The 72,089-nt window shown below is 35.0% G+C and overlaps 3 protein-coding genes across 6 annotated transcripts; 1 reads left to right on the forward strand and 2 right to left on the reverse strand.

Moving 5' to 3' along the window:
• Positions 1-24,028: 24,028 nt before the first annotated feature.
• Positions 24,029-26,339, reverse strand: LOC133032312 (uncharacterized). Its single transcript, XM_061106211.1, has 2 exons — positions 26,224-26,339; positions 24,029-26,127 (listed from the first exon to the last, which is right to left on the reverse strand). The coding sequence occupies exons 1-2, from the start codon at positions 26,337-26,339 to the stop codon at positions 24,030-24,032; spliced, it is 2,214 nt and encodes a 737-aa protein (XP_060962194.1). The 3' UTR covers position 24,029.
• An 11,581-nt stretch (positions 26,340-37,920) lies between these two features.
• LOC115711158 (uncharacterized) lies at positions 37,921-38,840 on the forward strand. Its single transcript, XM_030639494.2, has 2 exons — positions 37,921-38,052; positions 38,506-38,840. Exons 1-2 carry the CDS (start codon positions 37,972-37,974, stop codon positions 38,761-38,763), a joined length of 339 nt encoding a protein of 112 aa, XP_030495354.1. The 5' UTR covers positions 37,921-37,971; the 3' UTR covers positions 38,764-38,840.
• Positions 38,841-39,531: 691 nt separating this feature from the next.
• LOC115711167 (increased DNA methylation 3) lies at positions 39,532-50,677 on the reverse strand. 4 transcript variants are annotated; one of them, XM_061106638.1, is made up of 4 exons: positions 50,382-50,611; positions 43,953-44,303; positions 40,149-40,360; positions 39,532-39,956 (listed from the first exon to the last, which is right to left on the reverse strand). In XM_061106638.1, exons 3-4 carry the CDS (start codon positions 40,315-40,317, stop codon positions 39,697-39,699), a joined length of 429 nt encoding a protein of 142 aa, XP_060962621.1. In that variant the 5' UTR covers positions 40,318-40,360; positions 43,953-44,303; positions 50,382-50,611; the 3' UTR covers positions 39,532-39,696. The 4 variants fall into 4 exon arrangements, with proteins under 4 accessions (XP_060962621.1, XP_060962620.1, XP_060962619.1 ...); XM_061106637.1 differs by having other exon boundaries at positions 43,953-44,368; XM_061106636.1 differs by having other exon boundaries at positions 43,953-44,386.
• Between the last annotated feature and the right edge of the window lie 21,412 nt (positions 50,678-72,089).

A 72,089-nucleotide genomic window follows, 5' to 3' on the forward strand; every position in this document is an offset into this window, starting at 1 on the left:
TTCAGATATTGATAATGCTCTGCTACGAGAAAGGAATCAAGGGCTAGATATCTGAACGGAAGGAGTCATTATATTCCGCTGCACCCAATGTAAGGTTTCTTAAACTTTATATGTGTTTAATTTATCGTTTTAGAAAGTTCATATTTAGGATGTTAATAAACATACTTGTGAGTAGATCTAAGATCCTGGTAAAATAATTCCAACAACTGGTATCAGAGCCATGGTAATTGATTTACTTACAAGAAATTTGGACTTTAAAACGATTGTTTGTATGTTCTTTGGATGGTATCATGTTGTATTGAGTGTTATTTGATGATTGATTGATGTTTGTGAAATTTTCGTGAAAAATAATTGCGATTTTATCTCTGGAATTATTTTTATTGGATAGTATGGAAAAAATTAAGCAAGTTAGCCTTTTACAGAACTCAATTTGGATTTTATTTGAATTAGTTATGATTTTTTGAAGATTTGACAAAATCGGGGCTGTGCTGATAGTTTCCTGCGATCGCAGAACTGTCCGTACAGTTTCGGATTTTTTCCTTTTTCTTCAATTTTTCATACTTTTTCATGGAATTAACTTCCAATTTTTTGTATGGTTTTGTATATATACTATTACTATTCCTAATTCAATTCTAATTATCATTTTGAATTAATTTAATTTTTTTTTAAATTAATTCAAGATATTAGTGTAATTTGAATTCGAATAGAATTAGTATTTATCTTTTTGCTTAAAAATCTATCTTATTTTAAAATTTGATTATATCTTATCTTATTTTAAATTTAAAAATAAGATATTTATAATTATGTAATTTTTAAATGATATAAGATATTTTGCTAATTTTTGAATTTTGTTATTTTATTTATTTAAATTAAATTTAAAATTTGAAAAAGATATTTATTTATCTTTTCTAATTTTTTATTTAATTTTTATTTATAAAATAACATTTAAAATTTAAAAGTAGTTAGCAAATTTTTGAAATGATATTTAGGTTGGTTGAAACCTAATTTTTCAAAAATTGTAGGTTTAATTTTAAATTTTTTTTTTAAATTTCGAATTTTTTTTTTTTTTTAAATTTTTTTTTAAAAAATTTTCGAAATTTTTTATTTTTTTTATTTAATTAATTATTTTCGAAATTAAATATTTATTTAAAATTAAATAAATCCTACATCCAACTATCCAGCTAACCTTGTTGCAGGAGTATGTGTTTTAGCTTATGTGTAAGTTTTTAAAAACCTATTATTACTTGATTGCAAATAGCCATGGTTACTTTTTGCCAGATCTAATGATCTGATGGCTCCCTTGGTCAAGATAATAATTTGTAACAGGTATATTTACAATCTTCTTTCATCTGTGTATGACCTAGCAACATGATAGGACCCATCCAAAGTGTGCCTGTGTGAGCCTATGTGTTTAATTTTATTATAGATGCATATAGGTTAATGTTGCTAAATAAAATGTCATAGTCATTGATAGATTTTATTTAGGCTCATTTAGTTTTGGGCTTATTCAATTAATAACAGTTGTTCTTATTAAGGTTAAATTCCTCTCTTTTGGGCCTTGTGTGAGAGTTGGGAGCCATAGAAGTGGGTACGACATACTGAACCTGAAGACTCCCTCACACAAACCACCCCAATTGTGAAGGCCCATTTGCCTGATTTGAATGACTGTACTAGGTTAATTAAACTAGTTTAACCTAATAAAATTGATTAGCAACATAATTAATTTCATTTATTTTGAAATTAATTTAAGAAAAATATAGTTTAAGGAATTTTATATTCTAAGCTAAACTATATGTATTTTCTTGTATTTAATTAAATATAGAATTATAACCATCTAGATTCTTTCTGGAACTTAATTTAAATTTTTCATTAAATATTCCTATTTAAGTTGATATTTAGTTATCTTCAACTAACCAACTTAAATCTGAATATCTTTTGAATTCAAAATTTCAAAATTAAGTTGAGGAATTTTAGGCATTGGTTATTAAGATTCTTTAGATATTTTTTTTAAGTTAATATCTTTTCAAATATTAACTTAAAATGGAATATTTTCAAATTAAGTGGTTACAACTTAATTTTTGATATTTAATTAAATTTAAATTTGAAAATATTTAAGTTCTAGATTTTTCTAGTACAACTTAAATTAGATATTTTTTCAAATTTTGTGGAAAAGATACTTAGTCAAATAAGATATTTTCTAGATAGTTATTTCTAGACTACTTATTATTTCTAATATTAAATAGGAAAATATTATAAATTGTGAAATTAATTATTTAAATAATTAATTTTGGTACAATTTATTTTAAGTATATTTTTCCTAGTATTAAACTAGAGATTAATAATTAAGTCTTCTCTACACTTAATTATTTATTTCTTGAATTTAATACATTTAATTAATTTGAAAATTAAATATCTAAGTTGATTTTATCATCATACTTAAATATTTCTTTTTCATGACATTTAATTAAATAGAAAATTATTTTTAGTTGAAATTTAATTTTTCAACTAAATTTAAATAATTTTCAAAATATATTTTTTCTTTATTTTATTAATCAATTTTCGAAATTGCATTTCTTAAATGCTAGAATTTCGAATTTTATCTTGAAAAATAGATTAAGTTGTAAATTAATTATTTTAATTAATTCTTGGATCAACTTAAATCAATGATTTTTTCATTTATTGATTAATTTAAAATAAATTGAATTAAAGTATATTATTAGAAATTGAATTAATTAGTCGAAGGAAAATCTAGATAGATGATATTTTTGCTTGAAGTATTTTTCTAGTGTATTTAATTAAATAGAAAATTAATATTTAAGTTGATTTTCATCATCTACTTAAATATTTGAAATTTTTTCTTATATATTTAATTAAATAGGAAAATTATATTTTTTTGTTGTAAATTAATTTTATTAATTAATTTTGGGCCAACATTAAATTAGAATAATTTTTCCAGGATTTATTTTTTATTTTAATATGCATTTTTCGAAAATTGTATTCTTATATACTTTAATTTTTCGAAATGCAATATATATTTATAGAAAATTAAATTTGAGTTGTAAATTAATTTAAATTAATTTTGTAACAACTTAAATATTTTTTTTCTAAATATTTATTGGAAATTATTACTAAGATGGAAATAATTCATATTATTTTCATATCCATCTAAGTAAAATTTATAAATATTAAATTAAAATTTATATTTAGAATTTTTCATTCTGAATTGGAAATTTTAATTAAATAAATATATATTTAAAATAAATAGAATAAATAAAGAGAATAAAAGAAAATACAACTCTTTTCAAATAATGAGCTTTATTATAGAGACATTCGATCTCCATTGTGGGTTTTACACCGCGTTTGTTTTAGTGAGTAATCCTCCCTAATGGAGGAACGTTCATTAGCAATTTCACACCGTTTAACCTCGCATGATAAGTAGTTTGTAAGTGTTTTGTATGGTATGGATCACCCTAATGGTGGCGACCATACTTGACTTGCAAATTATGAAACAATGGTGGAAGCTCATAAGATAGAATTGCCTTGACTCTCGCCTAAACGGACAACGCCGAATTCCAATCTTGATCGAATAAAAGGTTGCTAGAATGTTTATTATTTTAGACGAGCCGACAACTCTATTCAATGAATGGTAGCTTTGACTCTCGCCTAAACGGACACCGATATCGGTTGTTGAAAACCTTGGAAATTATTTAGGATTGTAAGTTTTAGTATTTTCACTTGTCATTCCTACTTACTATATGTTTATAATTTCTGAATTGTGTATGAATTTATATTGAACCATGTTATTTTCTGTTATTAAGTTGTAGTTTAATTTCGAATCTTCATTGTTGGTCTAACTTGGCTTGTTTATCTAATGAGATAAATCCCTAGTGGATTTTCACCATTAGACATACATAATAGTGTTAGATCTCGAAAGATAAATATTGTATATGCGACATCTAGCTGTTCATCCATTGATGACACCTTAGACTAGTATTTTTACGATATGAAACAAGAAGATTATATAAATAAGATTACTTTGACTTTCGCTAATCGAAGCATCGTTGGATTCTTATTTTAAACGAAATTATCCTAATTCCTCTTAGCTTATTCATTTCGAATTAGCTTTCAAAACATATCATTGGATGAATGGTCTATAAATCATTTCATGTCATTTTATATGACGCATATGATTATAATCCCGAAATTCTATTCCCAATTGATATAAATCCTCAATCTTAGAAATCTCCTACTTGTATGGGCAAATCTGACTTAGAGTTTGTATTAGTAGTGGTGGTCCAAGAAAGAATTACTCATTATATTTGGTATAAATTTAAGTCTTTGACTTTAATTTTAGATTCCAAATAGAAATTTTCTTAAATTTCTAATTCCGTATCACAATACAGTTACACTTTCTCAGGTGTTTAATATCCATCTTTTATTAATGGATTAAAACTGTATGGAATGTGAGTTAGGTATTCTGTGACCAGGATCCACTTGAAGTATTCTAAGAACTCTTTGATGTAACTAAACCTATGTCATCATAGACACTACCACATTTTCTTAATCTATGGCATTTGTATCTTGTTCATAGTGGTTTTGACAAGATCAATCTCTGCAAAGAGTTAATATACCTATATCCACTGAAAGTAGTTCATCTCATTCGAAGATGGATGTACATTCAGGGGTGGATATGAGTTTTTCGTTGTATTCTTAAAACGATAACTCTAGATTATACCTTACGCAAAGAAATTTGAAATGTTTGAAAAATTTCATTAATTTCTAGCAATGGTTAAACACCATTAAGGTAAGTGGTTAAAGATCTTGCGAACTGATAGGGGTGGAGAAATAGTTAGTAGATATGCAGTTCAAAGATCATTAAATTGATTTTTGAATTATATCCAACCTTACCTCCCCAGAAATTTCGAGTTGCATATTGATGATTAGTTACTAGTCGTTGCCTAAATCCTTCTATGGTAATACAATTTCAGAATGATGTAATGGTTGTATACTTAATGTAAATCATTACTAGATTCATGGATGACCTAATCAAAATCTTAAGAAAAGCTAGAACTGTTAACCATGGTTTCTTAGCTATTCTAAGTGATTAGGGGTGGACCATCCCATTGTCAATAGATAAGAAAGTGTTTGTTCAAACAGATACTACTTTTCTAAGAAAATGACTAAGTCTGGAAAACAAGTAGCAAACAAAGGAGATATTTAATTCTCGATTCCAAAAGTGTTCTATCATTTTATATGACATATGATGATCCCACTGCCTCTGTTGTCTTGTCACAACCAAAGAGGTTAATACCATTTAGTTTTCTTCGACATAATTCGCGGTACCTTGTCGTAGTGGGAGAGTTTCTAGGAACTCACCTTCTTATGACTTGGGAGACACTAGTGATTAAAATCCATTGTGAGTTTAAACAAGTAATGGATTGTCAAGATAAGAAACTAAGAAGAAAGCCAATAGAACTATGGTTTAATCCATTCACATGGAATGACCTAAAGTTTTCTATTACAAGGACATAAAAGGAAATTTTCGTTAATAAGTCTATTCTATGGACTTAACAAAACTTCCTGTTCCTAGTATTATAGGTTTGAGTTTATCTAAACCTATGGCTTGTGGTATACCTGGTAATTACTTACTCTAATGCAAGCAACTTACTTTAGTAAGATGCTGAAGCATTTTCTTTCTAATGGCAATCTATAGAAGCTTCACAACTTCTTAGGTATAGATTTTATTTATCTAAGGAAAAGTCTTAACTATTCCATAAAAGATAAAGCCATGAAAGAATTTCTTACATCAACAAAGGAGAGGTCTTAGATATGCTTTTGTATGCCTTAGACCGTACACTCGTTGTTGAGTGGGAGTAATGAGTAGGTATCAGATTAATCCAGGAGAAGAACATTGGAAGACAATCAAGTAAATTTTAAGATTAAGAAGAGGAACTATATGTTAGTCTATAAGGGTGTGTTTAAAACTCTTAGACTACACCATATCAGATTTCGAAATTTACCTATGTGCTAGTAAATCTTTCTGATAAGATGGTGATTACTCTGGGGGTGGAATAGTGATTTTGGAGAAGTGTAAAAACCTATCCAAGTCTCTAGGTCTACCTGTGAGATAGACTGAATCTTAAAGTCATAGAAAGTTACTTATTCAACCTAAGGAAAGTTCTATACATCTTTGGCACCATTCCAAATTGCCTTAAACTACTAGTGTTAATTTCCTGATTAACCAAAAGTAGTTGCCAAAGGTATAGAATCCAGTATCCCAAGAGAGTAAACATATAGAGAGGAATTTCACATTATCAATGATTTTGTGATTAAAGGAAGAGTAATGGTGGAGAAAAGGTTGTGGTTAATTCAACCTTTCAGATCCTATTACGAGGAGTTTACTACTACTACACTTGATTTGTATATCAAGGTGTTGAGATTATTTGAAACGCACTTTTTGTTTTATATTAGTGCAAGTGGGAGTTTGTTGGGTTTTATGCCCTAAATAAAACTCATTTCAATATAATCGCATTTACTTATTAATATAGATCGTAAATAACATTTAATGTTGCATGGTTCACATGATTTATTTCATGATTATATGTATATAATGTATAAATTCATCTGAAACCCTTTTCACATACTTGATCCTGTTTATTGTGTCGTCAACACATTGGAAAGTAAACATGACTATGTGAATAAAGTTTCCTAGATTTATCAGACATAGGGTTTTACTGATATGATAATCTACAACAAGAGTTTACTTGTATTTGGAGAAATACTATGTTCTTTCCAGAGCATTGGTTAAAGTAAAGCTCAGGTTGGATGCATGGAGTATGCATCGGAAGGGACCGATATTGAACTTTGACTTAGATTTATTAAACTTACCGTAATATCTATTCAAGTCAATATCGCCTAGTTGATCCTAGATCAAATGTTCTTAATCCTGTTATGATTAGGCTCAATCTTGAAAGGCTATTCGTGTTCTTTGATTTGTTAGTTAAGCCTACTTTTAGGTCGTGGTGATACGTACATTTTGGGAACACGGTAGTGCAATTGAGTGGGAGCGCTAGCATAAACATGGAATCTATAGCTTCTATCCGGCGAATAGTAAGCAAAGGATGATCTCCTTCGAGCTTGACCAAACGAACATAAATGGTGGAGTACTCATTTCACATAAGCTGAAATATCATTTATACGGGGTCAAGTGTTTTAAGGAATAAATACATTGTAGGGTGTAACGGTAATTTAATCCCTTTACAGTGTAGATCATTCATATAGAGGATCATTGATCAAATTAGGATTATAACAATGGATAACTAATGATGTGTCTATATGGTGGAACATATAGAGCATTCTATATACTGAGAGTGCAATTCTAAGTTCTATGCGTGGATTCAACGAAGAATTAATAAGTTAGTGAATTTTAGTGCTAAATTCTTGATCTACTTATTGGAAGCTCGGTTATATAGACCCATGGTCCCCCCACTAGTTGAGATAATATTGCTTGTAAGACTCATGTAATTGGTTTTGATTAATCAATTATAATTCTCAAATTAGACTATGTCTATTTGTGAATTTTTCACTAAGTAAGGGCGAAATTGTAAAGAAAGAGTTTATAGGGGCATATTTGTTAATTATGATACTTTGTATGGTTCAATTAATAAATATGATAAATGACAATATTATTTAATAATTATTTATAGTTATTAAATAGTTAGAATTGGCATTTAAATGGTTGAATTAGGAAATTGGTATTTTTGAGAAAATCAGATACAAAAGGTGTTAAAATTGCAAAATTGCAAAAAGCAAGGCCCAATCCACTAAGTGTAGGGCCAGCCACTTTTGTAGGAAATTTAAACTGATTTTTTCATTATTTTAATGCCAAATAATTCAAACCTAACCCTAGTGGAATGCTATAAATAGATAGTGAAGGCTTCAGGAAATTTACACTTAAATTTTCTATTTTTCCTTCAGAGAAAAACCTGAGCCTTCTCTCTCCCTATCTTTAGCTGTCACTTCTTCTCTTCCCTCTTGAGAATTTCGAAATCCTTAGTGATTACAGTAGTGCCCACACACATCAAGTGATACCTCAATCATAGTGAGGAAGATCGTGAAGAAAGATCATCAGCAAAGGAGTTTCAGCATCAAAGATTCAGAGAAAGAGATCCAGGTTCAGATATTGATAATGCTCTGCTACAGAAAGGAATCAAGGGCTAGATATCTGAACGGAAGGAGTCATTATATTCCGCTGCACCCAATGTAAGGTTTCTTAAACTTTATATGTGTTTAATTTATCGTTTTAGAAAGTTCATATTTAGGATGTTAATAAACATACTTGTGAGTAGATCTAAGATCCTGGTAAAATAATTCCAACATGATTTCCTTCGAGCTTGGCTTAATAGAGGTAAATGGAAGAGCTCTTATTTCAGTGATTATATTTCACTAAAATATCATTTACAGGAAGTTAAGTGTTTTAAGGATAAAATATATTGAGGAGTGAAACGGTAAATTTATTCCTACTCGGTGTAAATCATCCATAGAGGATCTTTGATTATTGAGATAATAACGATGGTTAAATGTTGATAGCGTATCTATATGGTAGAACATATAGAGTGTTCTATATGACTGAGAGTGTCATTCCACGTTCTATGAGTGGATGCAGCAAGAAATTAATAAGTTAAAGAATTTACTTCGTAAATTCTAGTTCGGCTTATTGGAAGCTCAGTTGTATAGGCCCATGGTCCCCATACTAGTTAAGACCATACTGCTGGTAAGACTCAGATAATTGATTTTAATTAATCAATTATAATTTTAAAATTAGACTATGTCTAGTTTATGAATTTTCACTAAGCAAGGGCTTGATTGTGAAGAAAAGAGATTCTAGGTTTTATTTATTAATTGGAAGACTTTATTAAGTCTAATTAATAAATATATTAAATGGCAATTTTATTTGATAATTAATTTTAATTATTGAATAATTAGTTTTGGCATTTAAATTGTTAGAATTGAAAACTTAGCGTTTTTGAGAAAATAAAGGAAAATTGTCAAAAATAGAAAAATACCTAAGTGGGGCCCATTAACCCATGGTCGGCCACTATAGAGAGTATTTTACACCTATTTTTATTATTATTTTAATGTCTAATAATTCCTAACCTAAACCTAGTGGTTACCTATAAATAGATAGTGATGACTCACACTTAATAGATGATGTAGATGAAATTTCTTGTCTTCAGATTAAATTGAGTCTCCTATTCTATAGTCATAGCCGAACCTATTCCCCTATCTTTTCTTCTTCTAATTTTCAAACCCTTGAGTGATAGAGTGAGTGCCCACACACATCAAGTGGTATCTCAATCATAGTGTGGAAGATTGTGAATAATCCAGATTGAAGAGAAGGACATTCGGGCTCAGATCTTGGTAATACTCTACGACAGACAGGATACAATAGTTAGAGATCTGAGTGGAAGGAGACATATTATTCCACTGCACCCAATGTAAGGTATTCTGAAACTTTATATGTGTTTAATTTCATTATTTTAGAAATTCATATTAGGATGTTAATGAAACATACTTGTTAGTAAACCTAGATCCTGGTAAAACATATTCAAATAACTGGCCTCAGAGCCATGGTAATGATTTACTTTCATAAAATATGAATTAAAACGATGATTTGTATTGATTTGGATGGTTTTCATGTAGTTTATGTGCTTATGTGATGATAGTTAGAAATCGCAATGTATGTCACGACCCGAGCCCTAGGCTGTGGCAGATGTGTAATATCCATAACTTGGGTGGTCAAAAGTCACACTTTGACCCTTGTAGGAAAATAAAGCTTATAAATGATCCTTTTATTTATATTACAAAATACTAATTTAAAAGATATGGATTAACTCCTATATTAATAAGAAAATATTAGTAATAAAATCAGGACCACTCATCAATATAAGAGAACAGTAATATCCCCACAGTTATGTAATCACCAAATAGATAGATTTAATTAGTCAATAAAATACCAAAATAATACCTAGCATCCATCATTTCTCATCTCTAACTAGTACATAGCTAATTTAAGTCATCCAGACCATCCATTTGTCCTTAAATACAAAATCAGTCTCATTAGAAGGTGAAAGAGTAAAATATGACTAAACTAATAACGACATTCCTTTCCCAACGATACCATCCTCATCCACTAGCATCAAAATGAGTTCCTGGAATGGGAGAAAATAGGGGGTGAGCTTATAAAGCCCAGTAGGAAAACAACTAATATCAAATGACCCTTGGTTTAATAAAATTCCTGCATGGTTAGCTTTATAAAAATAAAATGTCTCATATACAGTATCAATATGTACAAATAAAATAGAGAGGCCACAAATCAAACGTCAAATGCATATCACACCGTCCACTAGACCCCTAGCTCTCAATACCAAATCATAGAAAACGACATCCAAAACCGGGTAGTCGCATCTGATATCCACCATAAATACCGGGACTCAGATTTAATTCACTCCCTGTACAGATTCTAGGTCTTTCACCTACAGGTGAGTGCACACCTGATCTACCTATGATGACACAGAGACTAGGTCGTGAAACAACAATATGCACCGAACATGATCAACATGGCTCTCATCAATATAACGAAAGCAGGCAAATAATAAGCATAACGAAAGAACATATTCCTTTTTATTTTCTAGAAAGTTCGGCAGCATAACAACTGTATTTTGAATAAACCCAAAAAATCATAACCTGCATAAATATTTGCACACAAAAATATATTTGGTACTCAGTGCCCCAGAACAGTCCAGAAAATATGCAGATTAAGTTTTCAATTTTTCAAACAATTTGTAAATCATAAAAATTGAAATATGTCCAATGTTATACAACGCATATAAAAATCAAGTCCAATAATCAAGTTGAGTCCCTACCTCTCCCGAGTCGTTAAAATTTTTCCAAAAGACGATCTTAAGCTCTCAAGTCCCGAGCTCCAATTGTTTAGTCCAAACTTACATATTACTTTCACCTATACCACCAAATTGTTAAATAATTATCATTATCGCATTCTACGTTCAAAACCGAGTCCAACGACATATAATATGACTATATTTAAAATTTGGAGTCCCGAAGCCTCACCTAAGCGGTGCACATTAACAATCGGTGGCGGTAAAAATTGGTGTACCGGAAATGTCACCGAAAATAGGAGTAGTATATATTAAAACGACCACCTCGACGAGTAGATCATACTCATGCCAACTGTTTGTCAAAACGGTACACGAGGTCACCGAAAAGTCGCCGGAAAGGGGCGGAGCTACAAAAATGTCACCGGAAAAAGTTGTGAACCGGGAAAAATGGTTTAGTGTAGGTTGTTCTCCTCGACAAGCTGAGTGTAGTGGTGAAAACCTCTCGTCAAACGGACGGCGGAGGTGACCGGAAAACCCGTTCAAAGTTTGAAACCCCAAACTTTGACTTGCGATCCTAAGCTAACGGCGGCGAGAGGAGCGGCGCCGCTTGGGGTGTGAGGTCGCCGGCACTAGGAGGTCGGAGTAGTCCAGCGCGTGAGGTCGGGCGGTGGCCGGAGATAGGTCGCCGGAGTGGTAGTGGTTATGGAGGTTTATGGGTTATTATTTTTCTTTTTTGTATTTGAAGAGAGAGAAGGAAAGAAAGATAGATAGATAGACAGAGAGAGAGAGAGAGAGAGAGAGAGAGAGAGAGAGAGAAAAATGTTCTGTATATAATTTCAATTTTTTTTTTAATATACATATATATTATTTTATTATTATTTTATATATATATATATATAAACAAATTTGACTCGATCAAACCGAGTCTTTACATTCTCCCCTCCTTAAAGAAATTTCGTTCCGAAATTTTAAAGTACAACCTCAAGTTGAAAATTAAACAAATGAGGATACTTCATATACATCTCGGACTCTATCTCCCAAGTAGCCCCGTCTTCCCTGTGGTTTTTCCATAAGACCTTGACTACTGGAATCTCTCTGTTCCTTAACACTTTTAGCTCTCTCGCCAAGATTTTGACAGGTTGCTCTTCATAAGTCACATCTTCCTGGAGAGGGATAGCCTCATACTCAATAACATGTGACGGATCTGGAGTATACTTCCTCAACATAGACACATGGAACACATTATGAACATGTCCCAACCGTCCTGGTAAGTTTAATCGATAAGCGACCTCCCCAATCCTCTCGATAACCTCAAAAGGTCCAATATACCTCGGGGCTAGCTTACCCTTCACTCCAAATCTCGTTACACCACGCATAGGAGTAACTTTCAAGAAGACATAATCACCCACATCAAACTCAACTTCCCGTCGATGGAGATCGGCATAGCTTTTCTGACGACTTTGAACAACCTTAAGTCTTTCTTGGATTCCCTTAATCTTTTCAGTGGTGCTAGTGATAATCTGAGGTCCAATAGTGACATGCTCATCTGGTTCTGCCCAACACAATGGCGATCTGTATGGTATCCCATATAAGGCCTCATAAGGAGCCATGCCTATACTGGCTTGGTAGCTGTTGTTGTATGTGAATTCCACTAGTGACAAATGTTCTCCCCAACTACCTCCAAAATCCAAAACACAAGAGCGAAACATGTCTTCCAAAGTCTGTATGGTCCTCTCAGACTGTCCATCTGTTGGGTTTTATGCCCTAAATAAAACTCTGTTTCAATGTAATCCAGATTATTCAATATCAATAAAGTAACAGAAGTAATTTTTCATTCACCTCTGTATGTTTTGGTTCACTTAATCAATTGCTTGTCTATTTGATTTATAAATTCATCCAAACCCTTTTCACATACTTGATCATGTTTATTGTGTTGTCAACACAGTGGAAAATAAACATGACTATGTGAATAAAGTATTCCTAGATTTATCAAAACACTGGGTTTCACAGATATGACAATCTACAACAGAGTTTACTTACATTTGGAGAAATGTTATGTTCTTTCCAGAACATAGGTTAAAGTAAAGCTCAGGTTGGATGCATGGAGTATGCATTGGAATGGACCGATATTGAACTTTGAATTAGATTTTGAAACTTACCGTAAACATCTATTCAATTCAATATCATAAGTTGATCCTAGATCACATGATCGAAATCCTGATATGGTTAGGCTTAATTTCAAGAGTATTATTCATGTTCTTTGATTTGTTAGTTAAGCCTAATCTTTAGTCTGGGCAATACATACATTTTGGGAACACGGTAGTGCGATTGAGTGGGAGCGCTAACATAAATATGGAATCTATAGCTTCTATCTGGCGAATAGTAAGCAAAGGGTGATTTGCTTCGAGCTTAACCAAACGAGATAAATGATTGAGTACTCATTTCACTTAGTTGAAATATCATTTATACAGGGTTAAGTGTTTTAAGGATAAAATACATTGTAGGGTGTTACGGTAATTTTAAGTCCTTTTACAATGTAAATCATCCATATAGAGGATCATTGATCACATTAGGATTATAACAATGGATAACTAATAATGTGTCTATATGGTGGAACATATAGAGCATTCTATATACTGAGAGTGCAATTCTGAGTTCTATGTGTGGATTCAACGAAGAATTAATAAGTCAGTGAATTTAAGTGGTAAATTCTAGATCTGCTTATTGGAAGCTCGGATATATAGACCCATGGTCCCCTCACTAGTTGAGATGATATTACTTGTAAGACTCATTTAATTGATTTTAATTAATCAATTAAAAATTCTCAAGATGGACTTGTCTGTTTGAGAATTAATCACTTATTAAGGGCAAAACAGTAAATAGAGATTTTGAAGGGCATATTTATTAATTAGGAAACTTTAATTAGTTTCATTATTAATAAAATAAATGATAATATATTATTTGATAATTAATTTTAATTATTAAATAATTAGATTTGTCATTAATATGGTTGAACAATGGAATTGACAGTTTTTCACAAAACAGGAAACTATCAGTGTAGGAAAAGGAAAGTTGGAAAAGTGGCAAGCCTTGTTTCCACATTGCCTAGGCCGGCCACTTAGCTTCCTTTTCCCTTTGATTTTTTCAATTCCAAATGTCAATCATAGCCCTTGGTGGTCTTCTATAAATAGAAGGCAAAGGCTTCAGAGTTGCATACAACTGTACAACCTTTTCACAGCATTATTCTGAAAGAATTTTCTCTCAGAAAATTCTCTCTGAGCCGCCACCCTCTCTCTCTATTCCTTCACTGTTTCGAAATGTATAAGTGCTAGAGTAGTGCCCACACACATCAAGTAATACCTCAATCATAGTGAGGAAGGCTGTGTAGAATTCAGAAACAACAAAGAAGGACTATCGGGCTCAGATCTTGATTATACTCTGCTACAGAAAGGAATCGAGGGTTAGAGATCTGAGTGGGAGGAGACATATATTCCGCTGCAATCACTGTAAGATTTCTGATACTCTTATGTGTTTAATTTCATATCGTTTTAGAAGTTCATATTTAGGTTGTTAAATCAACATACTTGTAAGTAGATCTAAGATCCTGGTAAAATAACTTCCAACAACTGGCACCAGAGCCATGGTAATTGATTTGCTCGCAAGAAATTTGGACTTAAAACGATTTGCTTGTTTTCTGGATGGTATCATGTTGCTTTGAGTGTCATATTGATGTTTGATTGTTGTTTGTGAATTCTGGGAAAAATAGTTACTGTTTTTATTCTGTAATTATTTTTGTTGGATAGTTTTGAAAATTCTAAGCAATTTACCTTTTTACAGAACTCGATTTCGATTTAATTTGAATTAGTTATGAATTTTTGAAAATTGAAAAAATCGGGGTGACGAGCAACTCATCACGCGAGCGGAATGGCTGCTTGCGGCCTTCCTGTGCCGTGATTTCTCGGTCAAGCACCCTGGATCCGCGCGCGGATGGCCATGCACTGCATGCCATCCGTACAGTTCATCCAATTTTCCAATTTTTTCGATTTTTCATGCTATTTCATGGAATTAAATTCCGATTTTTTGTGTAGTTTTGTATGTTGATTTTTGTTTTTCAAATTTCAAATCTAATTATCAGAAATAAATTAATTTTATTTTTTAAAATTAATTTTAGATATTAGTGTAATTTGATTTTGAAAATAGGAAAAATCAAGTTTTGCCTACCTTTTTTCTTATTTCCTTTAAAATTTGATTATTTTATTTTTTTTAAGGTCAGATATTAATTTTTTTTGGTAACTTGACCTTAATTAAAATAAGATCATAATAATCATGATAATTTTAAAAGAGGAAATAGGGTATTTTTGTTAACTTTTAAATTTTGTTATTTTTTAATTAAATTAAATTGTAAAACAAGAAAAGGGTATGTATTTACCATTTTTTATTTTATTATTTAATTTATTAAATAACATGAAATTTAAAAGGAAAGTTAGCAATTTATTTTGAAATGACATTTAGGTTACCCAAAACCTAATTTTTCAAAATGGTAGGTTTAATTTTAATTTTATTTTCGAAATAAATGTTTAAAATTAAATAAATCCTACATCCAACTATCCAAATCTAACCTTGTTGCAGGAGTATGTATTTTAGATTGTTTGTAAGTTTTCTAAAACCTATTATTGCTTGATCTAAATTGTCTTGGTTAACTTGATGATAGATCCGATGATCTAATTTTAACCAAAGGTTCAATTGACGATAGATCAAGTAAATAATTTGTAACATGTAATTTTTACAAACCTCTTTCATCTGTGTATGACCTAGCAACATGATAGGATCCATCCAAATGTGTATGCCTGTGTGAGCCTATATGTTTAATTTCTATTATAGATACATATAGGTGGTTGTTGCTAAATAAAATATCATAACTGATAGATTTTATTTAGGCTCATTTAGTTGTGAGCCTATTCAATTAATAACAGTTATTCATTTTAAGGTTAAATTCCTCTCTTTTGGGCCTTGTGTGAGAGTTGGGAGCCTTAGAAGTGGGTGCGACATACTGGACCCAGCCCCCCCTCACATGAACAACCCCAATTGTGAAGGCCCATTTGTCTGATTTGGATAATTGTGCTAGGTTAATTATATTAGTTTGACCTAATAAAAAATTGATTAGCAACATAATTAATTTCATTCTTCCTTGAAATTAATTTAAGAAAAACATAGTTTGAATAGTTATATTCTTGAAAGCTATATGTATTTTTCTTGTTTTTAATTAAATATGGAATTATAGCCATATAAATTCTTTCTGAATCTTAATTTTATAATTTCATTAAATATTCCTATTTAAGTTGAGATTTAGTTAAATCTATCAAATCAACTTAGATTTGAATATTTTTGAATTTCCTATTATAAATTAAGTTGAGGAATTTTGGAAATTGGTTATTAAGATTCTTTAGATATTTTTTAAGTTGATATTTTCTAAATATGGGAACTTAAAATGGAATATCTTCTAAATTAAGTGGTTACTACTTAATTGGTAATATTTAATTAAGTCATTGTTTGAAGAATATTTTAAGTTGGGTATTTAGATTTTTTTTTCTAAACAACTTAAATAAGATATTTTTCAAAATTATTCCATTTTTTGAAATTTAATTAAAGTTTTTACTTTAATTTGTAATATTTCATTATTGAGATATGGAATATAAATGATTAAACAAAATACATGTTTAAATAATGAGCTTTAATCAAGAGAAATTCGATCTCCATTGTTAGTTTTACATAGCTATTGTTTTAGTGAGTAATCCTCCTTAATGGAGGAACGTTCATTAGCAAGTTAGCGCCGTTTAATCTCGAAAGATAAGTATTCTTATAGGTTTATTTATATGGTTCATGACCACCCTAATGGTGGCGACTATGTAAGACTTATAAGAATGCGAAACAATGGTAGAAGCTCATAAGATATAATTGCCTTGACTCTCGCCTAAACGGGACAACGCTGAATTCCAATCTTGATCGAATAAAAAGTTGCTAGAATGTTTGACATTTTAGATGAATTGACAACTCTATTCAATGGATGATGCTTTGACTCTCGCCTAAACGGGACACTGTATCGCCGTTGGAAACCTTGGAAAATAAACTATGTTAGATTTAGTATTTTTATAACATAAGTGATTATTTGTTTTCTGAACCTGTGTATGAATTTATAGAACCAAAACCTTACTTCTGTTTATTGATATGTTGTAGTGCCAATATGAATAACCCTCATCCCGATCCACTCCTAGTTAGTATCTTTGCAAAAGAACTCAATAGTGTGAAAATGCATCCTGGTAGTTGCATTAACTCGCACCTATTGTTGATGAATCTGAAATGCCAAAAGGCAAATCTACTAGGAATTGATTTATCAAAGGAACAATGGGTAAAACTCATACTTTATAGTCTTCCTCAGGAGTATAACAGTTTTGTTCTATATTATTTATTGAACAATCCTAACTCCTCCGACATGGACAAACTCGAGTCTGAGTTGAGGGCCCATGAGCGGATCTCGATTGCAATGAGACCTCCTAGCATTGCAAGCTTTAATCGAGGAAGAAGATTAAGCATGAGGGCTCTAACAAAGCCCGGCTTCTTCAAGTACAATTATCAGACATCATTTTCTATGTGCGAATTGTAATGGAAAGGGACATAAAGAAGAACAATGTCCCAGGCTTCTAGACAATTCAAACGAAGGTGATGCTTTTGTATTTGAATCATGTGTTTTAGAGAACGACAAATCCTCCTGGATTGTTGATTCTGGATCTACTAACCATGTATGTTCTTCATTGCAGCTGCTTGAAACTTGGGAGAATCTTCACCTAGATGAGTTAAAGCTTAAAGTTGGAAATGGCGAGTTGGTATCAGTTAAAGCAAGAGGAACAACCCGAATCAAGTTTAATTCTAAGAAGTTTTTACTTTTAGAGAATGTTTTATATATTCCTAATTTTAGTAGAAACTTGATTAGTGTTTCATGTTTACAGACACAATTTTATATATTGAATTTTTCGAGTTCAAATTGTTCAATTTCTCGTAATGGATTTCATATATGTGTTGCAAACATGGAACGAGGGCTTTATGTTTTAAGACCTGATACTCAAATCTCACTAAATACTGAACTTTTCAATGTAGCTAAACCTAGAAGCCTTAAGAGAAAAGAGATTGATAATGATGATCAAACTTATCTATGGCATTTACGTTTAGGTCATATAGGTTTTGATGGACTCAATAGGCTAACCAAAGATGGTCCATTGAAAAATGTCGTCTTAGGAGAACTGCCAGTCTGCGAGTCTTGCCTAGAAGGAAAAATGACCAAACGTTCTTTCTCTGCAAAGGGAGAGCGTGCCAAAGAACCCCTAGGGTTAGTACATTCAGATGTTTGCGGACCGCTGAATGTAAAAGCCAGAGGAGGTTATGAGTATTTTGTCACTTTCATTGACGATTTCTCTAGATATAGTTTTCTTTACCTAATGCAAAAGAAATCTGAAACGTTTGAAAAGTTTCAGGAATTTCATGCGTTGGCTCAAAACCAATTAGGTAAAACATTAAAGATCTTGCGAACTGATAGGGGTGGAGAATATATGGATATGCAGTTCAAAGATCATTTAATTGAACTTGGAATTGAATCCCAATATACTGCCCTAAGCACTCCACAGCAGAATGGAGTTGCAGAAAGAAGAAATCGCACTCTCTTAGAAATGGTTAGGTCTATGCTGAGTTACTCAACTCTGTCTACGTCCTTCTGGGGATATGCTATTCAAATGGCAAACGACATTTTAAATGTTGTTCCATCTAAAGCAGTCCCTAAGACACCCGTCGAACTATGGAATGGTCGTACACCTAGTTGGCGCCATTATAGGATTTGGGGGTGCCCTGCTCACGTCTTAAGAAAGAAAGAAGGCAAACTGGAATCGCAAACTGAGGTTTGCATGTTTGTCGGAAATTCTAAAGAGACTAGGGGTGGACTATTCTATAGTTACAAGGATAACAAAGTATTTGTTTCTACAAATGCTACTTTCCTTGAAGACAACTATATGAAAGACAACAAACCGAAAAGTGAAATTGTATTAGAGGAAATGCTCACAGATACTGTTCCTTCAAATGTACCATCTTCTTCTACTCAAGAAGAGGAACATCCCACTCCCTCAGTTGTAGCAACTGAGAAAAGTACTACTAAAGCTCCTGTTCAGAAAGTCACCGCTCCTCGTCGTAGTGGGAGGGTTTCTACAAAACCATCTCGTTATGGCTTGGATGGTGAAATCAATATGGTCGTTGGTGACGATATTGATGACGACCCATTGACCTATAAACAGGCAATGGCAAGTCCGCAACGGAAGCGATGGTTAGCCTAAAGATGGATTCGTAAATGGATTCCATGAAAAAAAACAAAGTCTGGGAATATGTAGAACCACCTGAAGATTTTCGTCCAATTGGATGTAAATGGGTCTACAAGAAGAAAAGAGGTGCTAGAGGCGAAGTCGAAACTTTCAAAGCTAGACTGGTCGCCAAGGGTTATACCCAAAGAGAAGGTGTGGACTATGAGGAAACTTTTAGTCCTGTTGCCATGCTCAAATCCATCCGAATTCTTCTCTCCATAGCTGCCGCTTTAGATTATGAAATTTGGCAAATGGATGTCAAGACAACCTTTCTTAATGGGCTTCTTGAAGAAACCATCTATATGGAGCAACCAGAAGGTTATGTTCTTCCTGGGCAGAAGAATAAAGTTTGCAAATTAAATAGGTCCATATATGGGCTTAAGCAAGCTTCTCGCTCATGGAACAAAAGGTTTGATGAGATCATCAAGACCTACGGCTTTCATCAGAATGAAGATGAACCTTGTGTTTACCAACTCAAGGAAAACCAAGTAGTAGTATTCCTGGTCTTTTATGTTGATGACATTTTGATCATTGGAAACAATGTCAAGAAAATGACTCACATCAAGGAATGGCTTGCCACTCAATTCGACATGAAAGACTTGGGTGAGGCAGCCTATGTTCTTGGTATTCAGATTGTCAGAAACCGGAAGAACAGATCCCTTGCTCTCTCTCAAACAGCTTACATTGACAAAGTTCTAGAGAGATTTTCCATGACCAATACCAAAGGGGCAAACATGCCCTCTAGACATGGTATCCGTCTATCTAAGGAATAGTGTCCTACTGATCCTCAAGAGATAGAAGACATGGCAAAAATTCCTTATGCTTCTGCAGTTGGAAGTCTAATGTATGCTATGCTATGCACTAGACCAGACATCTGCTATGCAGTTGGAATCGTGAGCAGTATCACCAAATCCAGAAGGGTACATTGGAATGCTGTTAAGTATATTTTGAAATACTTAAAGAGTACAAGAGATTATGTATTAGTCTACAAGGGTGGTGCTTTAAATCCCTTAGGCTATACAGACTCAGATTTCCAGGGATGTCTTGAAGACAGGAAATCTACATCTGGGATGGTGTTTACTCTTGGGGGTGGAGCAGTGGTTTGGAGAAGTGCTAAACAAACCGCGATTTCGAATTCTACCATGGAGGCAGAATACATAGCTGCGGCTGAAGCAGCTAAAGAGGTTGTCTGGCTTAGGAAGTTCTTCACCAGTCTTGGTGTAGTTCCTGGAATGAAAAGGCCTCTAGTCCTGCTTTGTGATAACACTGGAGCTATAGCCAACAGTAAGGAACCTCGGAGCCACAAGAGAAGTAAGCACATAGAAAGAAAGTATCATATTATCAGCGAATATGTGGCAAGAGGGGATGTACTGGTGGAGAAAGTGGATACGCAGGATAACTTGGCAGATCCATTCACCAAAGTCTTGGCAAACTTCATTCGAAAAGCACCGTCAGAATTTAGGATTAATTGAAATGTACTGATTTGTTTTATATTAGTGCAAGTGGGAGTTTGTTGGGTTTTATGCCCTAAATAAAACTATGTTTCAATGTAATCCAGATTATTCAATATCAATAAAGTAACAGAAGTAATTTTTCATTCACCTGTGTATGTTTTGGTTCACTTAATCAATTGCTTGTCTATTTGATTTATAAATTCATCCAAACCCTTTTCACATACTTGATCATGTTTATTGTGTTGTCAACACAGTGGAAAATAAACATGACTATGTGAATAAAGTATTCCTAGATTTATCAGAACACTGGGTTTCACTGATATGACAATCTACAACAGAGTTTACTTACATTTGGAGAAATGTTATGTTCTTTCCAGAACATAGGTTAAAGTAAAGCTCAAGTTGGATGCATGGAGTATGCATTGGAATGGACCGATATTGAACTTTGAATTAGATTTTGAAACTTACCGTAAACATCTATTCAATTCAATATCATAAGTTGATCCTAGATCACATGATCGAAATCCTGATATGGTTAGGCTTAATTTCAAGAGTATTATTCGTGTTCTTTGATTTGTTAGTTAAGCCTAATCTTTAGTCTGGGCAATACATACATTTTGGGAACACGGTAGTGCGATTGAGTGGGAGCGCTAACATAAATATGGAATCTATAGCTTCTATCTGGCGAATAGTAAGCAAAGGGTGATTTGCTTCGAGCTTAACCAAACGAGATAAATGATTGAGTACTCATTTCACTTAGTTGAAATATCATTTATACAGGGTTAAGTGTTTTAAGGATAAAATACATTGTAGGGTGTTACGGTAATTTTAAGTCCTTTTACAATGTAAATCATCCATATAGAGGATCATTGATCACATTAGGATTATAACAATGGATAACTAATAATGTGTCTATATGGTGGAACATATAGAGCATTCTATATACTGAGAGTGCAATTCTGAGTTCTATGTGTGGATTCAACGAAGAATTAATAAGTCAGTGAATTTAAGTGGTAAATTCTAGATCTGCTTATTGGAAGCTCGGATATATAGACCCATGGTCCCCTCACTAGTTGAGATGATATTACTTGTAAGACTCATTTAATTGATTTTAATTAATCAATTAAAAATTCTCAAGATGGACTTGTCTGTTTGAGAATTAATCACTTATTAAGGGCAAAACAGTTAATAGAGATTTTGAAGGGCATATTTATTAATTAGGAAACTTTAATTAGTTTCATTATTAATAAAATAAATGATAATATATTATTTGATAATTAATTTTAATTATTAAATAATTAGATTTGTCATTAATATGGTTGAACAATGGAATTGACAGTTTTTCACAAAACAGGAAACTATCAGTGTAGGAAAAGGAAAGTTGGAAAAGTGGCAAGCCTTGTTTCCACATTGCCTAGGCCGGCCACTTAGCTTCCTTTTCCCTTTGATTTTTTCAATTCCAAATGTCAATCATAAGCCCTTGGTGGTCTTCTATAAATAGAAGGCAAAGGCTTCAGAGTTGCATACAACTGTACAACCTTTTCACAGCATTATTCTGAAAGAATTTTCTCTCAGAAAATTCTCTCTAAGCCGCCACCCTCTCTCTCTCTATTCCTTCACTGTTTCGAAATGTATAAGTGTTAGAGTAGTGCCCACACACATCAAGTAATACCTCAATCATAGTGAGGAAGGTTGTGTAGAATTCAGAAACAACAAAGAAGGACTATCGGGCTCAGATCTTGATTATACTCTGCTACAGAAAGGAATCAAGGGTTAGAGATCTGAGTGGGAGGAGACATATATTCCGCTGCAATCACTGTAAGATTTCTGATACTCTTATGTGTTTAATTTCATATCGTTTTAGAAGTTCATATTTAGGTTGTTAAATCAACATACTTGTAAGTAGATCTAAGATCCTGGTAAAATAACTTCCAACACCATCTGTCTGTGGATTGTGGGCAGTACTCAAGTGAAGTTCAGTCCCTAAGGCTTGTTGCAAGGCCTTCCAAAACCTTGATGTAAATCGAGGATCTCTATCAGAAACAATGCTTGAAGGTACTCCATGTAGTCGAACTATATTGTCTACATAAAGTCGAGCTAGCTTGGTAAGCTTGTAATCCTTCCTGATTGGAATAAAATGGGCAGACTTAGTCAAACGATCAATAATAACCCAAACAACGTCATGCTTCAAAGGTGTCAATGGCAACCCAGTAACAAAGTCCATGGTAATCTTGTCCCACTTCCATTCTGGTATAGGCAAAGGTTGAAGTAAACCTGAGGGTCTCTGATGCTCAGCCTTCACTTGCTGACATACTATACACTTAGCTACATAGCTGGCCACATCTCTTTTCATTCCTTCCCACCAATATTGTCTCTTTAAATCTTGGTACATCTTTGTACTTCTCGGATGTACAGCGAATTTGGATCTATGGGCCTCAATCAAAATGGTCTCCCTAAGTTCAGGGATATCTGCAACAACTAGTCTTCCCATATGGTATAGGTACCCTTCACCATTAACTGTCCACCCATCTAGTTGCTCACCATCCTGGATTCGGTTCCAAATAAGTCTTAATTTCTCATCTTGCCACTTACGTTGCTTAACTTGTTGAAGTAGTACTGGTGTAGCCACTAAGTTAGAGATACAAGCTATTTCTTCCCCTTCATAGTATTGCAAGTTATAATCACCCATTGTGATAGTCCTTTTCCAGTCCTCAAGAGCCAAACATGCCAAAGTACTATGAGGCTTTCTACTTAGTGCATCAGCTACTACATTATTTCCTGGGGTGATACTGCAAAGTGAAATCATAGTCTTCCATATACTCAACCCATCTTATTTGCCTCAAGTTCAAGTCCCTTTGAGTAAAAAGATACTTCAAGCTCTTATGATCTGAGTATAACTCAAACTTTACGCCATATAAATAACATCTCCAAATTTTCAAGACAAAGATTACCGCAGCAAGTTCTAGGTCATGCGTAGGGTAATTCTTCTCATGTGGTTTCAATTATCGAGAAGCATAGGCAACCACCTTGCCATTTTGCATGAGGACACCTCCTAATCCAGTACCTGAAGCATCAGTGAATACCACATATGGTTCCTCACTATTAGGAACAGTGAGAATAGGCGCTGAAGTTAATCTTTCCTTCAATTCTCTAAAAGCTTCTTCGCAACTATCATCCCACACAAACTTTACTTCTTTTCTTGTTAACTTTGTCAAAGGCATAGCAATTCGTGAGAAATTCTCGACAAAGCGACGGTAGTAGCCTGCCAACCCAAGAAAACTTCAAACTTCAGTGACATTCTTTGGTCTTTCCCACTGTAGAATAGAGTTTATCTTTGCAGGATCAACGGTGATACCATCTTGAGAAATTACATGGCCCAAGAACTTGACTTCAGTCATCCAAAATTCACACTTCTCTTTCTTAGCGTATAATTGATGATCTCTCAATGTCTGTAATACTGTTGTCAAGTGTTCAGCATGATCCTCACGTGTCTTAGAATACACCAAGATAACATCAATAAATACCACCACAAACTTATCCAAGAAAGGTCTAAAGACTCTATTCATAAGATCCATAAATGCAGCAGGTGCATTCGTTAACCCAAATGGCATTACCAAAAACTCAAAGTGTCCATAATGTGTCCTGAAAGCAGTCTTAGGGATATCTTCTTCCCTAATCCTCAATTGATGGTAGCCTGACCTCAAATCAATCTTTGAAAAGAACTTTGAACCACCAAGTTGATCAAATAATTCATCAATCCTCGGTAGAGGATATTTGTTTTTAATTGTCATCTGATTCAGCTTTCTATAGTCGACACAAAGTCGCAAAGTCCCATCAGCTTTCTTGGCAAACAAGACTGGAGCTCCCCATGGAGAAGTACTATGTCTGATGTAGCGCTTATCCATTAACTCCCCTAATTGTTTTTTCAATTCAACCAACTCTGCAGGTGCCATGCGATAAGGTGCAATAAAAACTGGTTGAGCTCCGGGAATCAAATCAATGCAAAACTCGATCTCCCTATCAGGTGGTAACCCTGGTAAATCCTCTGGAAACATATCCGGAAAACCACTAACCACTGATATCCAAGGGAACTGGTCTAAATTCCTAGACTCATCATCGATCGCAAACAGATTCCCATAACACTCTAAGTTTCTCTTTCCACCTAAACATGCCCTTAAGATAGGATTTTGTCTCACTGCACTCGTGTTGGCTCGATAAACAATGAAATCACCACTAGGGATTAAAAGAGTCACTCTTTTACGTGAACAATCCACAATAGCTTGGTATTTAGACAACCAATCCATACCAAGAATTACATCAAATTTCCCCATAGGCAACACTAGTAAGTTTCCAGACAACTTGTGTCCCTCGAACACAATACAAACTGACCTACATATGGTGGATACCTCACCATGTCCCCCCATAGGTACACTCAAATGCAATGCAGGACTAAAAGTTTCCCAACTCAAACCCAACATACTAGCAAACATCAAAGATATAAAGGAATGCGATGCACCCGTATCAAATAACACATGAGCCCAAGAGTGTGAGATAAGAACTATACCATCAACAACTCCCTGGTCAGCACCGCCGTGTACATCATCAACCCCAAGAGCGTAGGCTTGAGCGGATGACTTTGCTTTTGCCTTGCCCCTTCCCTGACTAGGATAGCTTGTACTTGCACCAGACCCTCCACCTTGATTGTACCCTCTTTGACTCCCACTAGGAGCAGGAGTTTGGAAACCTTGTGAGTACCCCATGTTGAACCCTGAACCTTGTGGCCTGAACTGATGTTGATACTGAGACTTCTGGCCCAATTGGGGTGTGAAACCATAGGATGAAGACTGAGACTGGTTTGTCCTGGGCTGTCCATGAAAAGGAGTAGACTCTACATAGCTCCCTATGGGTCCTCCATGAGATGCTTGAAATCTTTGTTGTCGTTGCGGGCAATCTTTCGTCTTGTGACCTTGTTGACCACAACTGAAACACCCATATGGTCCACTACGAGTCTTTCCAGATGAACCACTACTAGTGCTACCCCCACTAAATTGTTGTCCTTGGGACCACTGTCCTTGATTCTTCTTGGTCATCTTTCGGTCATTTCCTCTTCCTCTGCTTGTGTTCTTCTTCTCATTCCCTTCTACATGAGCCTTAGTTCGCAAGGCTGCTGTCACACACTCATTCAGGTTGTTAAAGGTCAAAGGGGCTATTGGACCACGTATCGCAGGCCTCAAACGACGCATGAACTGTTCAATCACCAAGGGTTGATCAACAACACCAGGATATGCATAAGAGGATAGCTCTACAAACTTCATGTAAAATTCATTCACAGTCATATCCCCTTGTCTTAAACCATCAAATACTCCAATAAGAGCCCTCCTGTGAGATGGACTAAAATATTGTTCCCTGAAAACTTCCTCAAATTCTCGTCAAGTCATCCCATCAGTTTCCATTGTCCTGGACAAGGTCTCCCACCAATCTACTGCACCACCCTCTAACTTGGACACAGCGAAAGTAACTTGGTATTCCTCAGGTGTTCCTATTATGTTGAAATTTTTCTTTATTTTCCTCAACCACCTTTCAGCTACCATGGGATCTTGTCAGCCCTCAAATTCGGGCACTTGGATCCGATGAAAGACTTGGAAATGATGACTCTGTCGAGCGGCAGGATCCATCTGTTGTGCGGGAATAGCTTTTAAGGCTTCGAGAAGGGCGTTCATAGGGAATTCAGCTTGTGGAGGTTGGACATTAGCTTGAGGGGCGTCTTCTCCAACCGTTCTCCTTGTCTTCTTTCCTTTTGGAGGCATTTTCTTAGGTCTGAGAACCAAAAGCTACTCAGTTAGTGAGGATTTGATGCTAATAATATAAATATGCCTTATACATATAAATACCAAGATATTTATTACTATTATTATTTAAAATAAATCTAAACTATTTGGTGACACACTCTGAGGTAATTGAACCCGGTGCTCTGATACCATTTTTCTGTCACGACCCGAGCCCTAGGCTGTGGCAGATGTGTAATATCCATAACTTGGGTGGTCAAAGGTCACACTTTGACCCTTGTAGGAAAATAAAGCTTATAAATGATCCTTTTATTTATATTACAAAATACTAATTTAAAAGATATGGATTAACTCCTATATTAATAAGAAAATATTAGTAATAAAATCAGGACCACTCATCAATATAAGAGAATAGTAATATCCCCACAGTTATGTAATCACCAAATAGATAGATTTAATAAGTCAATAAAATACCAAAATAATACCTAACATCCATCATTTCTCATCTCTAACTAGTACATAGCTAATTTAAGTCATCCAGACCATCCATTTGTCCTTAAATACAAAATCAGTCTCATTAGAAGGTGAAAGAGTAAAATATGACTAAACTAATAACGACATTCCTTTCCCAACGGTACCATCCTCATCCACTAGTACCAAAATGAGTTCCTGGAATGGGAGAAAATAGGGGGTGAGCTTATAAAGCCCAGTAGGAAAACAACTAATATCAAAGGACCCTTGGTTTAATAAAATTCCTACATGGTTAGCTTTATAAAAATAAAATGTCTCATCAACAGTATCAATATGTACAAATAAAATAGAGATGCCACAAATAATCACAAATCAAACGTCAAATGCATATCACACCGTCCACTAGACCCCTAGCTCTCAATACCAAATCATAGAAAACGGCATCCAAAACTGGGTAGTCGCATCTGATATCCACCATAAATACCGGGACTCAGATTTAATTCACTCCCTGTACAGATTCTAGGTCTTTCACCTACAGGTGAGTGCACACCTGATCTACCTATGATGACACAAAGACTAGGTCGTGAAACAACAATATGCACCGAACATGATCAACATGGCTCTCATTAATATAACCAAAGCATGCAAATAATAAGCATAACGAAAGAACATATTCCTTTTTATTTTCTAGAAAATTCAGCAGCATAACAGCTGTATTTTGAATAAACCCAAAAAAATCATAACCTGCATAAATATTTGCACACAAAAATATATTTGGCACTCAGTGCCCCAGAACAGTCCAGAAAATATGCAGATTAAGTTTTCAATTTTTCAAACAATTTGTAAATCATAAAAATTGGAATATGTCCAATGTTATACAACGCATATAAAAATCAAGTCCAATAATCAAGTTGAGTCCCTACCTCTCCCGAGTCGTTAAAATTTTTCCAAAAGACGATCTTAAGCTCTCAAGTCCCGAGCTCCAATTGTTTAGTCCAAACTTACATATTACTTTCACCTATACCACCTAATGGTTAAATAATTATCATTATCGCATTCTGCGTTCAAAACCGAGTCCAACGACATATAATATGACTATATTTAAAATTTGGAGTCCCGAAGCCTCACCTAAGCGGTGCACATTAACAATCGGTGGCGGTAAAAATTGGTGTACCGAAAATATCACCGAAAATAGGAGTAGTATATATCAAAACGACCACCTCGACGAGTAGATCACACTCATGCCAACCGTTTGTCAAAACGGTACACGAGGTCACCGGAAAGTCGCCGGAAAGGGGCGGAGCTACAAAAATGTCACCGGAAAAAGTTGTGAACCGGGAAAAATGGTTTAGTGTAGGTTGTTCTCCTCGACGAGCTGAGTGTAGTGGTGAAAACCTCTCGTCAAACGAACGCCGAAGGTGACCGGAAAACCCGTTCAAAGTTTGAAACCCCAAACTTTGACTTGCGATCCTAAGCTAACGACGGCGAGAGGAGCGGCGCCGCTTGGGGTGTGAGGTCGCCGGCACTAGGAGGTCGGAGTAGTCTGGCGCGTGAGGTCGGGCGGTGGCCGGAGATAGGTCGCCGGAGTGGTGGTGGTTATGGAGGTTTATGGGTTATTATTTTTCTTTTCGTATTTGAAGAGAGAGAAGGAAAGAAAGATAGATAGATAGACAGAGAGAGAGAGAGAGAGAGAAAAACGTTCTGTATATAATTTCAATTTTTTTTTAATATACATATATATATTATTTTATTATTATTTTACATATATATAAACAAATTTGACTCGGTCAAACCGAGTCTTTACAATGTATGTTACTGAAATATTTTTTTTTCAATCTAGAATTATTTTTTCTGGAAAGTAGACCAAAAATTAATAAATTTAGGCTTTTACAAAACCTAATTTGGAGTTTTTATGAATTAGTTATGATTTTTTAAATTTGAACGAAAATATGAGGATTTGAATGTACACACGCGCGCGCACGAGGCTTTGGGACGCTCGGACAGCCGCTCGTTCAGAAAAGGCGCTGACCGAGGTTTCTCGGACACAGCCCCTGTCTGAATGGATTCTCACGCCCGTGCCCCTCCATCAAATGAGGCTGCTTGCAGCCTCTGTCTCGGCTGATTCTCCCCTTTCCGCGCGCGCAGGGGTATGCAATCCTCAAACTTGTTTTCTTCATATCTTTTGATTCAAAAATTGTTTTTCATTGAAACAAAAGCCAATTTTTGGTAGAATTTTGTGTAGAATCTGAATTTTCAATTAAAAATCTAATTTTCAGAATAAAATTAATTTTTATTAATTTTTTTAATTAATTAAAATTAGTTTTAGATATTAGTAGGCTTTGAATTTTGAAAATTTGATTTCTCACAAAAATAGTCTTATGGTTAATTTTGAAATTTTAGATTATTTCATTTATTTTAATTATAAGATCAGATATTAAATTTTATTTATTAAATTTGAATGATCTTACTTAGATATTAATTTTTTTTTTAACTAATCTTGTTCAAATTTCAAAATTTGCTAACCGTATTATTTTTTTTTCAAATTTGTTATTTTTGAAATATATTTTATTAATTAAAATTATAAGATTAGGAATATATTAGGTTTAACATTTTATCTTATTAGACATTTTTTTATTAAAATTATATTTTGGCAAAATAACATGAAGATTTGAAAAATTGGTTAGTTTAGGTTTGAATAGAAATTTTTAGGTTTTCAAACTATAAATTTTTTCAAACTTGTTTTATTTTATTATTTTTAATAAAATTGAAAATATTCTAACCATATAAAAATATCTTATTTTTCAAATAGTTTATTTTGTAATATTTGAATTTATTAAATTATAAGACTTAGAATATAATATTAGGAATATCTAGTTTTAATATCCAAGATATAATATTATATTATCTTATTAGAAATTTAAACAAATTTAAATTTTTGAATAAACTTGAAATTTGAAAAGTTGGTTTGATATTTTTTTATTTTAACTTAGGATTTAGGAAATTTAAGAGTTTGTTAAATTTTGAATTTTTTAAAATATTCTCTAACAACCTAAATTTAAATTCTAGTTAAGATATTTATTTTAAATTTTAATTTTTTTTTAAATTTAAAATTGAGATATTTTAACCTACTTTCTAGATTTTCCAGATCAGTTACTTGTTTGTTTGTATTGTTTGATTATTATATTATATATATTCAAAAAAGAAAAACTTACTAACCTATTATTTATTTGATCTAAATGCCTATGATTAACTTGTTGACAGATCCAATGATTTGATTTTAATCATAGTCCAATTGTCAATAGATCTTATAAATAATTTGTAACAGATAAATTTTGCAATTTTTTTCATCTGTGTAAACCTAGTAAAATGATAGGGCCCATCCAAATTATTTGACATGTGTGAGCCTATATGTTTGCTATTGGGCTTAGATGCATATAGGAAGCCCATTTAAGTTTTACTAAGTAAATGGACTAGGTTGCTAAAATAAAATTTCACTTAGGTAATTTTATTTAGGTCCAATTAGAATTGGGCTTATTCAATTAATAACAATTGTTTATTTAAAGGTTAAATTCCTCTCCTTTGGGCCTTGTGTGAGAGTTAGGGAGCCAATAGCAGTGGGTACGACATACTGAACCGAGCCCTCCCCCACATGAACCACCCCAAGTGTGAAGGCCCATTTTCCTTATTTAAATAATTGTATTAGGTTAATTATATTAGTCTAACCTAATTAAAATTGAATTAGCAACATAATTAACTTTTAAAATATATGAAATTTATTTTTCATTTAATATTTTAAAGTTAATTTTAGAAAAATACTTAGTTAATTGAAATATATTCTATATAGTTATTTCTAGTACTAGTTATTTTTTTCTAATATTTAATTAGGAAAATATTTTAAGTTGAAAATTAATTATTTATTTTAATTAATTTTGGACCAACTTAATTTAAAAATATTTTCCTAGTATTAAATTAGAATTAATAATTAAGTTTCTTTTAAACTTAATTATTTAATTCTTGTATTTAATACATTTAATTAAATTGAAGATTAAATATTTAAGTTGATTTTCATCATGATACTTAAATATTATTATTTTCATGAATTTTAATTAAATAGAAAATTATTTTAAGTTGGAGATTTTTTTTTTAACAACTTAAATTTGAATAATTTTTAAAATATATTTTATTTTATTTTGTTAATCATTAATTTCGAAATTGCATTTATAATGTAAGAAATTTTGAATTTTTTTTGAAAAATAAATTAAAGTTGAAAATTAATTATTTATTTTAATTAATTTTGGATCAACTTAAATCAATGATTTTTTCATTTAATGATTAAATAAAAATAAATGAATTAAAATATATTATAATTAGAAAATGAATTAATTAGTCAATGAAAGTCTAGATAGATATTATCTTTTTTGCTTGAAGTATTTTTCTAGTAATATTTAATTTAAAAGAAAATTAATATTTAAGTTTATTTTCATCATGATACTTAAATATTTTAAATTTTCTTAATATTTAATTAAATAGGAAAATTATATTTTAGTTGAAAATTAATTTTTTTATTAATTTTGGACCAACATAAAATTAGAATAATTTTTCAGGATTTATTTTATTTTATAGCATTTCAAAAAATTGTATTTAATTTTAAATACACTTGCGAAATGCAATATATATTTATAGAAAATTAAATTTGAGTTAGAAATTAATTTAAATTAATTTTGATACAACTTTAATTGAATAATTTTCTAAATATTTATTGAAAATTATTACAAAGATAGAAATAATTCATTTTATTTTTATATCCATCTAAGTATAATTTTATAAATATTAAATTAAAATTTATATTTAGAATTTTATTCTAAATTGGAAATTTTAATAAAATAATATATATTTAAAAATAAATAGATTGAAATAATATTAGAAGAAAATACATTTTAAATAATGAGCTTTACTATTATTAGGATATTCGATCTCTATTGTTGGTTCTGCATAGTTATGGTTTTAGTGAGTAATCCTCCCTAATGGAGGAACGTTCATTAGAAATTGAACGCCGTAGAATCTCGAAAGATAAGTACTATTTGTAAGTGTTTATTTTTAGTATGGATCACCCTAATGGTGGCGACTATTAGTAAGGCTTACAAAAGTATAAAACAACGGTAGAAGCTCATAAGAGAGAATAACCTTGACTCTCGCCTAAACGAGACAACGCTGGATTCTCATCTTGATCGAATAAAAAGGTTGCTAGAATGTTTATCATTTTAGATGAGCTGACAACTCTATTCAATGGATGGTAACTTTGACTCTTGCCTAAACGGGACACTGATATCAATTTGTTGAAAACCTTGGAAATTATTTAGGATTATATGTTTTAGTATTTTCACTTGTCATTCCTACTTGCTATGTGCTAATAATTTTTCAATGAGATTTTGTGTTGAACCTTACTTGAATTCTATTTATTGTTATTTGTAGTATCCAACATGACAATGACCAACCCTATGGTGTCACTGTTCACTGATAATAAGCTGAATGGATCTAACTTTCCCAAATGGAGAGAGAACATTAACATTGCTCTAATTGGTGAAAATACCCTGTTTGTGTTAACTGAACCGTCTCCTGAGCAGCCGGGTGATAACGCAACCAAAGCTGTAAAGGAGAAGTACGAGCGTTAGCAGAATGCCAACAACAAAGCTCGATACTTCATGCTTTCCAACATGGTTGACACCTTGAAAACGAGGTTTGCCAACACTGACACGGCTGCAGAAATCATGAACCAGTTAACTAGACTATTCGGGATGGCATCAATCCAATCTCGTTTTGAAGCGACAAGGAATTTCATCAATGCACGAATGAATCCTCATCAGAACGTGCGTGATCACCTTCTCCAAATGGCAAGTTATTTTCAGGAAGCTCAGAATCATGGAGCTGTTATGGATCAGACAACTCAAGTAAGTCTAATCTTGAATAGTCTGACTCTAGCCTTTCTACCTTACACTTCAAATTATGTCATGAATAAGAAGGAACAAGACTTTCACGAGTTGGTTAACGACCTTCAGACATTTGAAAATTTGATTGGAGGACCACAGCAAAAGGGATCTAAAGCTCATAATTCTGGGAATGCCAATGGGGCGGCTAAGGCTGAGGAAAACTTTGCCTCTACTTCCAAACCCAAGAACAAGAAGAAGTGGAAGAATAGCAAGAAGCTTGTTCAAGCTGTGAAAACAGTTAAAAAGAAAAAGGCTGCTACTACTGGTGATATACCAAAAGAAAAATGATTCTATTGCAATGAAAAGGGCCACTGGAAACCCTAATGCCCTAAATTTCTAGGAAAGAAACAAGGTATTTCTTTTCTTATAAACTCATGAGTTTTAGAGAATTATTATCCACTTGGATTATTAATTCTAGACCTACTAACCATGTTTGTTTGTTTTTCTTCTTATTTCAGCTCCAGCTGCTTGAACTCAGATGCTATCTTAGCGAGTTGAATCGAATGGTTGGACAGATGGATGGAGATAGTCCAAGATGAAGATGAAGCTTGAAAACTTCTTTTATTATTTTTGAATTAATTGTTTTAGTTTCAGAAAAATTTGGATTTCAATTATTAGTTTGGGATTTTTATTCCCTATTTTTCATATTGTTGCAGACAATTCCTTTTATTTGGAGAATTTTATAATAAAGTTTTCTATGTTTGAAAAATGAATTGCATTTATGAATTGAGCTTCATTTACTGTATCTTGTGTATGCCAGTACCAATTATATTTTTATGTTTTTATATTTGTATGTGTATGTGTTTTATTATTGATACAAATTCTATAGTATATTCAACTCTGCAAAGAGTAAATACTACATAAATACTTAGAATTTAAATTCTATGTTTATGAATAATTGTTAATTCTATAACAATTATTAAGAATTAGTTTAATAGAAAGATCTTTGATCTGATATGGGTGGAAAAAGTTAAGATTAACATGCAATTCAACGATCTTTTATATCTATTGAACTCTGGATTATATTCATAACTCCACATGATCTCTATATCACTAAGAGATGGACCATGATCTCTATATCCCTTAGGGGTGGATCATAATCTCTACATACTTAGGGGTGGACTATACTATTGAAATATATAGTTCATTGTGAACTCTAGACTATATTCAATACACCACAGTACTCTTTGTCACACATTTTTTTAAACATGGATGTAATATAATAAATTAGCCAATTATCATAATATATTCTTGATCTTTATTTATGTTCCATTTAATATTTACTGTTGTAATAGAAATGGATACCAATAAAGTTCTTTGACATTGTATCACACTACCTTATTTGAGTGGGAGAATTTTAAAAATTCTAAACCCATCTTCATTTGGTTGACACTTGTGATAAGAACTTTAGAACACTACTGAGAAAGTAAATCTAACCATTCATAAGGATAGAAATAACTTATCAGGATTATGAGAATAAGATAGTAGAATTCTTGCATAGTCTATTCTAATGACTTGGGCAAAAATTCCTAATCCTCATAAAATTTTATGGTATCTCTAATGATTACTTAATCTTAAGCAAGTATTTTGCATTAATGCTAATACTAGATTGCTATGTTGATGACTTAGTCTAGTAGGAACTTACACTTTCAGACTAAAATAATATGTCACAACAAGATATCCCTCAAACAATAGTAAGAGGTTAAATGTACTACTATGTATGAATTTAACTAGACTCTTACTATTGAGTGGGAGTCATCTGAGATGTAATCAAACATGGAACATTAAGGGACAGTCAAGAAAGATTTATAAAGTGACCTATATGTTAGATAATAGGGATGTATATATTAGAAGTCCTTATATCTACACCAACTCATAAAGAATCCGAGATGGTGGTTACTCTGGGTGTGGAGGAGTTATTCTAAAGGAGTGTTAAAACCCATCTATAATAATTCAAGCTCCATCAGTGAAGATATATAACTTTATAAATTCAAAATTACCAGAAAGTTATTCAACTGAAGAAAATTCTACACTGTTATCTCTATTCATTCTTTAGAAGAATGAGAGATATGTCTTCTGTTTATTCAGATGTACTTAATAAGCAGTAAGGATTTCAGTATCCCTTGATGAGTAATGCTTATAGCAAATAATGTTGCATAATGTTTTATGAACATGGTTTCAGAAATTTTGGGTTGAGTCAAATATACTACACTTGATATGAAGATCAAGACAATAGATTGATTGAAATGCACAACTTGTTTTATGTTAGTGCAAGTGGGAGTTTGTTGGGATTTTATGCCCTAAATAAAACCCATTTCAATCTAATCTAATTTGTTATCAATAAAAGATTAGAAGTCATCTATGTTTACATGTAGTTTTCATGATTGTGGTTTAATATATATACAAAATCTGTTAAGTCCAGAACATATAGTCATTTACAATTACAGTGATGTCAACACAGTGGAATGTGATTGTGATTATATGCTTCGAAAGACAAAGTCCCTGTTTCATCAGTGCTTTGGATTTACACTGATGTGATAATCAGCGATGAAGTGTACTTACACTTTGCATAAGTGTTATGATGTTCCTTCAAGAACCTTGGCAAAGTATACTAGTTTCGAATGTATGGAGTATACATTGGACTGGACCGATATTGATCTTGGTTAAGATATTATAATCTTACTGTTGTATCTTTCTAAGTCAATATCACTAGTTGATCTTAGATCAAAATATCTTAATCCTTATATGCTTAGGTTCAATCTCAGGAGTGTTATTCATGTTCTTTGATTTGTTAGTTAAACCTACTTTATGGTCAGGGTGATACATACATTTTGAGAACATGATAGTGTGATTGAGTGGGAGCGCTAAACATAGATATGGAATCTATAGCTTCTTTTAGGACAAAGAAGTGAAACAATGATTTCCTTCGAGCTTGGCTTAATAGAGGTAAATGGAAGAGCTCTTATTTCAGTGATTATATTTCACTAAAATATCATTTACAGGAAGTTAAGTGTTTTAAGGATAAAATATATTGAGGAGTGAAACGGTAAATTTATTCCTACTCGGTGTAAATCATCCATAGAGGATCTTTGATTATTGAGATAATAACGATGGTTAAATGTTGATAGCGTATCTATATGGTAGAACATATAGAGTGTTCTATATGACTGAGAGTGTCATTCCACGTTCTATGAGTGGATGCAGCAAGAAATTAATAAGTTAAAGAATTTACTTGGTAAATATTAGTTCGGCTTATTGGAAGCTCAGTTGTATAGGCCCATGGTCCCCATACTAGTTGAGACCATACTGCTTGTAAGACTCAGATAATTGATTTTAATTAATCAATTATAATTCTAAAATTAGACTATGTCTAGTTTATGAATTTTCACTAAGCAAGGGCTTGATTGTGAAGAAAAGATTCTAGGTTTTATTTATTAATTGGAAGACTTTATTAAGTCTAATTAATAAATATATTAAATGGCAATTTTATTTGATAATTAATTTTAATTATTGAATAATTATTTTTGGCATTTAAATTGTTAGAATTGAAAAATTAGCGTTTTTGAGAAAATAAAGAAAAATTGTCAAAAATAGAAAAATACCTAAGTGGGGCCCATTAACCCATGGCTGACCACTATAGAGAGTATTTTACACCTATTTTTTCTATTATTTTAATGCCTAATAATTCCTAACTTAAACCTAGTGGCTACCTATAAATAGATAGTGATGGCTCACACTTAATAGATGATGTGGATGAAATTTCTTGTCTTCAAATAAAATTGAGCCTCCTATTCTATAGTCATTGTCGAACCTTTTCCCCTCTCTTTTCTTCTTCAAAAATTTGAACCCTTGAGTGATAGAGTGAGTGCCCACACACATCAAGTGGTATCTCAATCATAGTGTGGAAGATTGTGAAGAATCTAGATTGAAGAGAAGGACATTCGGACTCAGATCTTGGTGATACTCTGCGACAGACAGGATACAAGGGTTAGAGATCTGAGTGGAAGGAGACATATTATTCCGCTGCACCCAATGTAAAGTTTTCTGAAGCTTTATATGTGTTTAATTTCATTTTTTAGAAATTCATATTAAGATGTTATTGAAACAAACTTGTTAGTAAATTTAGATCCTGGTAAAACATATTTCAACAACGACTACAAGTGAACTACGGTAATGACAATGGATGAGATATAGTGTTGATAACAGGTGAGATATGTGATGAAAATAAGTGAGATACAATGAGACAACAAGTGAGATACAATAATAACAATAGTTTTGAATATTTGAGATATAAAAATAATGCATTATGGGAACACCGTAATTTTTTCTACATCACCCTATTTATTTTTGTTTATAAAAATAATTTTTTTTAACAAAGTAATTTAAAATACATATAATAAATTTTAAACTTCTTTATAAATAATTCTAAATAATAATTAATATAATTGTACATTTAGTTTTTAATAAATAAAATTATTAATAATAATATAAAATAAGATGATATATTTATTATTTTATTATATAACAGAATTATATTTTTAAGTAACTATTTATTATAATACTAAAAAAATTAAATTAACGACGTGAAGAACGGATATATTAGTTAATTTATAAATAACCACGGTGCAATTTATATCCTACTCTATGTATTAGGAAGATTATAATTACTAAATTATTACTAAATAATCATTTCAAAAAAGACTATCACTACAAAAAATATATAAGAAAATTTGTAAATAACCACGCAAAGCGAAGTTATATCCCACTCTAAATAATATTAGGAAGTATCTGTACGAAAATATCCCAATTTTTGGCAATTAGCATGTCATTATCTTCTAACCAAATATGGAAAGACTAAATAAGCCACGTGCAAACCCTTGGGATACGTGTCATGCAATTGCACCTCATACAACACGTGTCCGATTTTGATCAACTCCTTAGAAAGATAACAAATTGAGATAAGCTACAAAGACAATCCTATGGACACAATGAATTCTACAGCAAAGACTGATTGCGTTGAGGGCTTTCACTTGGATCCTGCAAACATGAACACTTCAAGAGTAAAACACTCAACTTTATTTCTTTTCTCTTTCCATGCATATAATCTTGTTGTTTGAATGAAAACTCGTGTTCTTTCATCGATCGACCCTTTATTTTAATTATTATAAAGACATGTATATACATATATATTATGGTTTATTATGTCTGCTTGCTTGCTTGCTTGTATCTAATATATGATATATAATAAATTGTATAATATATTTTAGGAGATGTCTACGGTGCATACACAAAATTGAAAATACTAAAACTTAAGAAAAACGAGAGGAGTGCACTGTTACTCTCCAAGAACTACCCTCTATTTTAATATAATTAATAGCAATATGTTACGTTTGGTAATAAGTTGTATATTTTTCTTTTCACCAATTAATTGTATTGATTTGCATCAACATATATACAAATACAATACAATAATACAGGTAAGAAACGAACCCTGTGTGTTTTGGTTATTGCAGGGAAAGGAAGAGTTAACCGAAGGAACAAGAGTTGAAAAGGTGGAGACATTTGATTACCAAACACCGCCAGGAGAAGAAGGCAAAGAACCTACTAAGAAAGGCGTACAGGTGATTCACCTGACTAGAAAGGAACCCAATGCTGCAAGCTGTGGGGGTGGCGATGGCATCTTGGCTGGGGCAGCTGCAGCTGTTTCAAAGACCCTTGAATCAGCCAAGGGTATGATTTCCGGGACTGGCCAAGATAAGACAACAAAATGACTGCATCCCACTGAATGTATCAACCAAGCTTATATTTCTTATGCATGGATTGAAATAAAATCAAAATCTTGATTGAATTGCAACTCTTAATTATTAACTCTTAATTATTTCACTTTTCTTGACGTTAGATTGGTTATAAGACTAGTACGACAGATTAGCCAAACCACTCAACCGACTAACTCAATCCATTTTTTATAATAAAAAGTTATGTTAAGAGTAGGCTAGGCTGATAGGCCATAATTTTATGGGTTGGACATATTTTAATTTTATATAACCTAAACTAATCTATTTCTTAAAAGATCTTATAAATTTAAGACAATTTTTATACATAAAATATATTTTACATTTATAAAATATATTTTATGTTATCATATATTATATTGTGATAACCTTAAGTTTGAATTAATCAAAACAATCATTAATTAAATATAGTCTATAGTTACTTTATTATTTCTACCACTAATAAAAATTAATTGCTATTATTAATTCTCACACAATACTACTTTTTTATATATATATATTACTTTTTTGTGTATGCACTAAATTCAATAATTTCATCTTGTTTATAATATAATGAATCCAACTCAACTTACCTCTTATATTATTCTACTAAGTAGAGTTAAGTTGTACAACAAAAAAAATTAAATGGTTTATAACTTATTTATACGCAATCATTAAATTAGCTTATTAAAACACCTTTAACCTGCACCCCTAGGACAGATATGGTACTTGCGAACGCTAATTAAAGAAAATAAAGTAGTCACAACATTGATAAAGTGCAGCAATCCTTTTCTTATATATTTATATACAGTAGTCTTTGCAACTTGGCTATAATAAAAGAAGTTCTAGAAAAAACTACAAACTTATTTTCTAAGAGAGGGAGAGAGGTATTATTCTTGTGGAGGTTCATGAAAACTACAAACTACAAAATGTTCATGGAAGTTCTTCTGGAGGTATTATTCTGTGCTTCATAACCACCACTTCCAATATACCATCAGGTCGAAAACTAGGAGAAAACAAACGGGGATCAACAGGACCTGGCAGGCTAAACGAAATGGTAAACGGTCCAGGAGGACAGAGTTGCTGAACTTTCATATGGTACACAGTTGGTGAATCCTTCAAAAGGCTTACATCATTTATCACCCCTTCAATATGGACTCTTCCATCCCGTTGAATCTCACATTTTATGTTGCCTGTTAAAACATTAAACTTGGGGGTCACTTCTCTATCCAATACCGCATTGAGATGAAACATAAATTAGAATCTCATAAACTTCATTTAGCATACTTTTAATCTAAAATATTAATCCAAGTCAATTAAAAATCATCTGAGAAAGCAAGGAATTTAAAGGGAGCACATTCAATGATGAATACCCGAATACTTACTTTGATCTTTCCTGATACCAGGAAGTGCAACTCTGAAAAGGTAAGCACCTTCACTCTCACCAACATCAACAAGACCAACTGAAGGCCCAGCGCTACCTTGCTTTGCAGTTCCAGTGAGAATTACGGACGGCTTCAACTGAGGATTGTCAGCAAACTTTTGCTCATCCATGCTACCAAAGATATGTTTCCTTATAATTCTGGAGATGACTGACCTGCATATATCCAAATAATAAGCAACTAGTGCTAATATGCCTGATGATGTATCAATACTTCTAAGTCCTGAGGTTGCTATTGCAAAACTAACAATTCAAGAATACAATTGTATAATTTCCTATATTAGTTTTCAAAGTTGTGTGTATATATAGGTGTATCACTATTCCCAATTGTATAATTTCCTATAATAGTTTTCCTACTAGTGTATAGGTGTATTACTTTTCAATGAAATAACTCGTTCATTTCTATCTTGAGAACACTTGTAGAAGATAAAGACTCAACTTTTTTTAAATCATTTCCATCCATGCTTTATATAATAGGATCATAAATAAAAATGCCTAAAGCTTGCAGGATACCATATCTGTTTGTTAAAGCTCAGGAAAGCTTACCTTACCAAAAGGCTGAAAATAAATATGAAAAAGAACAGATGGTGAATTGTCAAGCTCACCATTTGAGAAGCTGAAGAGTTGCTTTTATAGAGAGAAAGCCAAGAAGGCCGTAACAGATTACAAAGGAATTTTAAAGAAATAGCAAAGCTGTTAAAGCAGCTAGCTAATACCTCAACGGATTAACTACTTAACTAACAAAATTAATAATTACTGTTAGTTACATCATTAACATCCCCCCCAAAAGACAGAGGAATACAGAGTGTCAACTTGGAAAACAAAGAATGAAAGTGAGCAAATGAGAGCGAGGTTTGGTCAGCAAATCTAAAAGTGTGATGGAACATATCAAAGTTCAAGAGCTTTGGACAAACTCTGAACACGAACAAAATGCAAATCTATCTCGATATGCTTGGTCTGAGCGTGGAAAACAGGATTTGAAGCCAGAGAGATAGCTCATAAATTATCACACCACAATATTGGACATTGATGCAGCTGAACTTCAAGCTCACTGAGAATTGTAATTATATCAGTTGTTGCCAAGGCTAAAGAATTTGTCTCACATTAAGTAATTGAACGGGCCACAACTGATTGCTTTTTGGAGCACCAATTGATCAAGTTTCCACCAAACAAGATACAGTAGCGAGAGGTTGATCTACGGTCATCAGTGGAGATGGCCCAGTCAGCATCCAAGAAGCCTTGGAATTGAAGATACTTTGCTGGTTTTAAGGACAAACCTTGATGCCTTTTGCCAGCTAATAGTGTAGCACTCTCTTACAGGCATTCCAATGATCAGTGGTAGGCGCTTTTAAATATTGACTTAGCCTGTTGATAGAGAAAGCTATGTCAGGCCTTGTTAGTTTTAGGTACTGTAACACTCCTGTACAAAGAAGGGTCAGCAAGTAGCGTACCACCTTTAATGGATAGTTGAGAGGGATACATAGGTGTGAAAATTTGTTATGCAGTAGGCGTGTTGGTTTTGTGTAACAAATCCCTTGTGTATTTACATTGAGTAAGATATAAACTAGTTGACTTTCGAAACACCTCAAATCCCAAAAAGAGAAGTTCACTGGTCCAAGAACTTTCAAGGCAAATAAATGTGGAGATCAGTGATTAATCGATGAACTAAGGATGCATCTACTCCTGTTATTAAAATGTTATCCGCATAAACTAAGAGAAGAAGAAACTTGCCTTGTTTTTTAGTATAAAAAACAGTGAAGTGTCTGACTTTGAATTAGTTAAACTCCACTGAGTGATTTGAGCTTCTCAAACTAGGCTCTTGGCATCCTTTTCAAACCATACAATGCCATGTTAATTGGCATACACGGTGAGGATATTCCTTGCTTTGAAAATCCTTTGGTTGATGCATATAGACATTCTCGTGAACCTCTTCATTAAGGAAAGCATTATTCACATCAACTTGCTGTATTTCCCAGTTAAATGGGACAGCTGGAGTGAAGATCACTTTAATAGTACAAGGCTTAATGACAGGGTTGTAGGTCACAAAAAAGTCAATGCTTGCACTTTTGTTGAAAACCCCTTGCTACTAATTGAGCCTTGTACCTATCCACAGAACCATCAGCTTTATATTTATTATTTAACTCGATAGACCCGCTTACTGCCAACAATAGTCATATTGGGAGTAGCGGGAACAAGAGTACAAGTAATGTTAAGATTTCTATACTCATCATTCATGGCCTGAGTCCACTGAGGATCTTGTAAAGCCTGCTTAACAGACATTGGCCCCAAGGAAAAACCAATATCAGTGATAAGAAAGGCTCTAGGTTTAGTGAATCTTGCTTTAGATCTAGTGATCAGTGGTGATTAACAGTGTGAGGAACAACAGATGAGATTGGATCGTGAGCAGGATTAGCAGGATGAGCAGTTAATGATGTAGGAACACCAGGAGAGATATTAGCAATATCAGAAGGAAAAATATTTAGGGGATAAAGATGAACTCAAAGAAATGGATTTTGTGAAACTATGACTAGAAACTGTGAGGTTGAACTGGAGCTCGAGTTGATTGGGTAAGTAGAAGGAATATCAGTAGGAGAAAAGCCTGTTGGGAGAGGATTTGACTAACAGGAATGTACAACAGGAGGACTGGAGGCAGTAATATTATCTATTTCAAAAAAGAGAGTATGGATACTCTAAGTGCATTAGAGCAATTGAAGATGCAAATAAGTGATGCAAATGCAAAATATAGTTCATTTTATGAAAAGTCTACTCCAATGGTGTGTCAAATTATAATGCAAATTTGTCACATAACAAAAAGTGATCCAAATTTATATCACAATATAGCATGATGCAAAATTTACATCACAATAAATGCTATGCTTTTATATTTACTATTATGTTAATTTTTAATATTTTATTATTGAATTTGAGTTAGTATGATACTTTTGATTTTTCAATATAATGCTATGCTATGCTTTTATATTTACTGTTTGGATACTTTTGATTTTTCAATATAAGCATTTAAATCAGTAAATATTTTAGGAACTTTAGACTTACATTTCATAGGAAAAGTCTAAACAAACTTAAGTATAATTATCTATGAAACTAGCATAATACTTGAAGCATAGATGTGTAAAATGAACCCGTATACATTGGAATGAATGAGCTCAAATGGAGAACTAGATTTTGAAATAGAACTAGGGAAATGAAAACCGTGCAATTTACCATATTGACAATCATTACAAAGAGGAATTTCATTGAATTTAATCTGGGGATTTACATTCAAAAAAAACTTGATTTAGAATTGTCTTGGCTTGGTCATGCCAAAGATTAACAAGAGTAGAGTTATCTCTAGTAAAAGAACTTTGTGGGTGAACTGGAGTTGAGGCACAATTTGGATGTAAGTGTTGGAAAGAAATCATGCCTACTGATTAGTTGATTGAGAGGACTTGAAATTGGAATTTGTGACAATGAGCTTGTCCAGACCATTACTAAGAGAACCCTCAAGAAGAACTTGTCTCATGGTCTTGTCCATAATAAAACAAGAAAAACTCAAGCACAACATTGTTAACTTTTGTAAACTGAGAAATACTTAAAAAGATTTTTAGTAATATTGGGCACATGTAAGACATCGTTAAGCACTAAAGACTGAACTTAATTACAAGTCAGAATAATGTTTGAACCAATATGCTCCTTTTCAAAAAAAGAAAATTTGAACCAATATGAGCTAGAGGAAGGGAGAAGCCATTACCTACAATCACCTTACCCTTGCCTTTATAGTCAGTTCTTGAAGCAAGATTGTTTGGGTCTACAGTTAGATGATGAGTGGTTCCAATATCAAGAAACCAAGCATCTTAACTAGCGTCATTGGTTTGTGAAGCACCCAGGGCTTGTGGTGGATTCTAAGGAGGAGATGGTGTGCTGAAAGTGGCTTCTCGACCATGAAAATTGATGTCAAAATGATGAAATTGCTTCTGAACAGTGCGTCCTGTGCGTCCACAGAGTTGACAGGTGGGTGGGTTTAGTACCTCGTCCAATTTCATTTGAATTGCCACGACCAAGATAATCACCTTTATGACCTCTGAAATTGCCTCTTGAATCCCTTCAAGTAGAATTGTTGTATCAACCTCAGCCTCCTCTAGTAGACATATTTGCAAGATTTGCTTGCTAAGAAAATCAAGCTAACTGTAAAGTAGTTGTAAATTAACATTTAATGCATTTTTCATTTACTATAGTATTACTAAATGTTCATATTGTATTATATTTACTCTTTGTATATACTAAAATAAATCATCAGAAAAAACAAAAAAAAAAAACCATTTTCTCTTATTTTCTCCACTGTATCAGAGCATGTAAAGCTTCTCAAAGATATTATTTTTCTCATTCCTCCCCTTATTAAAATTAGGGTTTGGAGACTATCTTAGAAAACTAATTAAAAGGAGTTTTATATTTTCAACTCTGACTCAGGGAGCTTGTCCCATCTCCGATCAGCAAAACCCAAAAATCTGGCATCCATCTGAGCTGCGCATGGGCCCCACGCGCCACCTCCATCCGACGCGACTCTCTACACGTGCCGACGTGTGTAAACGCGTGGCAGTCTCCAACAGCATTATTCTGCGTCGTCTCGCTCAAGTTTCTTCATCTCTCTCTTCTCCGACTCAAGCGACGTTTTTCCGATGTCCTCTCTTTATTCGTCTCCTCTAAGATTCTATACCTGTTTTGTCTTGTTGTCTTTCTCCATGGCAGAACAAAACTCATAAGAGTCGTCTGTTTAGTCGCAAGACAATACAATACTCATGCACATCAGGTTATTCAAACCCCTCTCATGCACGTCAAGTTATTCAAACCCCTCAGGACCCTCGAATTGTGGATTCAGGTGCTTCTGACCATATGACATGTTATAAATCACTATTTTCTTTTCTAAGTGCTCTCATGAAAAAACTGTTCGCATAGCAGATGGTTCGTGTTCAAGAATTGATGGAATTAGAACTATAACCGCAGCAAGTCTTGTCTAAAATTCTGCCCTTTACGTTCCAAAGCTTGATTGCAATTTACTTTCTGTAAGCAAATTGAGTAAAGATCTTAATTGTGAAGTTAAGTTTGCAGCTAAGTTTTGTGTTTTCATGATGTGGAATTACGGAAGATGATTGACTATGTTGAGTTCAGTAAGGGCTTGTATCTGCTAAAAATCGACAACCCCATGTGCAACCATGAAAATTATTGCTGTTTCTCCCAAGAACAAACTCTTTCCTCAGTAAATCAGTCCAATAAAATCAGTACTATCATGTTATGGCATTACTGTCTAGATCATCTAAATCTTGTATATCTTAAACAATTATTCCCACTTTTATTAATCAATATAAATCCTCAATCTCTCAGGTATGATATTTGTCAATTCTCTAAGCATTTTCGTCATTCTTTTATTCCAAGACCTCATCAACCCTCTCACCCATTCTCACTCATTCATGGGATATATGGGGACCATCCAAAATATCAGTTGGGCACATTAGTTTTTATTACTAGCCGATGATCACAGTTGGACATTCCTCATGAAAGAAAAATATAAAACAAGTCATATTTTACAAAATTTTCACAAAAAGATCCAAACTCAATTTCAAACAAACATTAGTGTTAAAAACCGACAATGCTCGTGACTTCTTCAATTCTGTATTTGGATCATATTTGCAATCCAATGGGATTGTTCATCAAAGTTCTTGTGTAGACACACCACAACAAAATGGTATGGCTGAATGCAAAAATCGTCATTTACTAGAGGTAGCCCAATCTTTACTCTTTTCATCCCATGTTCGAAAAAGATTTTGGGGTGAAACAGTTCTCACAGCTACCTATCTCATAAATAGAATTCCATCACGTGTATTAAAATTCAAAACTCTGCTGCAAATCTTTCTAGAAGGATATCCCTACTCATATCTTGTGTCTCAAATTCTCTTTCTTATCTTTGATTGTGTTGCATTTGTCCATCTTCACTCCTCACATCATAGTAAACTTGATGCTCGAGCCACAAAATGTATCCTTCTTAGCTACTTATCTAATAAAAAAAGATACAAATGTTGTTGTCCTGTTTCACAAAAAGTGTTCAACTCCATTAATGTCACTTTCTTTGAGGAACATTCTTATTATCCCAAATTTGCAGTTCGGATGAAGAATCATAATCAAGAACTACAAAATTTGGACTTTGTTTCACTCATTGATCCTCATCCTTCTTCTCCTAACAACACCCTTGCTCCAAAAACTACTCATCCTTTTGTTTCACTCATTGATCCTCATTCTTCTTCTTCTGACAACACCATTGCTTCAAAAACTACTCATCCTTCTGTTACCCATACTCCAAACTATTCAGTCAAATCACATGAGCCAAGAAATCCTCATCTAAGTCCTTCCTTTAAGTTTTGTTCCGATCAACAAGGACCAACCCAACCTTTTAGCCAATTCACATGAGCCAAAAACTCTTTATCCAACCTTTTCAAATCCTGTCCACATTCCAAACATAGAAATTCGAGTTTACTCAAGAAAAAAGAAGAATCTAGCAAACATTGAACAAGCTACCACTCAAACTCAGTAAAATCAAGAATATAATCCGATTCCATTCATTCTTGAACAAACACAAGAAGATGCTCGAGCTGAACCTATTATGGAAGATGTGTGTGACGATCTAAGCATTCCCATTGCTCTCAGGAAAAGGGTTCGCTCTTGCACTCAACATCCCATCAACAACTATTTGAGTTACTCAAGCTTATCTCCTACCTATAAAGCTACTATCACCACTCTGGATCAAGTTCAAATTCCAAATTCAATTCAGGAAGCTCTACATGATCCCAATTGGAATGTTGCCACAATGGAGGAAATAAAAACACTTGAAAAGAATAAAACGTAAATCATCACTGATCTGTCTAATGGCAAACGCACAATTGGTTGTAAATGGATCTTCTTAGTCGAGTATAAGGCTGATGGGAGCATTGAAAGATTCAAAGACGGATTAGTGGCTAAAAGATTCACCTAATCATATGGCATTGATTACCAAGAGACATTTGCTCTTGTTGCTAAGTTGAACACCATCCGAGATCTCTTATCTATTGTAGTCAAGAATGAATGGCCTTTATTCCAGCTTGAAGTAGAGAATGATTTTCTTAACGGCGACCTTGTGGAAGAAGTATACATGGACATTCCTCCAAGATTTGAGGAGCGATTCTCAAAGGAAAAAGTGTGCAAACTAAAAAAATCTCTCTACGGCTTCATGCAATCCCCTCGAGCCTGGTTTGACAGGTTTACAAAAGTGTTGAAAAGAGATGATTACACTCAGTACCAATCAAATCATACTTTGTTTATAAAGCACTCAGTTGGTGCAAAATTAACAGCATTGATCGCTTATGTGATACTGTGGTTATAGGTAATTTCATACAAGAAATTTCTCATCTCAAGCAACTTCTCTCCAGTGAATTTGAGATTAAAGATCTAGGCCAATTAAGATATTTTTTAAGGATGGAAGTAGCAAGATCCAACCAAGGTATCTCAGTGACTCAACAAAAATATGTCCTTGATCACTTACAGAAAACTGGGATGATCAGATGCAAGCCAAGTGAAACTCCAATGGACCATAATACCAAACTTGAAGTACAGACAAACGAAACAAAAGTTGATCGAGGAAGCTATCAAAGTTTTGTGGGAAAGTTAGTATACCTAACTCACACTCGGACTGACATAAGCTTCGCTGTGAGTGTTGTTAGCCAATTTCTCAATAATCCCTTTGAGGAACACATGGATGCAGTCTACCGAATTCTTAGGTACCTCAAGGGAACACCAAGAAAAGAGTTAATGTTCAGGAACACTCTCAACAAGGATCTCAAAATATACACAGATGTAGATTGGGTTGGTTCTTTCACTGACCAACGATCCACTTCTGGGTACTGCTCCTACATTTGGGAAAATCTCTTATCTTGGCGCAGCAAGAAGCAACAAATGGTAGCTCGCAGCAGTGCAGAAGCAGAATTTCATGCCTTAGCACATGGAATTTGTGAAGGAATGTGGCTAAAACGTCTTCTCGATGAACTCAAAATCAAACTTGAAGGCCCAATAAATGTTCTCTGTGATAATCAATCAGCCATAGCAATAGCAAAGAATCCAGTTTATCATGATAAGACCAAACATGTAGAAATTGATCGATACTTCATCAGTGAGAAAATTGAAAACAAGATCAACACCTTGAAGCATATTCCCTCGAGACAACAAGCAGCTGATATCTTAACCAAAGCTCTCCATCGTCCTAATTTTAGGGAACTCAGTTCAAAATTAGGAATTTTCAGTACATATCTAGTTTGAGGGAGAGTGTAGAAAATCAAGCTAATTGTAAATTAGTTTTAAATTTACAGTTAATGCATTTTTCATTTACTCTAGTATTACTAGGTGTTCACATTGTATTATATATACCCTTTGTATATACTAAAATAAATCATCAGAAAAAAAAAAAACCATTTTCTCTCATTTGCTTCACACAGCATCAAGGGAGGGTATGGAATTTTGTTCAATACAAACTTCATAACTTTGCAATAAGTATTGAACTTCTTGCAGTGAAACAAAATAAGCTCGACATGAGAGATGAACAACAATTGCTCATATTCTGTACCAAGGTCACTCAGAATATAAATGATCAAATCATCATCTTTTATAGGCTCATTAACTGCAAAGAGAGCATCAGCATAGTTTTCATCTTCAAGATGTACTCATCAATAGAAAAAAAGCCTTTCTTGGTAGTTTGGAGAAAGAATCTGAGTTGCATCCATCGAGCTTGGGATTTTGTTGTAAAGTGTTGAGAGAAAGCAATCCAGACCTCAACTGAAGTGGTGCATTCACGATATGCCCCCAACAGGTTCAAAAATCGAATTCATTAACCAACTCATTAGAAACTAGTCGAAATCCATTTAATATTCAAGGTTAGGAATATTACAAGCCATTGGTGATGGTGCAGGGATTGTGCCAAGGAGATATCCTTCGAGTCCATGGGCTCGCGCTACTGGTAGAACTAAGGAGCACCAAAAAGTATAGTTACTTCGATCCAAATGAAGAACGAAGATTCAACAAAAGAAGATTTTTAGGAAACTGATTGGCATTCATGAAAGTAGTGGATTGAGAAGATGAATTTTTTGTGGTGGAATCGGATCAAGATAGCTTTGATGCCATATTGAAGCTGAGCTAAGTTAAGCAAAAGACAAGAGAATGAATGGTGAATTTTCAAGCGTAGCATTTGAGAAGCTGAATACTTGCTTTTATAAAGAGAAAGCCAAGAAGGCTGTAGCAGATTACAACAGAATTTTGAAGACAGCAAAGCTGTTAAACCAGCTGACTAATACCTCAACAGATTAACTAACTACTTAACTAACCATATAAGTTATTACTGTTAGTTACATCATTAACACTGTTCATGAAGATCGTAAGGAAAAAGTCTTGTGAAGTGCCAGCAGTCTTTAGTGCCCTTTAGATACTTAAGCAACATATTTGGCTTCAATCTCAGGCTAGGGTGAGCTTTTCTTAAGCTGTAGTAATATAAATTCTTCAGAAAAGCTATACTAACACATGATGAGCCTAAATTACTTGATCTATATGTTTGATAATCCAGAGATACTGTTTGACATGCAGATCCTCTTGGGTTATCAAAAGTTACATCAGGTCCTAAGTACATACCCAGATAAAAATAAGCAAAAAAAAAGGTGGTTATCAGGTGATGTATTAGCCAGACTGCAAGGGATGTTATTTTGATGTAGCAAGTCCATACTTTGAGCTTCTTTTAAAGTAGAAGCATCTTTTAATAAAGACAATCCAGGCAACAGAGTAAATCAAACAGAGACTCCAAGCCGAATTACTTAGAAGAAACAATTATGAATGTAAAAAAAGAAAGAAATACAAGACCCACTTTTACAAAACACGGTATTTAGCAGGGTCTAATAGTGTTGCTGACTCTATAAAACTAGCTTAGTTGAGCTATATAGATCAAAATAAAAAGGAATATCACCGACACGAACAAAAATCAGAGCTAGAGCGTACCCACATTCAAATAGAGACACTATAACTATAACTAACGTTTTCATACGAATATTTTCCTTCTTTAAGAGTTAAAGAACAGAAACCCCATTACCGGGGAACAAATAAAGAAAGAAAAGAAAAATACCTTGCTGTGACAATTCAAGAGAGACGGCTAATGAAACAACAGCAACGACAAACACCAAGCAATGTCCGCGACGCCGAGAGTATTAAAGAAGATGACAGCAACCTCCATAGCCGTCTACTCCACCCACATATATTATAAATATATAGACCGCGGCAAGAGGTTGCCAGGGAGGTGAGTCTGAGAAGTATGGTTGGAACTTGGGCCGATATTTGGGCTCAATACACCCTTGTGGGCTGTTCGTATAGTTCTCAAGGATGAGATGTCACCACCGCATGATCCAGAAGTAGAACCCACCATAATGAATTAATTTTACAAGTGTCGCATATCTTAAAAAAATTGAATTAGGTGTCAATCATTCGTGTATTAGATAAGGTGGTTTAAATTTCATATATTAAAAGTTGTGCTAAATTTAGCATAAAATATAGTAGAGGTCATGAGTTCTAATTCTAAAATAGCATAAAATATAATATGAGCTAAATTTTATAAGAGCATTTCCAATGGAGAACTATAAATATAGTGTATTGTTATTTTTTAGAATATTTTGCTAAAACTTAATTTCAATGGTGATGTAAAATATGTACCAAATTTAGCCCAAGTGTCAAATTTGGCACAAAAGATAGCATGGGCCAAATTTTAGTCTGCAATTAATATTATCATTTTTAATTACCACTTTAGCACTTATTAATATTATTCATTGACTTTGAATAAGATATATTTATAAGATATTAAAACAATATAAATAAAATTAATTATTTTGAATAAGCATTAATGGTAATATTGATTTTTATAGCTAATTTGAACTTTGTGCATTAGAGCACAAATATAAAAAAATATAAGTTGAGGAATACCTCTTTTTTGTATCCATTAATCAAAAATATCCTTACATCATATTTTATTAAAGTGTACCAACTTTTGTAAGTGGGTTGCCCAATGTACCAAATTTTGTAAGTGGAGCTTTACGATGAAAACCCAAGTTAAGAACAGTGGACCTATTTTTCCACAAACCAAGAAGATCAAAGAATAAGGGGAGCCTAACAGAATACGCTTTCATGGTGTTGCGGTGTTCCATGCTGCAGCATTCATCTTGGTAGTCCTCAAGTGAATTATAAAGAAATAAAATACTCTCGTTCAAATCAAGACAACCAAAAACCCAATGACTTTCTTTTCTAAGATTGACAATGAATAAAATATGGTCAACTTCATGTCAAGGCATAGAACAAGGAATTCTGAACCTTTGATATAATGAGCAATAGGATGAGCAACATGAACATGAGACATCTTGGTTTTTCAGAAATTTTGCCTTGTAAAATTTATGGTACAGAGACTGCATGGAATCATTAAATAAGCAATTTGTTGTTGTGAATGAATACTTTCCTTTCTTTCTTAGATGGTAAAAAATAGTATTCATGAAATAAACACAAAAAAAAAAATAAGAACATCAACACACATTTCAAGATCAACAAAACATATGCAAAACTGAAAAACAAGTAAGAAACAACTATATATAAACTATAAAATGTTTGATTGCATAAGAAGATATTACCGAGTCATTAATGAACAAGTCGCAACAAGAAAGATGATAAAACTAAGTTTTATCATCAACATAATCAACACCCAATTTAAAACTAGGAGAGATTTTTTTGGCCCCATCCTCATAGACATTAAATGGCCTATATACAAAAACAAATGAATATGAATAAAACTTAATATAAAAGAATTCTCAAAAAAAAAGAAAAAAAAAACTAATACAAAACAATGCATGAACTGAATATACAAACATTACCTAGGATATTTAAGCAACCTTTGCTAATCTATTCATCAAACTTTGCCTCAAGTTTAGGAGAAACTGGACCAGAAAAAGCACCATCAAGAGCATAAAGGCCCTTGACATATGTGATAATCTTGAAATCTCGCTCATCTTATGTTGATTGAGAACCTGAAGTCATAAATTCTATTGGAGAGGTATTCAAATCAGACGAACCAAAATCAACAAAGGGGGATTTTAATGTTGGGGCACGCTTTCTCTTGTTAAGAAAAGGAGTACAAGCAAGAGAATCATCCTCTTCTTCTGCGGAAATATTGGGAACTAATTTTTCCACTTCAAAATTAGGAAGAGAAGTTGGAACTTGCTGAAAAGAAAAATAATAAGTAATCAAACTGACAGTTTAAAAACTAGAATAAAACTCTATTACAACTATCAATTAACTACTCTAAAACACAATCTCAAAAAATTAAAAATATAAAAAAGCAACATACCTTGACTTTTCCAATAGCCTCCAAACCAGCCAAAATAACTTTATATTCATTAATCTCAAGCTAGCTTAAGCCTTTTAAAAAAAAAAATCATCTCCCTTTAAACCTTTAAATCAATTTCTTTGCCCTTGACATTATCAACATCATTAGACTTATCACCTTCAGTCACGACAACAACATCACCTTGTTTCTCACCAATAGCAGAGGTATCAACACCAACCTTATCATCATCATCAGAACCATCACCACAATCTTCACCCGACTCATCACCATCATTAGACTCATTTTCAATATTCTCTAATCTTGGTAATCCTTTCTCATCATCAACATAATCAGAAATAAGGTCATCAATATCATTAGATGTGTTCACCTATTTAACAACAATAAAACAATTAAACAAACCATGAAAGAAACCAACCCTAACATAATAGAGATTTTTAAAATAAAAAATACAGCCAAAATTATAATAAATATACCTCAACAAAAGAGTGGTCCTAAATGGCAGTAATTACATCTGAATATCTTGAACAACAGACAATAAAGACTTGAAGTTAAGGTTAACAAAAGACCTCAACACAATAAAACTATTAGCCAACGATTCCTAACTGGATATAACTTCTTCCAACTTATCTTTTAACAAATCTAGATCATCAAAATCAATTTTTTTAGGAAGATGAACCAGTCTCAAAGATTGGCTTAAATGAGCACAATCATCAATAGATTCATCAACAAATAAGCCATCCAATTCGAGAGTTTTCCTTTCTTCATCAGTAGGACAAATGTTTTTCAACTTTAACGGTAAAAGATTGCAAAAGTTACCAATCAAAATAACAAAAAAAAATAAACAAAAAAAAAGAACAAAATGGGAAACAACTATAAGAAAATAGATAACAAACTTAGAATCACCTACTTTAAAGACAAATCAAATATCTTATCTTTCAAAAGCTTAAAAATTGAATTTTTGGCCTCAAGATCATTCGTTCAATTGAGAATTCTCAGAATACTAGATGCAACTTGTTGCAAAAATAATTAAGCATCTCGGGACAACACTCATAAAACTAGACAATAAACACCCACGGACACCCCAATGCTCTGTACCAGCCATCATAAGACTCGCCTCCATTTTTCTCCTTCAGATTTTTCATCTTGATCCCATGATCAATTTTGCCCTTGAATGAATTTATTATCAACTCAAACGACTCCCTACCCCAACAATACTCATCCCACCGACCTCTATCAATAATATCTAATTCTTACCTATGGACTTCCTTCTCAATTGTGTTACTTAAAATAAAATAAGGTATGAAATACTGAACAATCAACTTCAAACCAAGAGAATTGTCATTGCCCCACCTAATGCCCAAAAATGCATCTTTGATAGACTTATGGTCAATGGTTTTAATTCTAGGAAAGCATATATCGACCAACTGGTTTGATTCTTGGCTAAATAACATTTTATTACAATTACCAAAGCATTCCAAACCAGATATCAAATAGAACTCCTCTGCACTAAATCGAATATAATAGTCAACAACTTTTGCCTAAAATTCTTTTGCATTGGGCTTATTAACCTCCCTCAATAAAATGCTATGGACAATTTAAGGATAGAATTTGTACTACGAAATGTCCAAAAAATGATTGAATTGTGTATCTTTGAATATCTTCAACAAATTATCATAAATAGTGTTCTTAATGTTATTAATGAGAGAATAAGTGCATGTAGTAACACACTAGATTTGTAATAATCTCAAGAATTAAATTTGTAAACCCAATCCTGTACATAAAAAACAAGAAATTTCAAAACACAAAAAATATAAACCATTAATCTTTAAGCAGTTATAATTTCAAAACGGTATAAAAATCACACAAATTAACTATATATACAGTCACACATAACAACTTTAATATAAATTAAAATACAACAATCTATAAAATATCATTACGAATACAAATAAATAAATATCAAAGAAACCTAAAAATAATGATAAAGAAAAAATAACAAAAGAATATATAATACCACGATAAGAAAAAAAAATGGCAAAAACTATAGATAAAAATAATAAAATAACTATAAAAACAATAAATAAACTACTAATAAAGGCAAAACCATCAACATAGATTAAAATAAACTTAATATAAACAATAAAATATATAAGAACATAAAAAATAGAAAAATCAAAGAAAGAACATACACAAAAAAAATAAAAAATAATAACTAAAATAGAAATCAATTTCAAATAACTGAATAATTACAACCAATAACAACTAAAAAAAGAATAATACAAAAGAAATCGAAATAACTAAACAAATCTAAACCCTAAAATAAAATCAAAATAATATACACAACCCACAAAATAAAATAAATAAAATATCAAAGTTGGGGAAAAACTAAAAAGAAACTATAAAACAAACCTCTGAACCATGATCAGCTTCAACCTTCCCTTTCTTATTCTCAGATGGACAAATTTTCTGAGGAATAAAAACTTTAGATTTCTTCTTAGCAGGACCACGTTCCCGTTTCACAATAGGCGGAGCAAAGTTTGAGTCATCATCTTCTACGACTGGGTGTTTGCCTTTGGATTTATTTACTATAGATTTAACACCTATTTTGAAAGTTTTTTTAGGCAATGGAGAAGGGAACAAAGAATAATGAGTAATGGACATTAATATATAATTTCAAACTGAAAAAATAGGGAAAAGAAAATGGGCAGTTCGGTTAAGGGGAGTTAGAGAAGATAATGGCAGAACAAACTTTCGATCGTGGGTTGGGATGGGTTTTAGGTATGAAAAAATTTGAAAAATAAAACTGAAAGAAGTGAAAGAAAATTGAACTAAAATTGAAAATTAGAAGAAAAAAAAGAGAGAAGAGATGATAGGTGTCAATCACGGTCAACTCATGTATGGAGTGTGCACAGTGTGTGTAAGTGGTATTTTAGTAAATAAAAAACTATTAGGCAAAAATGTTGGCCATGCCGTGTGGGAGTAATTTTGTAATAAAAAAGCCAATTTGTATTTTTTTATGTAAAAAATTCTATTTTTTTTCATAGCAATATTCGTTATAGTTACAATATCATTCCTGTAAATTTTTGAATAGTTTATAGTTTTGAAAACAGAATTTTTAATATTTCAATCTACCACAAGTGTTCAAAAAACTTCAAACTTATTTTTAACACTGTAAATTAGGGGTGAGCATAAAATTCAAAAAACTTAAAAAATCGTTCAAACCGACCTATCGAACATTGTTGGAACTGAAATCGACGAAACCGAAAACTGAAAAAACTGCTAACGGTTAAAACCGCCATTGAACGGTCGGTACTGACCGAAAAAAAACAAAACCGACCGTTATACATATATATTAATTTATTAAGTTTTTTTTTTGCATGTATTATAGTTACTAATAATATATTATTTTTTTATTAATATTAAAGTTAAAAGAATAAGATAATTAATTTTTGAACAATTAATTTGTATATTTGTAGTTGTAAAATGTAGAATAATGTATTTATAGAATAAATTGGATTATTTTTTTTTAAAAAAAAAAGTTCGATTTGTGCGGTTTAAACCGACCAAACTGAGGTTCAAAACGGTCGGTTTTAAGATAGATTCTGGATTGGTCGGTCGGTTTTCGGATTGCACCAATCTAGACTGAAAATCGAATTTTGGATTTTTATATAGAAAAAAACCTACCAAACCGACCGATGCTCAGTCCTACTATAAATATTTCAAAATTTTCAAAAATTGATAGGGATGATGTTGTAACTATAACGAACACCGCTATAGAAAAAAATTTAAAAAATAATATTCCGACATATATTTTTTAGCACAAAAATTGACTAAAAAATTATAATTAAAGTAGTACTCTTGATTATTTTATTTGATGAACACCCTTAATACATTATGTCACTATCACACTATAAGAAAAAATTATAATTAAAGAAAAAAGGATCTGTTCCACTAAATTCAGAAAATATTGATGGGAAGTTTCCTGCATATCTTTCATACCTGATAAAGGCCGAATGGTACTTTTGGACTTACATGTAAGATAGTGACATCTAGACTAGTGTGGAACATTAAAAGATAGCCCAGCCCAATTAAAGCCCATTGGATACTAATCATGTGGCATATTATATAGGGGAATTTTCAGTAATATACGTAATATTAAAATTAATTATGAAAATGACAACGCAATTTTAATATGCACTAATACGTATTCTTCTACCGAAAGTAATGAAATAATTATTTGTCTTAATCTATTCTTATCTTTGCTAAGTTATCATTCTATTTTTATCTTTTCTTTTTGTTAATAATGCTATCTAAACTAACAAAACAATATATACATATTATTTTATTAATTTTCCTTTTCTATCTCTCAAAAACTTTTTAGATCATATTAATTATTTTTATTTAAGAACTGTATCATTATGACTTATTTTTTAAAGTGGATATATAGAAAATATATTTTTTTTCTTTTACTATCTCCAAAAAAAAAAATAACTTTTTAGTTTCTTTTATATTTTATTAAAAAGTAAATATCTAAACTTTAAATTGAACAAAATTTATGTACCAACTAATTTTTTTTGTAACTTATTTCGATTATATAATAATGAATTATAATAAATATCAAAGATTAAAAAATAGATTATTAATAAAATTAGTATTGTTATTTTTTTTTTTCTAAATGTAACTCATGTTATGATGTTGGATATAAGATTTATTTCTTATATTTTTTTTATTTAAAAATCTATCAAAATTGCTCTACAAAAAACATAACTAATTTAAAATACTATGTGGTAACATTTAAAAATAAAAAAAAGACAAAAACTTTTTGGTAACCCATGATCAACAACTACTCATTTAAGATATATTTATGTTACTTTCTTAATAACTTTTCATATTAACTTTAACTATATTTAATAAATTATAATTACATATAAAAAGTTATTATTGAGTAAAACTATGTGGTATCATTTAAAAAACAAATAAAAAAAAATTTAGTAACCTACCATCAATAAACACTTATTTGAGATATTTTTATGCTATTTTTTAGTAACTTTTTATATTAACTTTGACTATATTTAATAAATTATAATTAAAAGAAAAAAAATTCCGTTGAATAATAAATATTTGTATATAAATAAGTTACCATTATAATAATAGGTATTTATTATCTTGAAATATAACTTATTTTTTGGTGATTAAGTTACTATTTGGTATTTTAATAAATAATTTTAAAAATCTATTAAAATCACTCTATAACATAAATTTAGGAAGAGTACAATATAACTTTTAACTATTAATTAAAAAAATAGTAAAATTTCTCTACAAAAGAAGTTTATGTTGAAAACAATTTAGTTACTTTTTTTAAAAAAATATTTATAGAAATTGTTCTATAAAATAAACTTATGTAGAATATTATATAGTAAATAATAAAATACTTTTTAATAACTCATAAAATTAGTTGATACATTAAATTTTGTTTAAGTGTAAAATTTAGTATGTTGAATTAATTATTTTAGGATTTTAAAGGTACTATTGTTTTCTTTTATGTTATTTTAGAAACTTGTGAAAAGTGTTTTATAAAATAAAAATATGATTTAGTAATATTTAATATGAAATAATTATATATATAATAGTAACTTACTATATTAGTTGGTATATAAAATTTTATTATAGTTGGAAATTTGTTTTTTTAGTAAATTAAGTAGAAAAGAAATTAAAATGTTACTTTTGATTTTAGTTATCTTTTTTGATAATGGTAAAAAAAAAATATGATTCTCATATGCTAAAACGATCTTCTTAAAAAATAAATAATGATAGTATAATTTTTAAGCTCAAATAATTACTAGTGAGATTAAAAAATTATTTTAAACTTTTTTTTAGAAGAGAATAAGAAAAGAGAATTTTTTTTTTTTTAATATTAAAAAAAATTATAAATATTTTATGTTTCATATTTAATAAATAAAAAAGAGAGAACAAAACAAAAAAACAAAAAGGAGAACTAAACAATTAGCCTATTTGCATTGATATATGGGCTGCTCGTTTTTGGCATATTTATGTATACACATGTTTCAAAAAAATTAAGATGGATCGGTATTATTGCTTAAATAAAAAGAAAAATGGTATTTATAGGATTAATTATTAAATTTGGTCTGTCAGCATAATTTTCTCTATTATATAGGAGAATTTTCATAGGTAATTGAGGGTATATATAGTTTACTTTTTTATGACATAAATAAATAACACAATAGGGTTATGGGTTTTTCTTTTTTATTTTTTTTTACATTTATATGGGCTTTTTTATGCCATATTTTTGTAAAAAAAAATAGAAATCTCACATTTGTAAAACAACAATAAGTTTTGCCAAAAAAATTACCAGAAAAATCACGGCCGCCGGAAAAGTCGCCGGAACGTCACTGGAAAGTCAATGTCACCGGAAAAGTCAACGTCACTGGAAAAGTCACTCGAAAAGTCACCAAAGTAAATGTCTCATATATAACTAAAAATATAACCGGTTATATGAATAAAAACTAATAACTCAAACCGGTTATAATTGAAATATAACCAGTTCTGTAACATAATAAATAAATATAAATAATATAAAATAATTCAAACCCGTTATAATTAAAATAGAACCGGTTCTATAACAGTGTTATAATGAATAAAAATAAATAACACGAAAGAACTCAAACTAGTTATAACTAAAATAGAACCGGTTATATAACATAATGAATACAAACAAGTAACACGCAATAACTCAAACTGATTACAATTAAAAACAAAGAAGAAATCAGTTCTTAAAACACTAAAATGTAAATTAAAGACAAAACTAGTTTCACAATAAAATACTTCATAACACATAATACCTCATAAAGCCGGTTATAATTTTTTTTTAAAAAAAGTGGAGATCAAATGTCTCGGATATAATAAAAATAGAACCGGTTCTATAACATAATAAATAAAAATAAATAACACACAATAACTCAAACCGGTTATAATTAAAATATAACTGGTTTTTCATATTATATTTTTAGTTATTGTGTGTTATTATTTGTGTTATTTATTTTGTTACGGAGCTGGTTCTTTTCATATTTATGCTTCAGTATTTTTTCAAATTGATCCTCACCTTTTAAAAAAATGATAATCGGTTTTATGAGGTATTATGTGTTACGATGTAGAACTTGTTTTGTTTTTGATTTATGTTTTAGTGTTTTAGGAACTGATTTCCCCTTTATTTTTTAATTGTAATCGGTTTATATTATTGTGTGTTACTTGTTTGTATTCATTATGTTATATAACCGGTTCTATTTTAGTTATAATCAGTTTTGAGTTATTTTGTGTGATTGATTTATTTATTATAATACTGTTACAAAACCGGTTCTATTTTAATTATAATTGGTTTAAATTATTTTGTGTTATTTATTTTTATTCATTATGTTACAGAACCGGCTATATTTTAATTATAACCGGTTTGAGTTATTTTGTGTTATTTATTTTTATACATTATGTTATAGAAACAGTTCTATTTTGATTATATCCGAGACATTTGATCCCCACTTTTTTTAAAAAGAAAATTATAACCGGTTTTATGAGGTATTATGTGTTATGAAATATTTTATTATGAAACTAGTTTTGTCTTTAATTTACATTTCAGTATTTTAGGAACTGATTTCTTTTTTGTTTTTAATTGTAATCGGTTTGAGTTATTGCGTGTTACTTGTTTGTATTCATTATGTTATATAACCGGTTCTATTTTAGTTATAATCAGTTTGAGTTCTTTCGTGTTATTTGTTTTTATTCATTATAACACTGTTATAGAACCGGTTCTATTTTAATTATAACTGGTTTGAGTTATTTTGTATTATTTATATTTATTTATTATGTTACAGAACCGGTTATATTTCAATTATAACCGGTTTGGGTTATTAGTTTTTATTCATATAACCGGTTATATTTTTAGTCATATATGAGACATTTACTTTGGTGACTTTTTTAGCAACGTTGACTTTTTTGTTGACTTTTCTGGTGCCGACGACTTTTCCAGCAAAACTTATTGTTGTTTTGCAAATATGGGTGTTGCTCCAAAATTCGCCCAAAATACGTGGACCAGTCAAGAGGGGACACGTGGATCAGATAACTTGGAAAGATTTGCTAAGTCTTTTTATGCCACCAGGAAGCGCTATTAGCATGGGTCCCGGAGGAGACACCCGGAGTACAAGTTACTCCTGGAAGCTAGTATAGCGTGAAGGCCCTCCGGGATGTGTCAGGTCTCTCCCGAGAAATCAAGTCGCATTTAATGCTGCATGGGAGGAAGCGTGTTGGGACTGTAACACGCAATAAAGTCTGACGGCACAACCCCCGAACAGCAGCGCTACAGTAATGATCATTTAAGTCTAGCGACGGCTACTCTGCGAAGAGTCACGTCAATCATAAGACAAAAAGGACATTCTCCATAAAAACCCTACAGCACCTAGGGATTTGACCATGCATCACCCATGGTATATTCATCGGAAATGCCCAACTTTATGGATACTTACAGACACATGTGTAAGAACAATTCTAGGGATTACCCCACCAAAACACTATAAATACCCCCTCAAAGCTCATTTAATGGGGTGGGAGAATCTTGGTTGCAAAAGAGCAAGAAGAGAAAAAACTCACCAAGAACATTCTCTGTATTTAAGAGAAAAACATTCTCTCAAGTGTAGAATCTGTATTAAATACATCCATTAATAGCAGTGGCTCGTGGACTAAGGCTCATTAACGCCCCAACCACGTAAAAAGTCTTCATCTCACTTTCTTACAGCTCATTATTATAATTATATTTTAATAGTTGCCGAAAACCTCGGTCAACATTTTGGTGCTTTCATTGAGAGCTGAGGAAAGCTGCTTCACAACAAGCATTTAACTTCACGATAATGGTGGAGACAAGAGCTACACGTCATCCTCGCCCTCTAGAAGACGCTCAAGATCCCAATGAGGAAGATGTAGCCTCAAGGGCAGCAGAGGAGTCCGAGGAAGAAGAAGAAGGAATAGTTCCCGATGAAAACCACGAGGAACACCTCGACGAGTACGCTTATGATGATGGAAGCTACCAAGAGCTGGTGCTCCTCAGACAAAAAGCTATCGATCATGAAGCTGAGATCGAAGCTCAGAAAGTGCAAAATCAAAAAATGCATGAAGTGATGCTAGCCATGCAGAAAGCCATGGAGGCAGCTGGTATTCACGTGCATCCCAAGGCGATGGCCGCTGGACTCGACGGGGAGCCAGCGACGTCTTCGCCTAATTCCCAGCAGCAAAGGCCTAGGGAACCTAGCCCTATAAGGCACCCTGCTGAGGAAAACCAAACAAAAAACCCTACTTCTGCCCCTGGTCGAAAGAAAAAGGCGCAGGATCCGCGAAAGGTCCGCTCGGATTTCCCTAAAGGGAAAGGTCCTCGGAGGGCAAGCCCCAAAGAGGGAGTCTTGGCCCTCGGGATCGAGGGGACCGGAAAAGCGTTTCCGTGCACCGGGAACCCGGGGGTAGAGGAAGAGGAGGACAGAGATGTCCACCCATTGATCTGAGAAATCAAATCAATGGGAATCAAGGTGACCTCCGGGATCACCTTGACCAAAAAAGATACAGACCCGTAGTCTCCTCGGGTACTGTAAACGAAGGGATTATGGCAGAGCTTGCCATACTTCGAAAAGATATTGCCCGAGTCTCCCGGAGGCGTAAGGGAGATGACTCGACTCGGACGGTGAGGATCGGGAGCCTTGTGCCAAACATATCCTGGAGGCGGAGCTCCCTAAAAACTTCAAGATGCCCGAGATGGCGGCATATACTGGGAACTCCGACCCCAGTGATCACTTGTCACGATTCAACCGAGTCATGACAGTCATGCGGGTCAGCAATGACGCCAAATGCTTATGCTTCCCCCTCACTCTGAGCGGATCGGCAGAGGAATGGTTCAAGAAATTGGAACCAGGATCGGTGGGATGTTGGAACAAACTCCAAACCAACTTCCGGAGACAATTTGTCGCCGCCAGGAAGGTCAACTTGGAGGTTAGTGCCTTGACCAACATCAAGCAACTGCCCACCGAGACCTTGAAGAATTACATCAAGAGGTTCCGAGAGGAAGCCTCGAAGACCAAGAAGGTCGACGACGGACAACAGCTTGCGCTTCTCCAAGCAGGAATCCGCACTGGGACTCCCTTCTGGAACGAATTACAGCAAGAAGGCGCTGCTAGCCTTCAGGACTTCCAGAAGCAAGTCCAAAAATATATTAACCTCGAAGAAGCCCAGATCGTGGCTTACGGAGGCTATTATCCCACCGGGATAGCAGGATACATGTCAGGAGTATCGCCCTCGGGTACTGTCCCGACCGCGACCCCTCCGATAAGTGGCATACAGTTTTCTGCTACTCCCGGATACGACGGGGCCAAGCTTTGCCCGGCATCTTCCCATTACGCAACAACCGTCCGGGGTGAATGGACGGACTCCTTCACGGGCTGCCCCGACCGCTAGCTTAACAGGCCCTACCCAGGGGTCGAGAAGCAAAAGGTCTTCCAAGGGCAGCACCCGAACGGGAGAGAAGCGCCAAAAGAAGGGGTACACACCCCAATACACCCAGTACACAGAGCTCACGGACTCTCAGGAACGTGTATATTTTGCCACAAGGCAGAATACGCACTACCGGAGACCCCAGCCATTGTACAGAGACAGCTCCCGAAGAGATCCAAGTAAAAGGTGCGAGTACCACAACGACATTGGCCACAGCACTAATGAGTGTAAAAATCTCAAAGATGAGATTGAGAATCTGATCCGATTGGGCCACCTCTATGAGTGGATCAAAAATAGGTTGCCCCACCTTAACCCGGGGCAAGTGGCAGGGGGTATGCCTTCGGGAACACCAGGGGGTACAGCAGGAGTATTGCCTCCAGCTGCTCCCGCAGGTGACACCCAGCATATACCCGGACTACCGCCCCGGCCTAATGGACGGGTAGCCATGATCTCCGGAGGTCCCCATATCGGAGGAAACACTCGAAAGGAGCGAAAGAGATATGCCGAGGCCGCAAGACACAGTGAGGTGTGGGAGGTCACTCAACTCCCAGCTCAAAGGCCTCGGCTAATGGACCAACCCATAACGTTCACGGAAGAAGACGCCAAGACGGTACGTTTTCCTCATCACGACCCGCTGGTCATAGAGACCCCCATCGCAAATAAAGTGGTGGCTAGGGTCCTGATTGACAACGGAAGTTCCGTGAACTTGCTCTTCAAAGAAGCCTTCACTGCGATAGGGTTGACCGACCGGGACCTCTCTCCTAGTGGATCGCAGCTCACAGGGTTTAACGGGACAACGCTAATCCCGATGGGAAAAGTCAGGCTCCCAGTTACCCTGTGCCCGGATACCCCCCAAAGCACATTCAAGTATTGCACCTTCGTGGTGGTAGATCGTCCAACGCCTACAACGCAATCTTAGGCCGACCGGCCCTCGTCGACTTTGGTGCAATAACTTCAATCCGACACCTATGCCTAAAATTCCCTACCCAGGAAGCCGGAGTCGGAACGGTGAGGGGAAATCAAGGAGAGGCCAGACAATGTTACAATGTTGCCACCCACTTGCCAGTACTCATGGTCCGGGGGCCCCCTGAGATAGAGAAGGCTGAAGAAGACGAGCTGGATCCTCGCATAGGATCCGAAAGGGTCGTAGAACCAATGGAGGACGTCGAAGAAATACCAGTGTGCGACGACGACTCCACCAAAGTACTCCGGATAGGGAGAAGCCTAGATCCGGAGGAAAAAGATAAAATAATAAAAACACTGAAGGGCGCCATCGACATTTTTGCATGGCGCCAAGAAGACATGACCGGCATCAGCCCTCATGTCATCACCCATGTACTCAATGTCAACCCGGACATGCCCCCCGTACAGCAAAAGAGACGCCCGCTCGACTCGGTGAAAGCCGAGGCCTTAGAGAAAGAGGTGGATAAACTTTTGTCCAATAGCATGATCCGCGACGTATACTATCCGGAATGGCTGGCCAATCCGGTCCTGGTGCCCAAACCAAACGGGACTTGGCGGGTTTGTATAGATTTCACGGATCTAAACAAAGCTCGCCCAAAGGATCGCTTTCCGCCGCCCAGATCGACCGGATGGTGGACGCCACGTCCGGATTTAAGCCGCCGTCTTTCATGGATGCCTATGCCGGGTACAACCAAATAAAAATGCATACGGCGGACGGAGTGCACTAGCTTCAGGACCGATAAGGGGGTATACTGTTACCTAGTCATGCCTTTCGGACTGAAAAACGCCGGAGCAACCTATCAAAGAATGGTTAACCGGATGTTTAAAAGCCTCCTGGGACGAAACATGGAAGTATATGTAGACGACATGCTCGTCAAATCCAAAGCATGCAACAGCCATGCAAGCGACTTAGAGGAATGTTTCGAAGTCGTCCGGAGATACGGCATGAAACTCAATCCGAAAAAATGCACCTTCGGGGTCAAGTCGGGAAAATTCCTGGGCTTCATAGTCAGCCAAAGGGGGATCGAGGCGAACCCGGAGAAAATCCAAGCTCTCCTGGACATGCCATCCCCCAAGAAACATAAGGACGTGCAAAGTTTGACCGGAAAGGTAGCCGCACTGAGCCGTTTTATCTCACGGTCCACGGACAAGTGCATACCCTTCTTCAACATACTGAAGAAATGCCAAAAGTTCGAATGGACAGATGAATGCGAGGAGGCATTCAAAAGGTTAAAAGACCACATGGCCAAACCTCCTATCCTATCAAAACCCGTCCTTGGAGAAGACTTGTTCCTTTACTTGGCCGTCTCCGAGCATGCGGTCAGTGCTGCACTGGTCCGGGAGGAATAAAAATTCAGCACCCCGTGTACTATGTTAGTAAACGCATGGTAGGGGCCGAGACAAGGTACCCGGTTATTGAAAAGTTAGTATTCTGCCTCCTGATGGCATCACGGAAGTTGAGACCATACTTCCAAGCCCATCCGATCAGAATTTTGACCAATCATCCACTCCGGCAAGTTCTCCAGAAGCCTGAAACATCCGGAAGACTCCTCAAGTGGGCAATGGAGCTGAGTCAGTTCGACTTACATTACGTGCCCCGGATTTCCATAAAAGGCCAAGCCTTGGCGGACTTCATCACCGAATGTAATGAAGCCGAGGCAACAGCCAATACACCGGAGCCACCCATCCCCACTTGGAGAGTATTTGTGGATGGAGCTTCTAATGAAAACGGTTCAGGAGCCGGAGTGGCTATGATATCACCTACTGGGTTGCGGCTCCAGGCAGCACTCCGATTCAACTTCACAGCTTCGAATAATGAAGCCGAATATGAGGCCCTGATAGCAGGGCTAAAATTGGCTAAAGCTGTAGGAGCCAAGAGGGTGGAAGTCTACAGCGATTCTCAGCTGGTCGTAAACCAAGTTTCCGGAGAATACCAAACTCGCGGCGAAAGGATGGCCGCGTACGTAACAATAGTCCGAGAACTGCTCCACGAGTTCACGGACTATAAAATAGAAAGAATCCCCCGAGAAAAGAACGCTCACGCGGACTGTCTGGCTAAGTTAGCCTCGGACAGCGAAATCGAAGAGCTGGGGGTAGTACCAGTGGAACGCTTGGCAGAGCCAAGCATCAAAATAAAAGAGACCACACAAACGGTTGGGCAAGAACCCAGTGGATGGTCCCCATCATAAAATACATAACCACAGGTGAGTTGCCCCAAGAGAGTGCCTTTGTCTCGAAAGATTCGATGTCGGGCTCATCGTTATGTAATGATGGATCAAATTCTCTACCGGAGAGGACTCAGCATGCCTTATTTAAGGTGTGTATCGGACCCTGAAGCTAGACAAATCATGCTGGAGGTCCATGAAGGGTTCTGTGGAGATCATACGGGAGGACCCAGCCTCTCAAAGAAAATATTGAGGCAGGGATACTTCTGGCCAACAATGAAAAAAGATTGTATAGACTATGTCCAAAAGTGTGACTCGTGCCAAAGGTACGCGAACATACCGAGAGCTCCTCCAAATGAGATCACTTTGATGACCAGCCCCTGGCCCTTCGCGGTCTGGGGCATAGATCTCATCGGGTCTCTACCTACGGGAAAAGGAGGGGTAAAGTATGCAATAGTAGCAGTGGACTACTTCACCAAGTGGACAGAGGCTGAGCCTATGAAGACAATAACTGCTAAGAAGGCGTTGGACTTTGTTATCAAAAACATAGCGTGTCGATACGGCTTGCCTCACAAGATAGTCTCAGACAATGGAAAGCAATTTGATTGCGAGGAATTTACTGACTTTTGCAACCAACACGGAGTGGTAAAAAGCTTCTCCGCGGTAGCCCGGCCTCAGACGAACGGCCAGGCGGAAGCAGTCAATAAAATCCTAAAGGTCACCTTGAAAAAGAAGGCTGCCGGCACAGTAAAAATAACCCTGAAGAATTGCCAAGGGTATTGTGGGCCTACCGGACGATCCCCAGAACCACAACCGGTCACTCGCCGTTCTCAATGGCGTACGGTTGTGAAGTAATGGTCCCGGTGGAAACATTATTCCCATCCCACAGGAGGACGACTTACGATCCGGCCACCAATCAGGCCCTGCTCCAAGAAGCTCTGGATCAAGTCGAAGAACTCCGGGATGAGTCCCAAATACGGATGGCCGCTTATCAAAAGAAGGTGACCAAGTATTTTAACTCCAAGGTTAAAAACAGAAAATTCGCTATTGGGGATATGGTCCTAAGAAGGGTTTTCCCAGCCACCCAAGAACCCGGAGTGGGGGTACTTGGACCAAATTGGGAAGGACCATATGAAATCGAGGACGAAATCGGTTCTGGCACTTACAAACTTAAAAGAATGGACGGAACTACTGTCCCAAGAGCCTGGAATGCCGATCACCTCAGAAAATATTACCGGTAAGCGAATTAAACTTAGATTTTGTTCAAAGGGTTTGTACCGTCCAAATGTATGCCTCCTCTATATTAAATAAAATCGAGTGCCTTAAAAACAAAGTTTCTATGCCACTCAGGGGGGTACTAGGGTATACCGCACGGACAAACAAAAACAATCTAAGTAAAATATCCTGACCCAAAGGGCAGGTCAATCTAAGTAAAATATCCTGACCCAAAGGGCAGGTCAAAAAATATGCGCAAAAATAAAGAGCGTAAGTATAAAAACCCTGAGCCAAAGGACAGGTTGAAATATATAAGTGTGAAAAAAAAAAGAAGATCGCATATATATATAAATAAAAAAAAAATATCCTAGCCCGAAGGGTAGGTCATACACATGTTAATGGCCCGGGGACAGGCCTTAAGATATAATTGTCTCCCCTTCAAATAAAAGCTGCCGCCTATATGTAAATTGTTCTAAGGCAGCAGCAAATATGTACAAACAAAAAAAAAAAGAAAAGTTATAAGAAGAACGGGTAGAATCTGGGTCAATAATAAGGCAGCTCAGTCAGCCCGCGGTGGAAGACGAGGTCCAATCCGTGCCTCAAGCTCAGCATCAAGCCTCTTCTTCTTTTCCCGAAATTTGGCAATCATGTCCTCGGGTTTGGGATAAAAAGTAAGCTTGATACTCTGATCATTGGTGGCCCAAGCCATGTAGACACCATCATCAAAGCGCTTCGGGCACCGGGCGCAGGAGACAGGAGAAAGGAGCTCGACCCTCTTGGCCTTCCTGGTAGACTGATCTTTGTAGTCCCGAAGCTCCTTCAACTCCGCAGCTAGAGCGGCCTTGGATTCGATATCCGACTGGTGAGTCTCCTCTAGAGACCTCACCTTGGCGGCCATTTCATCCAAAGCCTCCCTGGCCTCCCGAAGATCTCGCCTGGCCTTCTCGGCAACCTCGGTTTGAGCCCTTAGTTCCTCCTGATGATGGGCCTCCATCCTGCCTCTCCGCTGGGCCTCGGCCTGGATCATGGCCTCCGCCTGAGCCTCCCTCCGGTTGGCCTCCTCTTCCTTGGCCTTGGCTTTCTCTTCCTTGGCCTTGGCCGCTGCTTCCTGGCGCTCGGTAGCCTCCTGGTAGATCTGCCTCTCCGCTGTGAGGTCTTGGAGGACCTTCCTGACGTCGTTCATGTCCCCAAAGTCGGACAGAGCGAAGCCATGGTTTATGATGTTCCTGGAGAGGCGACCAGCCTCAGCAGCAAGCTGAACCATAACGGGGTATAAGAAAAAATTTCTCAAAGGAAGAAAACAAAATACAAACAACAAAAAGGAAACGCAAAAAATTGCAAAGTACTTACCACTGTGAGGGAATGGCTGAGGTCCTGGACCTGGAAGATGGAGTTCAGGGAAGCGCAAGTGGCAAACCGCTTGGGCGCACAGCGTGTAAGCTGAGAAGCGAACTCACCGGTCATTTCCGCGGTAAAGGGAGCCAAAGTGGGCCCTAGGAGGGGACGGAACCAGTCCGTTAAAGGGTCCAAGTTGAGGTTCCACGGATCATGATAGTCCGGATGGTTGATGCTCGCCTCAACCTCAGCTCGCAGAATCCTCCTAAGGGCCTCCACCTCGGCATACCCCCGGGAGTACTCATCCATAGCGTAGTTGTGTTTGGCTATGCGAAGCTCCTGCCTCACCTCATCCCCCGGAATCGGGGTAAGATCAATGTGAGGAGGAGCAGGATTTTCCTCCATCGGAGAAACCCCGCCGTCTAGGCCATGAGCAGGAGTGTCGGCCCTCCGAGGCCTCTTCGGCTCGTCCTGGGCAATCATCTTGCCCTTACGCTTGCGAATCAGAGCCACTTCAGGCTCCTCCTCGTCCTCCTCTGCTACCACTGGAAGGGCTTGAGGCTCTCCAGTACCCTCGGCGGCTTCCTCCGAGAAGTCCCACCCTTTCCCTTGGCCTTCTCCCGGAAGCACCTCCTCGTCATCCACTAAGTCAATGGTTTCGGGAGGAGCGCCGGAAGGAACCTTCAAGGAAGGAGCCGGGGGAGAGGGGGTGAAAGCCGGAGGAGCCACGGGAGTATGAACCCCGGCAAGCTGTTCCAGGATGGCATCCATGGAGGTACCTGTTCCAATAAAATAAGCAAGTGTTAGAAGTTCGTGAGAAACTGCTTATAAAAGGTGCAGCAAATAAACTACTCCTACCCGAACTTCCTAATTCGGCCCTAGCAAAGTCCCGAACTTTAATGCTGCCAGCATCATCTCCAAGATAACTGTCCGAGGGCCGAAACCAGCTGGACGCTATGTAAGCCGACGGACCTAAGGGAATAGGTTCCGGAGGGCCGGAGCCCATCCGGGACCGACCTAGGTAATCTCCTAAGTTCGTAAAATAAAATTCCTTCAAATGATCCCCCCACCGGGTCGACGGCATCTTAAACCTACGGAGACGCTCGTCAAACCCTATGGGCCTATGACTGGTATATTCATCAACGGAAGGGACATAGTGAATTATCAAGGGAGACTTACCACCGGCACCGGAAGTGCTAGCACCGGGAGCACCCGAGTTTGGTTCGGGGGCTGAAGGCCGAGGCCGGAAGTCTCGGTTCTCGAAGAACCTTCAAGACGAAGGGGCCCCCCGCGAAGGACCCCCAATCTCTTCTTGAAGAATCTTGTCAAAAAATTTTGCCTCGGACTTCCCGCCAATGGCTTGGCTCCTTCGCACCACCGGACTCCCCACGCGAAGCCCTCTCCCAGAGGCAGCCTGGGCCTTAGAGTACGCCTTCTCCTGGGCCTTTCGGTAGAGATAATCTTGGTATTTCTTCTCTGCCGTAGCAATAAGCTCATCCCGGAAGGCCTTCTCCGCAACCGGCGCCCTCACATTAGGGTAGATGACCTTGGAGAGGTTGGAGTCATCCACGGATTGATGAGAAAGGATAAGTTTAGCCTTTCTACAATTCTCCGTGGTGACCAGGCCCCCGACATCAAGATCGGCATGGTCGTAGGAGGCGAAGGCTTGGGCCCTTCGAAGGAAAGCCTGAGTGGGGAGCGTCCGCTGGTAAGGTGGGATCCGCACCCACTCCGTGAGAAGCTCCGGGTGGTCCACGGCCCTGAACCCGGACGAGAAGAAAAATCGGTGGCGGTACTCCTTAACATGAGTCTGCCTATTATATGGAACCATCCCCTCGTTAGCAGGGTGGATCCGGAACCCATAAAAACCATCCTTAAGTTTGTCCCCTTTCTTGGGGACGGATACAAGTTCATAAAAATATAAAATTTCCGCCGGGCTGGGAGACCCCCAGCCGCGGGCGGTGTAAAAAATAAATAAGCCTGAGAGCAGGCGGTAAGCTTGAGGAATAAGTTGGTATGGCGCAAGGCCGACAAATACAAGAAAATTCACAAAGTAATCTTGGAGCGGGAGCATGGCACCGGCCATCAAATGGGTCTGACTCCAAGCCCCGAAGCCGTCATAGTTGTGATTAGGCGTCTCCGAGTCACGAGGAGGCCGGTGGAAGGTCCCTGAGGTAGAGGGTTTGATCCCAGCCACATTAATGATGTTCTCCAGCTGGTGAGGGCAAGTCAGGGTCGATCGAAGCTCGGCCGCTTCCCAACCAGTGGCGCGGGACTTGTACCCTTCCTGGGCAACGGGTCCCAGAGAAACCTCCTCCAGGGTGGCTATGTTTTTCCCTTTCTTCTTCGAAGATTTCGAGCCAGAAGCAGAAATTTTATGTTCTGAGAAAAACAAAAAGAAAAAACCCAGCAGTTAGGCCCCATACCAAACCCTAAATCAGAAAAAAGGGAGTGGGGGTCCCCTAACCGCTGGAAAGAGGCCCCCTCCGGACACGTGTCACCTTGGGAAACTCAGGAGAGAATCCCTGAACAAGTGTCGGGTGCAGTAAAATCGCAGAAAAGTGGTTTTGCAAAAAGGAAAAGAAAAGAGAAAAGCCTTCCTATGCCCTAAGCAATTGCTAAACGAAGAACACATGGCCTTCTTCAAACAAAGCTGTATGCCTACAACAGAGGCATGGCAATGGCGACTCTACAACTAACACAGTAAACATAAAGCAGAACTCGAAGAACTTAAACACTCACACACCCAGAAGCCTCTAAGTGCGAACCCAGAAAACAAACGAAGTAAATGTAAGCATGTTATTATCTAAAGATGCAAGAAACTTACAGTTGATTGTTGAACTGGGGGTACTGAGCGTGGTTGAGTGAGAGTTGAGAAGCACTGGAAAAATCGAACACTGGAAAATTAAAAGAAGTGTTTAAGTGTTAAAGCAGTTTGTGCTACTTTGAGGAATTTTCTCTCTGAGAAGTTCGAGCAGAAATGGCAAGGAATGGAAAGTAACCGAAATGAAGGAAAGGTGGTGGCTTTTATAGGCAAAAGTGCATGAGGAACAGGCGTCTTCACCTACCAATCGCACGGTGGGGGAAACACACGATTCGAATTCCCAAAAGATCAACGGACCAGATCAATCTACCATTAAGGCGGTGGAAACGTTTGAGTATCCATCTGACACCATCATTGCGCCGCATCAATCATGGGGCGTGAAACGAATCGACCTCTGCAAAAGTGAATCGCCGC

Source organism: Cannabis sativa, chromosome X (genome assembly GCF_029168945.1).
Source record: "Cannabis sativa cultivar Pink pepper isolate KNU-18-1 chromosome X, ASM2916894v1, whole genome shotgun sequence".
NCBI lineage: Eukaryota > Viridiplantae > Streptophyta > Magnoliopsida > Rosales > Cannabaceae > Cannabis > Cannabis sativa.

Bases quoted from the DNA above. Each gene is read 5' to 3' on its own strand.
- LOC133032312 (XM_061106211.1), bottom strand. From the start codon at position 26,339: ATGGTAGCTGAAAGGTGGTTGAGGAAAATAAAGAAAAATTTCAACATA. The intron at 26,128-26,223 runs GTGGGAGACCTT...TCCATCTCACAG, and splicing joins GAGGGTGGTGCAGTAGATTG to GAGGGCTCTTATTGGAGTAT.
- LOC115711158 (XM_030639494.2), top strand. From the start codon at position 37,972: ATGGACACAATGAATTCTACAGCAAAGACTGATTGCGTTGAGGGCTTT. The intron at 38,053-38,505 runs GTAAAACACTCA...TGGTTATTGCAG, and splicing joins CAAACATGAACACTTCAAGA to GGAAAGGAAGAGTTAACCGA.
- LOC115711167 (XM_030639500.2), bottom strand. From the start codon at position 40,317: ATGGATGAGCAAAAGTTTGCTGACAATCCTCAGTTGAAGCCGTCCGTA. The intron at 39,957-40,148 runs GTAAGTATTCGG...ATGTTTTAACAG, and splicing joins TGGTATCAGGAAAGATCAAA to GCAACATAAAATGTGAGATT.